Source organism: Opisthocomus hoazin, chromosome 6 (genome assembly GCF_030867145.1).
Source record: "Opisthocomus hoazin isolate bOpiHoa1 chromosome 6, bOpiHoa1.hap1, whole genome shotgun sequence".
In the NCBI taxonomy this organism is placed as follows: Eukaryota; Metazoa; Chordata; class Aves; order Opisthocomiformes; family Opisthocomidae; genus Opisthocomus; species Opisthocomus hoazin.
This window is the reverse complement of record NC_134419.1, coordinates 79263046-79333916: the sequence shown is the minus strand read 5'-3', so window position 1 is coordinate 79333916 and position 70871 is coordinate 79263046. Positions and strand designations below refer to the sequence as shown.

Sequence of the window (70871 nt, the reverse complement as noted above, 5' to 3'; positions counted from 1 at the left end):
ATTTATGTTTTATAAATTAAGGTGCAGGTTTCACTAATTGGAAACCACATTTTTCCCTCCCATGGTGCTGGTTTTCTATTTCCCAGTTCCTCTTCAGAAAGGCACAGCCCAGCGTCCAGCACGCCACCTGCCAGACGCTTCAGCATGCGGAACCAGCTCTTCCCTGGAGCTGGGAAAAACTTCTCAGGTGAAGATCTTTCATTTAGCAAAAGTCATTTGGGGCAGGCAAAGCTGTTTAAAAATTCAGATTAGATTTTCAAATAGTTTTTAGCTAAAGAATTCAGAAACATTTCCTGAAAGGCAGAAATTTTAGTGCTTATTCTCACAGAGACTGGAAACGAATTCTGGATAAAAGTTAAGCGAGGGGAAAAAAAAAGGCACCTTTTAAGACAAAATATTTTTTTGAAAATCACCATTTCAGGGGATGAAATTGCATTGCATTTGATCTGAAGCTAATGAGCTAAAGCTCAGCTATTCGGCTGTCCTCCTGGACAAAGCCAACAGCTTATTCACCAAGTTCTGCCTTTGCATCATCTTCACCGAGTAGCTACACGACCGCAGCAAGATGAGGACAAAAAAAGGATGTCAAAAAGCTGGCAGACGCTTGTCACTCTAGATATTTACCCTAAGGGCTCATCAACCAGCACAAGCCTTTGCAAGCCATTCTCCCTCAGAAAGAGAAACAGATGCCTCTGCACGCGGCGCACTGAGCTGCTCTGGTTCATGTGGGCACCCCCAAACCCTCCCAACACAGACACAAGACACAGGACACGTTCATGCTCCCACCCTTGGGCAGACCGAGGGCAGCACTGGCACAGCACCCTATGTTATGCCTTAGTGCCAAAACTTCTGCTCAATTCTTTCAGCCACCTTCCATGTTTCAGGTGGGACTCTGCCACTCCTGGTCCTGCACTCCTCGCTAGGCAGCGAAGGAGCTTTGGTCATGCTCCAAACTTTGGACTTGTTCCATATGGAGAAGTACTTCATCTGCTGAGCTAAGAGACATTAGAATAATCCTCCACCACCCACAAGCCAACTTCTCTTTTACTTTCAACTCACAGAATCCCAGCATGGTCGGAGTTGGCAGGGCCCTCTGTGGGTCACCCAGCCCAACCCCCTGCCCAAGCAGGGTCACCCAGAGCAGGCTGCACAGCACCGCGTCCAGGTGGGGCTGGAATATCTCCAGAGAAGGAGACTCCACAGCCTCCCTGGGCAGCCTGGGCCAGGGCTCCGGCACCCTCAGAGGGAAGAAGTTCTTCCTCGTCTTCAGCTGGAGCTTCCTCTGCTTCAGTTTGTGCCCATTGCCCCTTGTCCTGTCGCTGGGCACCACTGGAAAGAGTTTGACTCCGTCCTCCTGACACCCACCCTGTAGATATTTAGAGGCATTTCTAAGGTCCCCTCGCATCCTTCTCTTCTCCAGGCTGAACAAGCCCAGCTCCCTCAGCCTTTACTCATAGGACAGATGCTCCAGTCCCCTCGTCATCCTCTTGAAAAAATTAAACCAGAATAAAACATTTTATAAAATAAAGGAACTTTTTTATAAAATGCATTGGATGTTTGAAAGCAAAAAATGATCTACAAGTTTGTAATCTTCAGCAATTTCAGCAGCGTTTTGTCACAGTCCATATGACCAAGGTGAATCTGGGCTTCCATCCCCTCCCTGCGTGCAGCCTCCCCGCACACACTCCCACACTCGCTCCTCTTTTCCCCTCCCCACATCTGCCTAGTCACTAAAAGGTTCTTTGTGCTCCCATTTCCAAACCATTCCAACAGGGAGCAGCAGCCCTTGTTTCCCCGTTTTATTCTAAGTCTCTTCCCCCCTTGCAAAGTTTTCCCGTGAGGAGTGCCCACATCTATCGCCGCCCCAATACAGACGGCTCACGATTCCAGGAAAACCCACGTATTTTTAATGAGACACATTAGCAGCTGTGACTTCTGCAGTTCCTCTGCATCCTTAACTAATTGGCAGGATTTTATATGAGGCCACAACTAAGCAAAAACCCTAGACAAGTAACACAAGCTGGTACAACATGTAAAGAGCTGGAAATCAATGAAAAAAAAAAATTTTAGAAGGCAGGCAAACGCTCTCTGCAATCCCACCCGTGCCACAACCCGGCCAAGCAAACGGCACAGCGCAACCCCCGGCTGGCAGCCAGCCACACGCAGCCTTTCAGCTGCCACCACAGCAGAGGTTTCGGACCCGAGGCCATCGCCAACTTGCAACCCCGCTCATCTCCTTGCAGCCCAGGCACAGGCGAGCAGACGGGCTGCAGGGAGCACGCAGGGGGTTTCTTACCAAATAACAGCCAGCAAAGCACGCGATCTCGGTCACTCTGATAAGATGCTGGGCTACAAGCAGAGCGTGAAGCGTTAATTACCTTGACTGCGGATTCTTGCTCTGCTGAGGCTCCCCGAAGGCCAAGACATGAGCTGCGGGGTCCCTTCGTTCCGCACCCGCCTCGGAGACTCCACACCCACGACCACAGCCATCAAGAGCCGGTGACGGAAAGTTCATCGTTCCCATAGGACCACTCTAGGTTTCCTCTGCTTAAATTAAAATCAGGATGGTCAGAAGCCGCGAGATACTCTCAGATGTAGACATCCAGAATGAGAATGAGGGAGTAGCTGACTGTTAGGATCACACAGTCTTGATATCCAGAAATTTCCCAGCAATGCTTTAAAAGTTTTACCTTGCTGGCACTTTCAGAATGCAGAATTCTCAAACGACACCCCAAAACCAGCAACACCGGGGATACGCACCTCCTTGTCTTGTTGGGAGCCTTCCCCGGGGCAAAAGAGTGGTAATTCAAAGGGCGGCTGGGAGGCACGACCCGTTTGTCTGATGAAGTTCCTACCCAGCTAGAGGCTGTAGAGAAAACCGAGTTACCACCAGGTGAACGATAAAGTCTTGTCATGGATTAAAACAAGTTAAGACATAGGAAAGAGGATAGAAATAAATGGCCAATTCGCAGCCTGGAGAAAGGTTAATAGCGTAGTGCCCCAGGGATCGGTCTTCGGGCCGGTGTTTCCCAATATATTCATTAACAGCCTGCGCCAGGCGGTGAATAGCGAGGCAGCAAGAGCGCCCGGCGACTTTGTTTGAGGTCAGTGGCAAGGGGGGGCCAGGCAGGAGCACCCACCAGGGCACAAGCCCACCCCGAGCAACCCCAGCTCCGCTCCCCGGTGCTGCCTGGGACCGTTCTCCGGCATGGCGCATCAGAGCGTCGCCAGCATCGAGATGGAGACGGCAGCGTCTCCGGGAGCGACAGCGCACCCCGTAGCACCACCACCATCACGGGCAGCAGCGGTTTTAACACCAAGGTGAAGCACATTCTATGAGCTGGCCCTGCTAGCAGCTCTGCGAGGGGACCTTATAAATGCCTACAAATATCTGAAGGGTGGGTGTCAGGAGGATGGGGCCAAGCTCTTTTCAGTGGTGCCCAGCGACAGGACAAGGGGCAATGGGCACAAACTGAAGCAGAGGAAGCTCCAGCTGAACATGAGGAAGAACTTCTTCCCTCTGAGGGTGACGGAGCACTGGAACAGGCTGCCCAGGGAGGTTGTGGAGTCTCCTTCTCTGGAGATATTCAAGACCCGCCTGGACAAGATCCTGTGCAGCCTGCTGTAGGTGACCCTGCTTCAGCAGGGGGGTTGGACTAGATGACCCACAGAGGTCCCTTCCAACCCCTACTATTCTGTGATTCTTTACCTTGCTGCACAGCGCACCGAAACGCGGCCGAAGGAGAACGCAATGGCCATCGAGAGGAGCGAGGATGAGTGTCAGCTTTGACAGATTACTTCCTCAGCTGGCTGTAGTAATCTTTTAACAGGCCACTGACAAACTCTGGGCAGCAGATGGAAGCCGTGCTCACCTGAACGTGAAGGGAAAGATGCAGAGTACCAGGGGCCGGCACATCTGAGGACTTACACCGCGCAAAGCACACCGAGGAAGGCAGAGGTTAATCCAGGTGGTTTAGGAGAAATATCATTGTTCTGAATTACTCGGAGATTCACTCAAACTTTAACATGCTGTTGGTACCGCATTCGATTTAGAAGACGAAATATTACACTGTGGATGATTTTGTTGTTCTTTTCAGCTCCTTCGTGTTACTTCACTAGGCTGAATCCATCAACCGAAACGCTACGCAGACTCTTTTGGTTGGCTGGTGAGCAGGGGGACCGCAGGCAGTGATGGTTTCTCACTGAGGAGATGCCTTCAGCCCATTTCACAGACTGATGGGAAAGCCCACGGCAGCCTCCCCTGTTCCGTCCCTTGCTGCAGTAACGCCATTAAACTAGCATCCCACGCAGGCGTGAGCAGAGCAAGTGAAGGTAGGAAAGAATAATTCTAAACATATCCATTTTCCTTCTGTTTCTAAACAATTAAGAAGCACATATCTACTTGCTAAAACACAAGAATTTTAAAAGCAGATCCTTATATGTAGGAGTATTAAAGATTTAATTATCTTTCGCTTTTCCACTAAAGAGGCTATGATGAAGTGATTCTAGGGAATTCATGGGTACCATTCATCTGAACACAAAATTAAAACAGTCTGCATAAATATTTGCGGAACGGGGTCATTAACCCATCCCTTCGTGCAAGGCTTGAAAATTGCTGCAATCTTCTGGTTGAGAGGATCTATCCTCTGTGTGGCACTGCTTCTGTGCCCGAGTTTTCTACAAGAACTTCTCTGGCAGTTATCATCCTCAGTAAAAACATACCTCATTTGCCCAAAATATCCTTTATGTTTGCATTTTCTCAGTATCCTATAACCATTCTGGATGCCAGCAAGATGTACTAGTTGTTTATATGCAGTCTGAAATTCGCAAAGAATAATTAAGATGACACGGTTCGTTTCATAATGATGTTGCAATTTTGTCTTCTTGGAAACTGGTGTTCTGTAATCTGCTTCCCTGGTTGCTTTCAGAGGCGGCGAACACGCACAGAACGCCGATGCCGCTCTGCTTCCATCCGCTGGGAAGAGCTCCCCAACGCGAGCACGACCGCCGCGCCGCTCAGCAGGACCAGCAGCCCGGGCAGCAGAGCACTACCACCAAAGCCACGACACAAAATGACAATCAGCCTATTAAGAAAGCGTCAAAACTCATCACACTTTGAATTATTTTCTTGAGAAAGATAGCTGCAAATGGCTGTGGAAAGCCAGACATCCGAAGGACAGAAATTCTAGGTATATCGGGACGCAGGCACATGTTCTCCAAGCCACAAACACAACCCTTCCTCTACACACGCTTCAAAAACTACTTTAAAACTGACGTGTACGTGATCTTTAATGCTACAACCATTCTAATTCTTCATTCTGATGTGGTTTTCACGCCGAGGGAAACCCCACATGCCCTCTGTAGGTGTAAGCAAGAACTTCCCACCGCGTTTCTCCCGTTGAGCAGCACCCTCATCGCCGGCGACGCTCGCGTTGACCGAAGGCTGCTCTGAACATTTCCAGCTCCTCCAGCGCTCAGACGGCTCCATCTAGTGTTACACACGCACAGTCCCGGGGAAAAATCCAGCTGACAACAACTGTTATCGATCTGTAAGTTGTCCTACAAAAGACCTGGACTTCCCAGCCCGTGCTTTCCCATGCTTGCGTTGCTGTCCCCCGGGAGGCTGAGAGTCCAGACCGAAAAGCGATGAAACCAAGCAAGACCTGGACAAGCTGGAGAGGTGGGCCTGTGTGAACCTCATGAGGTTCAACACGGCCAAGTGCAAGGTCCTACACCTGGGTCAGGGTAATCCCCAGTACCAATACAGGCTGGGGGGTGAAAGGATTGAGAGCAGCTCTGCTGAGAGGGACTTGGGGGTACTGACAGACGAAAGGCTGGACATGAGCCGGCAATGTGCGCTGGCAGCCCAGAGGGCCAACCATGTCCTGGGCTGCATCAAGAGAAGCGTGGCCAGCAGGGCGAGAGAGGTGATTCTGCCCCTCTACTCTGCTCTGGTGAGACCTCACCTGGAGTCCTGCATTCAGCTCTGGAGCCCTCAGCACAAGAAGGACATGGAGCTGTTGGAGCGGGTCCAAAGGAGGGCTACAAAAATGATCCGAGGGCTGGAGCACCTCTCCTATGAGGAGAGGCTGAGAGGGCTGGGCTTGTTCAGCCTGGAGAAGAGAAGGCTGCGGGGAGACCTGAGTGCAGCTTTTCAGTACTTAAAGGGAGCCGACAGGAAAGATGGCGACAATCTGTTTAGTAGAGACAGCAGTGACAGGACGAGGGGTAATGGTTTTAAACTAAAACAGGGTAGGTTTAGGCTGGATATAAGGAAGAAATTCTTTACAATGAGGGTGGTGAAACACTGGAACGGGTTGCCCAGAGAGGCGGTGGAGGCCCCATCCCTGGAAACATTCCAGACCGGGTTGGACAGGGCTCTGAGCACCCTGATCTCGTTAGCGGTGTCCCTGCTCGCTGCGGGGGGGTTGGACTAGATGACCTCTGGGGGTCCCTTCCGACCCAAAACTTTCTATGATTCTATGATAAGAACAGGGAGTAAACTTTGCTACGCAGAGCTCTTCAGTCCCTGGCCTAAACCCCCCCACACACATAAACAAGCCCATTCAATAAAACAGTAACGGGAAAGGAGATAAAATTCGCACCTAGGGGGAGCGGTGCCAGGAACCGGCTTTTCCCCCGGCTCCGGCAGCCTGGCCACGCTGCGGCTGCGCTCTGCCTTCTCATATGAGCAGATCCCCCTTCGCCCAGAGGCTGCGGGGACGCGAGGGATCACGGGTCTCCAACCAGACGCAGCCAACAGCAGACACTGTACCTTCAGCTTGGAAGTCACATCATGGATGAAACGCAGCACAGCATCTCCAGCCCAAAGCAAACCCGCTGGGGACCAGATCTCCCATCCTGCCCTGCACGTAACGCCTGTAGTTCTGTCGCCATCGTGTAACCACACTGAAAGATGCACAGTGATCAGCAGTGTGCTTGAATACCATAGGTTTCTGTACAAAACCAAGCTTTCCAGGCAGCCAAACGGGCTCCCAGAAAAGCATGAGCCGGGGTTGGACTAGATGACCCACAGAGGTCCCTTCCAACCCCTACCATTCTGGGATTCTGTGATCCAGCTCAGCTGACGGATTATCCCAGGCGCGGAGCGGGCAGAAGGGCCAGGCTGATTCTGCCAGGAACCCGAACAGCCCTCAGCTGGTTGAAGAGTTTCAGTCTCCATGACCGCTTCCGTCAGCCTAATGTTAGGGTTCTTAACTTCAACTGAATCTTCTAAGTTGCAAGAAAACCTTGTTGGCCCATCCTCCCTTCAGAGGCACACGTGACATGGACGGGCCCCCAGAGCCACTCCATCACCTGTGACACCGCTGCCATGGGGTCTAGGGAATCCCCCTCGGGAGGTTCAGCGGAGGGTCCCAGGCTCACCCCCTACCTCAGTTTCCCCCTCACCCCCTCTTTCCCCTCCTGCATCCCTCCATATCCCCCTGCACATCCCTGCTTCGTCTGCTGCCCCTCCCAAAGCTAGGACTGTCGCGCTGAGCGCTTACACCTGTATTTCCAGTGTCACTGGGCAGAGTGCAGCACTCCCAGCTGTTTGGGGCATTGACCAGTAACTGGGCAGCTTTTATTGTTGGTGTTACCACCCAACATGTAAGCTTAAAGCAAGCTCTCGGGCTCAGAGAGCCAGCAGCCCCTGGTCGCTCCGGCAGGAGAACGCCTGGCAGCTGGGGCTTTGCCTGAAATCCGTGCTTTTCCCTACACTGACCAGGCTGCTCAGCGTTTGCACTCCCAGCTGAAGATTCACCTTTAGTAAAGGGCTGCCATCAGACAGACAAGCTGGCGTTCCTCCTGCAGCGCCGAGGAAGCACACCAGTGTCTGCCTTGCATTTAATTCTTCACGGTTTCACTAGCTTTACACCTGCGTGCTGCAGAAGGACGTGCTGACTGACGGCGCGCTCTCCAGCCGGCCACGAAACCAGCCACGTGCAGCAGTTGCTTCTGAAGACTTCGAGACAAGGACAAGGGGCAATGGGCACAAACTGAAGCAGAGGAAGTTCTGTCTGAACAGGAGGAAGAACTTCTTCCCTCTGAGGGTGACGGAGCCCTGGCCCAGGCTGCCCAGGGAGGTTGTGGAGTCTCCTTCTCTGGAGATATTCAAGCCCCACCTGGACAAGGTCCTGTACAGCCTGCTGTAGGTGACCCTGCTTCGGCAGGGGGTTGGACTGGGTGACCCACAGAGGTCCCTTCCAACCCCTACTATTCTGTGATTCTGAGGTAAAGACTTCTGCCAAACAGAACCCCATGAACGAGTTCTGACCACGGCACAGCACCAGCAAGGCAAGGCGCTGTTCTGCCATCTCCTCTGTTCAACGAAACGGTGCGGTGGAGGCACGACGTGGTGGCTTTTCTGAAAGTTCTTCCTAAGAAATCACCCGGCACCTGTGGAAGTCGCCGCGTTTCCCACGGGCACTGCAGCCCACGGGAAGGGAGCCGTGCAACGGCGGTGCTGAAACCACCCCCCCTGCAGCCCCCCAGCACGTGCCCGTCCTCACCCCGCGCTGGGGCCAGCTTTGGCATTTGCCCCGCTCTCAGCCAGACCTGGGGGCTCTGGCGTAGCCCACCCCAGGGACTGCGGAAAGCCGAGCACGCAGGAGACCCGCTGCTGCCTCACCTCACATCCAGTGCTCGTGCAGGACATGGAGGAAGCAGCTTCTCGTGGAAACAGGCTTTTCTTTCACGTAGGAGACCCTAACCAGTCAGAAGTGGTCAACCTGCAGCCTTTCACCACGTGGACACGGGCTGCACCTTCCTCTTCCACTTGTACAGGACGCCTTGGTAGATTTGGAGAGAACAGGCTGCAACAGTCTGTGATCCATCCTTCCCTCTCCCCTCACATCTTCTAGGGAAGAACGGAGCTTAAAAGAGATCCCAAACTGAGACAGGAAATAAGATAGGAAATGGGTCAGTGAGAGCAGCACTCCGAGAGGGAAAGGCAACGAAGCACAGCAACCTGCTCACCTGCTCTGATGCACCATGAACTGTGTCCCACCAGCCTTCGGGCACCTTGGATGAGCAGAGCCCCAGCAGTGCCTTCACCCCTCACGCCGTGCTTTCGCCCGAGGCCACAGCGACCAGAGCTCACCCCAAACCCCGGGCAAAGCCTGTTCTGCACATCAGGCATGGTGGCCAAGGCTCACTTCAGTCCCCTTACACCCAGGGTCTTCAGCACATGAAGAAAAGTCTTTTCTTTCCGAACTACACACCAGGAACCCCTTTATTCATTTTTAAAGATGTCTGTATACAAGCAGTAAGGTCAGTGGATATACTGGTGTGGCTGGAGGCATGACTGGGCACAACCAGCTCTGTATGGCATGGAAGCACATCACAGGCAGAGCTCACAGCCAGGAGAACAGGCACGGTGATGTTGGGTTGACAGTTGGACTCGATGATCTTCCAGGTCTTTTCCAACCTTAATGATTCTATGGCCCACTGGGCACTAGAGAAACAGCTACAACATGGCAGAAGGACTCACAGGCCCTGAATGAACACTGGGATGGAAGTTCTTCTGTGGAGAAGGAGCGAAGGACTGTACAGACATCTGTCTCCTCTCTTCTCAGTTTTGTTACCTGCTTCCACGTGCCTCCCCAGCTTGGGCAGGGACGCTGCTCCTCTCACCACACACCAGGGCAGAGCGGATAAATACAGGGTAACAAGGAGATGGCGACATCCCCTCAGCAAAGCTGGGCAAGAGTCATTACCAGGCTCTTCACTCGTGCAGAGGGGGACACGCTCGTGTCGGGAAGAGGAGGGAAGTCATGGTCGGGCACGAGCCCAAAGCAGGCTCTTTAAATCCACGTCCACCAATGAGAGTCCAGTGGAGGGCTACAAAGATGATGAGGGGACTGGAGCATCTCTCCTACGAGGAGAGGCTGAGGGAGCTGGGCTTGTTCAGCCTGGAGAAGAGAAGGCTGCGAGGGGACCTTGGAAATGCCTCTAAATATCTGCAGGGTGGGGGTCAGGAGGACGGGGCCAGACTCTTTCCAGTGGTGCCCAGCGACAGGACAAGAGGCAACGGGCACAAACTGAAGCAGAGGAAGCTCCAGCTGAACATGAGGAAGAACTTCTTCCCTCTGAGGGTGACGGAGCCCTGGCCCAGGCTGCCCAGGGAGGCTGTGGAGTCTCCTTCTCTGGAGATATTCCAGCCCCGCCTGGACGCGGTGCTGTGCAGCCTGCTCTGGGTGACCCTGCTTGGGCAGGGGGTTGGGCTGGGTGACCCACAGAGGTCCCTTCCAACCCCACCACGCTGGGATTCTGTGACTGCCCTCCGAGCAGCTCGATGGGCTCATCTCCGTCAGCTGCCTGCAGGGACAGCCTGAAGAGTCACCGCTTCCCTCCAGTTCTGCCTCCGCACTGCAAAATGAGACTCTGCATCTTTTGGATTACTTTCCATGAAATACTCCCCTAATTAAAATCGTTAACTGCGCCAAATTTCTCCTCGGACTGTCAGAAGCCTTTAACCAATGTTCACATATCACCAGATTAATTTTTAATTTAAAAACGATATTGCACTACCTATCTCAGCTATGTGGCACTTGGCTTTAAAAAACTGAACGCTTCATAGTGTTTTCAAAGTATTTCTCACTCAAGCACAGAGGAGGTGACAGGCGGGTGACAGTTATCTGGTTAGGCAAAGTTATTAAATATAGTTAACACCATAGGGCAGTTCGTCACCGCAGCACGGTGCTCTGCTCGGCCAAAGCGAGCCGTAGGTGCTGTGCTGCACTCGACTCACCAACACTTTCCACCATCCACCAGCACTTCACTGCTGCGTCATTTAACAGCAGAGACTCACTCAGGCTGGGACAGGTCTCTCTGCATGTCTTCTAGTCCAAACTGCCGTTAAAAGCGGATGAAAATGGGATGGTGTTTCTCTGAGATTGGTCTCGCCGAGTCCTGAACAGCTCTGAGGATGGAGAATCCCAACTTCTCCAGGCAACCTGCTCCCGTTTGACCGTCCTCACAGATAATTTTTTTGTCCTTGTATCCTAATATTGAAGTACAGGGAAAAAAAGAATCAAACTGAAATCTTGGGAGAAGCAAGGAAACGAAAGCAAAAGAAAGAAAAATACCACTAAGCAGAATATAAGTTACAGTTTGTTAATTGCACCCAAACATCAGTGTCAAATACTTCTGCGCTGGTAAAAGCTAACGTGCCATCCTTCGCAGCCACAAAGGCTCGAGACCTCGCTGCCCAACACACCCGGCAGCTGCAGCTCCGACACCGCATCACCTTTTATTCCTTCTGTGTGAAACGTGCGTTCCTCCTCGGCTGTCTCCCCGCACAGCACCCCGGGCCCCGCCGCGCTCAGCCTCGGGGGGCTGGGAGCGCACCTCACTGCATTGCCCAGATCGCTCCCACCGACAGAAACGCAGCCCGGGGACTCGGTCCGTGCTTCTCTGCTAGCAGGTGAGCGACGCTTTCCTCACCGACGTCTGTCTCCTCTCTCCTCAGGTTCGTTAGCCCAGCTCCACGCTACCAGCAACGCATCGGCAGCAGGCAGCGTGCGTGCGGGGAGCCGGAATCCGAACCAGCACCTACACTGGATACGGGGGTCCACCACCTACCTTCACTCACAGCCCTCGATGAACCGATCTCCCTCATCTTGTCACCAGCGCTCAACCACCACGCACCCACCGTCTCTTCCGTTCCACGCAAAGCCAAGCTTTCCCCCCCCAAGCAGCAGCAGAGGGGTCACACGTACGGCTACCGACGGCAGCGGCGGTGTGCGAGCTGCTCCCCAGCAAGCCCCCGGAATTCAGGGTTCGGCCAGCCGGCTGCCGCTGCTTCCGAGTGTGTTTTACTCATCTTGGCTGTCGCTGCTTCCGAGCGTGTTTTACTCATCTTGGCTGTCGCTGCTTCCGAGCGCGTTTCACACAGCTCTGCCACCACGGAGCGGCAGCCTCCACCCGCGCCTTCTCCCTTCGCCAAGGCAGCTCGCAGCCAGCGGGTCCGCAGCTCCTCGGGCACAAACCAACCTGGCCAAGGTGACACTATGGGACAGCAAAGCCCACGGGCAGACTCCGTAGAAGTTCTTGACTCGCAGGGGTGTCCCCACGCCGCGCAGCAGCGCCAGCCCCGTGCAGAAACGCGTCGCTTGCAAAAGCGTTTTCCCAGCAGCAGCGTGACAGCCCGTTCGCACCACCCAACTGCTGGAGGGCGATGCTCCTGCCACCCCAACACCCCGATCTGGAGGCAGCTCCCCACCACCCCAAACCATCCCCCCAGCACCCTAAACCCAGCCGCGGGCAGGGGCAGAGCAGGATGGAAACGGGCTCCTCAGACCGTTGCCAGAAAGTCTGGCTTTGTCCAAAGGAACACCACGGTGCCACATTAACCTGCACAGCGAGTTCACGACGAGATCTGACAGAGGAACGAGTACTAAAATACACAAACTGGTGCCAGTTACCGAACCTGGAGACCCTCGGCTGAGCGCCACGAAAAGCGACGCGAAGTCACCACAAGTTTCGCTTCGACGAAATCCTGTGCTGGTATGGGAAGTGCAGCACTGGAGCGTGAGGAATACAAAAACATAAATTGTCAGAGAAACAACTATTACTGACTGGTGGCCTTTTGCTGCTCTATAAATATATTAGCAGGACTCTACAAACCTCGAGTAGTCAAATGCCACTGTAGTGAATTTTGAAGGAAAACTACCGCAGAAGAAATAGCATTTTGTATTTAATCTTCTTTTAATTAAAGTTTCTAATTCCTAATTTGACCACAGGCATGTTACTTCTGTGTAATTTTTTAAATTTTTTTTTTAGATGAAGTAGGTTACAATTACTACTGACAACTGCCTGGATGCATTTGCAATTCACTCAGAGATTACTTAAAGTTTGTTTTCAGGAGAGGAAAAAGATTTGTTACAACAATTAAAATTGGTTTTAAAGTTATAACATAGACTATTTTATAGTAATTACTAGAATTATTCCTGGAAAATTAACACTTGGGTTAAATCAAGTCTGAATCACTAAGAATTCTGTAAGATGTTTAAGTACCACCTTCTCTGCAGCCAACCTCTACTAGTTCGGGACTAAGTCCAGGAGCAGCCTTGTTTCAGGTTCCGGTGTGTTTAGATTATATTTAAGCAGCAAAGCCCCAAGCTTGCTTCCAAAACCTTAATTCTCAGCTGCTGCCTAGAACTCCGCACCAGCTAACCCGTCAGGCACCTCCTCTTCCCCGCACACTGTGAAGAGCACGTGGTCAGCCCTGACCCCTCCTAACCACGAGCCAACTCCTCAGAGGAGTTTCTGGTCAAGAATCTCGAGCAGACAGAGGTGTTTCTCTGCAAGCACAACCAACACAAAAACCAGCAAGGAAAAGGCGTTCAGCAAGCCCTCTCTGTTCAAAACGTATCACGGGACAGGTTCAGGCACTTACCTGCTCACCACTGCTTCGTTTGCTGGGTTTGATAAAGGCAGCTGGCTCCTCTTCGGGTTCTGGATGTTCTCTAAACACATGGTGTCCTTGTCCTCTCTACTGCGTACGGACAGCGCACTCCGAACAGCTTACACCAGTGTTTGACAGCTAGCCAGCAGCAGCTGACACTGCTGTCACACAGCAGTCTCTGCGTAATCAACCAGGAACTTTTCAGTGTTTCAGAGACACAAAAACACCTTCCAAAATATAAACCTCGTCAGTCTCAGCACAGATGCTGAGAACTCAAAAGACCTGAAAGCAGAAAGCGTTTCTCTTGAAGAGAAATACCCTCCTGCACATACTGGCAAGAACACCTCTGCTGTAGCTGGCCTGACGGTCAGGCCGTTATTAGAGCCCACCGTATTCCAGAGCATTACAGGTACTGAAGGAAGGATCAAAAACAAATTAAATCCTCTGAATACAGAGGTGGAGGATTCATGTATTAACACGGTGATTTAAATTGGCAGAGTCATAGCTCAGAAAGCAAACCTTTCCATCTAACTGAAGGAGTGCTGACTGGCCTAATCACTGTGTTTATTGGCTCATTTCCACCATCATTTAAGTATGTCCAAAAAGCTATGTTAAAATAGGTGGAACATCTGAAATTAACAATTACCATACCTACTCAGATAATGAAGATGCATAGTATACAGCTGAAACTCATTAATAACAACTTCCTAATGGTGTGCTGGATTGAGGTTTCAATAGTATTTTTCTCACTCAGTAGACATGAAAACAATTATTAACAAGGACAGAAAATTATTGTGCTCCACACCACAGAGGTATACCCATTAATATTTTCCTAATGAGAGCTGAGCCCAAAAAAAGATGCAATTTAGTCCTGTGCAGTACTGCAATGGATAGTGGTGTCATTACTCAATTCTTAAACATCTAGATGCAATGAATACACAGACAGAGGGTAATAACAAACTCAAGTTCTTTAGCATTATATTTTAATTGAATTTGAAGATCCTGACATCTTTGTATCTTCAGTGGAAACACACTTTCACATGAAGCACGGTCTCGTGAAATACACAGAGTACATAAGCTGTCTTTATTTACTCCTGATCGGTTCCACGAGGCTAAGTTGTATATTGCTCCAATACAATCTATAAATGAATAATTGTTCCAAGTACTTCTATTCCCATTGATGTCCTTTTCCATTAATTTTCTCCCTTCAGGATAGGCAATAATTCACCGCTTTCCTTCAGTTCCTGCAAAGAAACACATACAGCAGTTATTCTCTCTGTATATTTTGTGACCACGCTGTAAGAAGCCAAGGAGGCTGTCCAAGGAAGGCACTGGCTGACCCTGCTAGAGCTCCCTCCTGACCAGGACGCTGAAGCTCTTCATGTTGTATTTAAATCCTGTTTTGTTTCTATTTAAAACTTCTTTAGTGAAAAGACACACCTCCAAGAGAATCGCTTGTTATCAATTTTACCAGGTAAATCCCCCGGTCAATCTCCTTCTAGATGTAATTCAAGATATATTTTAGGCATACACAAAATTTTACAGCATCCAGAATGCCTCCTACAAAATGAAAAAATGACCATCCACTGATATACTTTGTTACTACCACACATTAAAACAAACACCACAAGAAGAGATTTGTAAGAGTTCTAAGCAAGAGGTGCTTGCCCGTATTATCTTGATGATTTCAGTTCAAATTGTAAGGCTGTTAACTTTCTAAAGAGCTAGACAACACCAGGGAATAGTTTTAAAATAACGTGTTGTGGAGTATATAACTCTTTTTCCACATCTCAAGAGAAACAACTGTCTCAATTTTGCTTTGTATTATGCTGTATTACAAAATGTATTTTAAAATACTGACAACAGTCATCTGCCCATACAAGCTAGTCAGTGTGAACTGAATACAGTCGAACAATGCAAACAGACAAATTACATTTAAATACCAGAAAGAAGTATTTTGCAGCATCTCCACAATGCCCAGGACTATACTTACCAATCACTGAAACAACCCACACACTTGTTATATAAATAAAATTGAAGTAATCTATATAATTTAAGTAATACTGGTATTTTTAGAACTAGATGAGATTTATTGATTGTATTTTCCCAAGAGTTACAATGTCTGAGGAATTGGCTATAAAACATTCAGACAAGAATGGGCTCAAGAGTATTTGGTGTTTAGAACACTGTGCCTGCTCTGTTACAAAAATCAAAAACCACAGTAAGAGATGCAGATCTATTTTTGTTGCTTCAGGGTCTGTTCAAACAACTACAATAAACCTTACTTTCTTCCAGGAATGAGACTGACTGCTCGGAAAAAAATGCCTTGCCCACATTATTTGAGAAAAGCAATGTCAGAAGTAAAACGAGGAAGAGAAACCTGTAAAAAATGCACCCAGGGGGTAAGAATGGTCTCTACAGTAACAGTAACTGACCACTGTCAAGAAAATACATTTCACTGCTAAATCTTGGCATATGAGAATGTTAGAGATTTAGAGCTCCCTTCAACTGCATGTTCAGCTAATAAAAGTCACAGTAAAAGCAACCAAGTTATTCAGTTTCAGGATCTAGGGCCACTACACAGGAATTTCTGTATGTGATGGGCAGAAAACATTTCTACAGTTTTAAACAAATGGTCCATCTACATCTCAAACAAGATTCTCCCATTCCTACCTTAACAATGTCCAGCCCTCCAACAAGTTCACCTTTCACATATAATTGAGGATACGTTGGCCAGTTCGAATAGGTTTTTAGTCCCTGCCGCACCTAAGAAAAATAAATGTAAACTTCAGCTTCAGTAAAAGCAGCAATGAAATCACAGAATGTTAGGGGTTGGAAGGGACCTCTGTGGGTCATCTAGTCCAGCCCTCCGCCATCAATGATGGAGAAGCTTAATTACCTCTTCATCTTCCAGTATGTCAAATGTCTCGTAATCAATGCTAGAAGAAAAAAAAAAAAACAAACAACAAACAAGAAAATCATCTACTGTGGAGTTTTGCAATGTAAGACTCTCAAAAATTCAACATGGGTACTTTTACAAGCTGGCTTCCAAATCACTCGGAATTAACAGGTAACAGGAGGGGGAAAAAAGTCAATGCCTTATGCACCAAGAACTGTAATGTAAAACACATCGAGTTTCATGGGAAACTCCTTCTAATGCACAGGTGACAGCACAACTCACTAAAAAAATTAAGCCGTGCAGCTTAGGCTCTAATTGGCCAAAATGTGTTCAAAGTAAACCCGTTCACCATTAGCTTAAACAGGAAAAAAAAAAAAAAAAAAGACACGCACACATACATTGGAGGGTTTTATTAAGGGATCAACCAGCTGCCGCTATTTCACCATCTTCATATACTATTTGCATAAAAACACAAAAATGCCTGTGTAAATGTGGTTTCTGGTTGATTCACCTATGAGTCCTGGTACACAGTTCCCAGGATTCTAAGACTGGCACTCCTCAAAGCCAGCAAGGATGTAGATTCCTGCGTGTGGACTGGGGCCAGTGACAATGAACAGTGATTTCAGTAACTGCTACTTGTTCCCGAGTTGTATACTGATATATACCTGTTATCTCAAAAAGCCCATTCTAACATCTAGTAATCAAGGCAACTGCTTAACCTCTAACTAGCAGTACAAATGAAACCAGAGTTTATTCAACAGGAAGATGCTCCTACTCTCTCACTCCAGAAAGCACTGCTTTGAAGAGGAAAACTGAGGCTAGATGACATGAGGCTCCAAGATTCAGGAAACGGATCAAGAGCGACCTCCGTCAGACAAGCTGCTTATCACAGGGGAAGGATTTCTTTCATGTCAACAATCACAGCAAAAAAAGAGAAAAATTGCTGTTGCAATAAACTCCTTGATCTAAGACAGACAATTACTACGTGGTAGTGCTGAAGCAGCGTGATATCGACATACCACATTTGGCTAGGTATCACAGGAGCATAGTGGCGATTTACACCACGGGCTTTTGCATACAGATACTTTAAAATACTCTTAAAGAAAATTATGTTTAGGGAAGTCTTCCGCTAATATTTTCCAAACTCTTTATTTATAAAATGCAGTTTTTAAAACAGCGGTGACTTCCCAAATTCAATAAAAGAATCCACTTACGTACCCAGTACCATTTAAGATTTCTATAATTTGCTTGCTGAATCCACATTTTGCCATCTAGAATGCAAAACACACGTATGTTAAAACATGTATATGCGCCATACTTCATCCACAAAATTCCACGTTCTCAAGCTACACTACAGTTATTAGCAATTTATTGCTCGTGATGACCTTACTGGATGAGCAATACTGCTAATCCCTTTTTCATTCTTCTTTATACTCTTTGGGCTTTAAAGAGTACTCAATGTCTCTTTCTTTACATACTCTGCTGAAATAAGTGAAAACGTTGAGAATATTAAACACTTTCATCAGTTGTGGTCTGCAATGATACAAGGCGAATCTGTTTTCCAGGTGTGGAAATACTGTCTTGAAAACTAGTCAGGCTTGACTGTTTTCTGAACATTCAAAAAGCCAAAGCTATAGGTATGATGGGTACAAACGCCTTCTATGCCCTTGTAAAATCACAGTGTGTTATTTGGAGACATATGCTATCCATTGCAGTCTGGAGAGTAGCAATCTATGGTGGACTGATAAATACGCTGCACGTACAGCAACTCCCAGCTGAAATTAATAATTGAAAGTATCTACTGCAAACTCTTCATATTGACAGCATAAGGACACAGAACACCCATCAATTTTTAGACACTGAATATTTAATCCAGACTATGCCTTCCTGTTGCTGACTTCATTCACCAGCAGCTCAAGCAAAATCAAAACGTGTTAAGCAACCTGTCCAAACTCCTGCTTTCTGCAGGCAAGACACAGGTTTTAAATAAGATAGAAGCACATCTGTTTAGCAGACCTAAGCCCAGCTAGCTCATCACTGCTGTTCCAGAGAGTCAGCACAACCCACAGGGTTCCAGTGGCTACGGAATGGCTTAGTAAGACAGCCTGTAAGGCTCTTGGAAGTATCTGTTGTTAATACAGAGACAGCTCGGGGAACAAATGAGAAAATGACATGGAAAGACAAGCCTTTAACGAGCTCAGGCCCCTGCCTCTGTGTCCCTTTAAAAAAATACCAACGCTCAAAACACGCAATCAGTAATGCAATTGCTGTTTAGGGTACACCACTCCAATGCAAAGCCTGAGTCCGGTGCCATTCAAGGCATTGACAGGAAGAATTGCAGTGCCCTGCTGTGCAGAAGGGAACAATTCATCCCCTGGTCACTCCGAGTATGCAACACAAAGCAACAGACTGACCTTTTGGCTATTTGTCATTATTTTAATCCTAACTGTAAGCAGCTGTCTGTCTTCAGTCACTATATTTATTTCAGTAAGCAGGGTAATTAAGTGCAGCTTAAAGACACAAGGCTCAGACCATTCCATGCATGTGAGAAAAAGAGTGGATCATCTATGGTATGTGGCATCATCCTTTGGCCTTAAAAACATCTAGCAGCTTTTTTACAATGCGGTTGTGAAAGCATAATAAATCAGAGAAATTAAAAAAAGGAACAGAGGGGACTTCAAGAAACACGCATCCAGAAACAAAGCGCTGGGCAACACTCAGGTACACCCCAAGTACGACAGCCATCAGCAGCAAGCACTCAGAATATTAGAAGAAAATCCATTATCTGCAAAGACAATCAATAACTAAGACCAAAAGCACATGCACAGTTCTTCCATGCATTCCTGAATTGTACATCAATTGACAGACATCACTGCAAGGCATCAAATTCCTTGATTTCACTGTAACACTGCTCTCGGCATTTTAGCAAAACATATCCACCAGGTAAAGCAGTGACTCCTCTTCTATGGCTTACAGAAGCACTAAATAAAAAGACAAATAACTACCTTCCCAGCACCATTAGTTTTCATTAAGCAAAGAAAGCAAGGGAAAAAAGGTAATTGTCACTGTTTAAAAACTGTTTAAGTATAATATATTCTGCAACACTTAATCTTACCTGTTTGCTTCCCTTCATAAAAAGCATCACAGGAGCTTTATTTATCAAGATCTTAAGCCTACAGAAGGCACGAAAAAGAAAAACACAGAACAGCTCAGTTATTATCCCAAGCTCTGTTTTGACAGGAAAACAAAACACAAAAGTAGAAAGATAGCAACTTACAGCTTTACCAAATCCATTTAAAGCATTATTGTAAGCAACTCTATTCATTTAAATTGCTTATAGTAGCCCTAGTGAATGAATTTGAACCATCCTGTTACTTTTAGAGCAACAATTTACTTTTCTAGATTGACCTCTAATTATCAAGCGGCAGCAAGTTTAAGGAGAAACATCATACTAGAATATTTTAAATACAGTGTCTGTATTTAGTGACGTATTGCTTTTTCACTTGTTGAATATAACACTTAGCATAACTCATTCCCCATGACAGAATGTCTTTTGCAGTCCTACTGTCCATCAGTCATAAGATCTATGAACTTAAGACGAAGGACTATCCACTACCGAAAGCCAGGAATTGGTCTGGTTTGCCCCAGTGTGCCCTGTTCACCTCTGGTCGACCCAGACAACCCTCAGACACTTCCCTTCTTCCCCTCTCCTTTTAAGAAAGGTTTTCTGTGACAGTTGATGGGAAACATCAGCAAAGACTCCTGTCCAAGCTTCCTGCCAAGGGCAAACTGCCCTCTACAAAACACGTAACAGGAGATCATTTTCTGTAAGAGGTTGCTTTGCATGACTCGCACAACGCAAGAAGATTCTAGGCTGGAGAATCCAGGGTCTTTGCAAAAAAAAAAACTAAATGAAGTTTTGTTGATGAGCTACAGCGTTTACACTTGTAAATCTCAAAAGAATTTTTCCAACCAAGTTGTCTCTAGGTTAGAGAGCAAGGCCAAAACTAACAGCTACAGCAAGGGTGAGCTACAGTAACCTGAGCTGGTTCCCCAGCTGCCAGATCTGTTTTGTGAAACCAAGCTGGTTTCCAGAGTCAATTTTCAAGGGTATTTTCAAGTCAAGAACAGGCAGTTAATTGATAGGAAGAGGTCACACACTGAGTAAAAGAACATGACTCAGCATTAAATAGATTCTACTACTCCTTAATTTCATTAAGTCGTAGCATGTTCAAACAACCACCTCCTAGGATAGAGTGGATGCAGTGTCAAAGGGATCTCAGCTGCTCAGAAGGTAAGTATGAGGCTGGCCACAAACAAAAACTAATCTGTGTCACGGAAAATAACTTTCTGGTTGTCACCAGCAGGCAGAAGACAGAACCCAGCTAAGAAAGAAGCAAACGTCTACTAAATGATGAAGAACAAACTAGGCAGTAAGAAGCTCCTTGTGACTCGTAGGTGAATTTTTAGCCAGTCTGCCTTCAGGCTGCTCCTACATCAGAATTTGATACAATTGCTACAAACTTTACACTCCCGTTCAAAAGATGCTGCTGTTGCCCTTTCAGGGAGACATTTAGCTATACCAACAATTTTCACGTATTAAAACACACCCGGTAAACAGAGGACATTTCACATTACCTTTTTTCCCCTTTAAAAAAAAGACTAAGCAAAAAAAACTGTATAAATTCAGCAAAGCTGCAGCTTATGTAAATTTGCAAAAAGGAAGGAACAGACTGAAGAAAGCTTTCTAAAATTAGTTTTTAATAGTCCATACTGAGATAATCTCATCTTTACCTATAATTAAATGCCAACCTGCAAAATGGAATGATTGTTTTTTGTGGTCTTGGTGAAACAATTTACAAGTTACCCTTCTAGAGTAACAAAAGGTAAACCTCAGCCAGAGAACAAATTAAAAAAGAATTAGTAAATACACAACTGTGACAGCAAGTAATACTTTATCACCATATCGAAATAGCTTGCATTAAGTTATTTCTCCGCTGGGCTTAGAAGGCAAAAGAACCAGAACCAGTCACATTTAGAGCACTGTAAAACTCCCTCTTACCATCCTCCGACAACAAGAGGGAATCTATGCTAACGTATTTGCCTTTAAGGTACAGGCCACTTTCTCTGTAAACCACTCCCACTTTGCACCTCTTAATGGCACTATCCACATAAAAACTAGAAAATAGCTACATCCACCAGGGACTTCTCAAACAGAATGCCTTGTCTGGTATCTGGAGCGCCTGACTACCTGAGGCATGCCAGAATTTCAAACAAGAGCGAATCTTCAAATGGGAAGGTTAAAGGAGGGCAAATTGGCTTCTATATATTCCATCTGATTCAGGAAGCAACACGCTTCCTACTGATGCAGCATATATTCACGGTGCCAAGGTAAAAGAAAACAGGAACTGTAGGACATGAGTAATCCAGAAAAACCAGAAAGCAAGCCGAGGTATTTTCTTCAGTGACATCGTAGTTTTGAAAACTATGCCAAATAAAGCTAACAAAAGCTACTAATGTTTAAAAATTATTTTCTCAGTTAACTTTACAGAATAAATTCTTAAAAAGAGAGACAAGAAGAAATCTATATATTCCTGCTGTAATTAAAAATTAACAAACTACAAATACAAGAAGCGAAGCCTGTTGGAACAGTATAGCTTAACAGATATACAACAATATAGCTTTATATAAAGTGATGCTTACTGTATAGAAAACAGAACATATTAAACAACTGTAGGAGTTCTGTAATTAAAAAAAGTCTTGACGCAAATCTGTTGGAGTCATGGAATTTATATAGTCAGGAATTTTTAAATTATTGAAGTCAGGAATTTATAGGCTTCTCCCTATATAAAAGAATATACAGAAAACCTGAAAACAGACACCCTTTAAATAACAACATAATATATCACACCTGTCCTCCAACTTCTGTGCCTTCGGACAGACTGTGTCCAGTTCTCCAGATGCCTCAAGTTCCTAGGAAGATTGGGGAGAAGATGAATCAGATATAAAAAGCAAGAAAAACGTGCTTCTGACAACGAACAAGATTAAGAACTTCTCAGTGTCTTACCTTGATAATATCAAGCCCACCTATGAGCTCTCCAGCTACATACAACTGCGGGTAAGTTGGCCAATTAGAATACGTTTTCAGTCCCTGACGAACTTCTTCATCAGAAAAAATATCAAAACTGCTAAATGAAATACCATGTTTGTTCAATATCTCCACCATTTGTTTGCTGAAACCTGTAAACACAAAAAGAGGAATTACAGAGAATTTTACACAAAGCCTTCCCATCTCTGTACTTAACCTTATTCACTTAAAAAAGGCAATTCTTTTAGATACCAAGTTCAAAACAGCTCTAGTGTGTTATTCTTTGTTCTATCAATATCTTCAAGTATTATCAAGGGGCAAAAGACATATTTATTACTGGCATTACAAAATCAAATTACATGGACAGACTGGTAAGTCTGGTGCTTCTCTAAATAGAGAGCTACCCAGGCAGTAACCTTCATACGCGCCTCTCTCGCTCCAACACACAATTAAAGCAAAGTTAAATGCACTCCCCTGTTCTGTCTCTTCCAGCTCTTCTTAATTTAACTTTCATAAAGAAGAAAAGCTTCTCAACGACCGTAACAGCATCTTCAATAGCCTGCTTTTCACTCCTCTAATTGCACATCACGTTCTCTACACCATCATTTCTTCCTCCAGCTACAACTGAACTCCTACACCTATTTGCTCTGCTATGAAAAGCATGCCAGTCAGGAAAAAACACTAAGTACACTGCAACACACTGAAAGATATTGGAATTTTGTTTCATTTCTAACACGTGGTCTTTATCCGAAAGTATTTCAGCACCTGCCACTGCTGCCTTCACGCACATCCCTTCCAAGGAAGTAGAAGCCTCCCAGACAACACTATCCTGTGGTTTGCAAAAAGGATCCATGAGAATCTGTCCATAAATCAATGTGATAATAATGTCTGGTTTGTATCTTTGCAAACTCATTCTGTTTTGGATTCAAATGCCCTTGCAATCCCACCGACTCCCTCAAAGAATTCCAACAAATACTGTGCAGACAAATCTAAACCTCTATACAAATATTAAAAACAAACAAAAAAAAGAGATAGTGCTTAAAGGCTTTAATAAAGAAACAAAAAATAAAGAAGCTTTAAATGGGAAAAAGAATCAAAGTGCCATAGAAGAATAACCTTTGATTTCAGCTTGCAAGACCACCTATTAGTTTCTGAAATATGGATTTTTACTGCAGTTTTCATGATCTGCAATTTATTGAGATACGAAGTAGCAGTGTTTATCTGTATGGCATCTAAGTTGCTTTTCTTTCTGTGCCTGAAGTGTTAAGTTCATGTACAGCCTGCAGTAAAACATAGATTCCGAAATTTTTCATACATCTGGGAGTTCATTAGTAAACAGCTAAAGGCTGACTGCTGATGGTTATTCCATCACCAATATATTAACTCATTTCTACTGTAAGGAACTGGGTGGGGGGGGAAGCTTTATTTTAGCTGTAGGCAATTACATGCAAACTAGAAAGATTGATTGGTTGTGTTTCATTTTGAAGGGTTATGGTAGCAGTCTGGAAGTGTTATGCTTAGGGATAAAGTGCCAGAACAGCTTTACTTCCATAATAAAAGATTTTGGTTGAATTCCTGAAGAAATGCCATACATGCATTACAAGGAATAATTAAACTGGTAATAAAATGTTATAAGCAGTTATCGAGATGATCACAAATGCCACTCCACATTCTACACCAATAAAAACACCCTAAATAAATTACAGCATTGCTGAAGCAATTAAACAAACACTACCACAAATGAATCTGCTGAAATAATACAACATATGTAGCAACCACATACAACTGCCAGTAAACACACAGCCGAGGGGACAAACCCTACTTCACACTATGCTTGGCAGGCTTTTCCAATGAAGGCAGCATGAACTACAAGCAGATCCCAAAATACACTGCTGGACAGAGTTCCCTCTACTTGCCAGCTGCACTGAAGACAAGTGCAAGTCTAGTATTTGTATCAAAAAAGATACAATTCAAAGATATCTTCACCCTTAAACAAGCATGGCTCCTTTTATTAAATTCTATTTTTATTACTCCTACTAGTTTTATAACAGCTCTATATCATCTTTGACAAAATGTTAAATTACCTTCACCTTGAAAAAGACTTTGGCTGTTCTAGGAAGTGTAATGGACCCAACTCACCAACATCTCCCAACTACTGCCAGAAACTGTCATCGCAGTCTAACGCAGCCCCGGCACTTAACTGCAAAATTCAGAGCTCCGTGTGCAGACGATTTAAAGTGTTGCACCACATTTTAATACTTCCAACTTTAATACACGTCAATTTAGGTGAGTATCCCTTGTGCATTTCTCATAGGGTACCAGGGATCATATGTATGAACTGAAAGCTTGAAGAAGAATCCACTTTATCATATTTGGACATGCAAATGAACCTGAGTTATACTCTTAATAAGTCGTTTTCTATATTGAGTTTATGACAAAGTATGTTCCTGGAGAAACCAGTTGCCCATGGTTTGGATGAGTGTACTCTTCGCTGGATAAAGAATGGGCTGAATGGCTGAGCCCAGAGAGTGGTGGTGAACAGAGTTAAATCCAGCTGGCAGCCGGTCACGAGTGGTGTTCCCCAGGGCTCAGTTCTGGGTCCGTTCTTGTTTAACAACTTTATCAATGATCTGGATGAGGGGATTGAGTGCTCCCTCAGCAAGTTTGCAGATGACACCAAGAGGGGTGGAAGCGTCGCTCTGCTTGAGGGTAGGAAGGCTCTGCAGAGGGATCTGGACAGGCTGGATCCATTGAGGAAGGCCAACTGTATGAGGTTCAACAGGGCCAAGTGCCGGGTCCTGCACCTGGGTCACAACAACCCCACGCAACGCCACACGCCTGGGGAAGAGTGGCTGGAGAGCTGCCCAGCGGAAAAGGACCTGGGCGTGCTGGTCAACAGCCGGCTGAACAGGAGCCAGCAGTGTGCCCAGGTGGCCAAGAAGGCCAACACCATCCTGGCTTGGAGCAGGTATGGTGTGGCCAGCAGGAGTAGGGAGGGGATCGTGCCCCTGTACTCGGCACTGGTGAGGCAGCACCTCGAGTGCCGTGTTCAGTTTTGGGCCCCTCACTACAAGCAGGACGTTGAGGGGCTGGAGCGTGCCCAGAGAAGGGCAATGAGACTGGTGAGCAGTCTGGAGAACAAGTCTGCTGAGAAGCAGCTGAGGGAGCTGGGGCTGTCCAATCTGGAGGAGGCTGAGGGGAGACCTTAGAGATCTCTACAGCTACCTGAAAGGAGGTTGTAGTGAGGTGGGGGTTGGTCTCTTCTCCCAGGTAACTAGTGATAGGACGAGAGGCAAAGGCCTCAAGTTGTGTCAGGGGAGGTTCAGATTTGATATTAGGAAAAATTTCTTCGCTGAAAGAGTAGTCAGGCATTGGACCAGGCTACCCAGGGAGGTGGTGGAGTCCCCATCCCTGCAGGTGTTCAAAAATGTAGATGTGGCACTTCAGGATATGATTTAGTAAGCATGGTGGTGTTGGGCAGATGGTTGGACTTGATGATCTTAGAGGTCTTTTCCAGCCTATGTTTCTACGATTCTGTCTTTAACCTTGATGCCTCAACATCTTTTTTGGTTTGTGTTTTGTGTTGGGGGGGGAGGGTTTGTGGTGTTTGTTGGTTTGTTTTTATTTTTTTAAATAGTCTCACAATTCTCTCCCTCAAAAATTCAAACACATGAAGAATGGCAAAAGGTCTCTTCTCTGCACAACTTTAACACCTGCCTAGCATTCCGCTCAATGCCCTGTGGAAAGCCAGCTCTCTACTGAGCTCCCCCAGGAATCCAGAGGAGAAATGGTGTGGCCGTGCCATCAGCTGAGGATGCCGAGGCAGAGGCTGACTCGGGTGTAATGAAGAACCTGGGCTCACAAGCAGCCCAGGGGAGACCCACCTCTATTGCATACGGGTATGACAGTACCTATCAACGGCTGCACTCCACGAGTCTACTTCAGAATAAGACAATTCCTATTCCTACAAAATTATATGGATTCCTATGACTACATGTAACTTTCACATACCTATAACCGTATCGTTACATAATACAAATACAGAATTATCTATACATAAATAGATGGAACTTCATCACCTGTTCACAGGAGCAGATGCCTACGCACAAACTGCTAGAATCCCAAGCTAGTACACAACAGCCCAATGAACGTGAAAGTTCTGATATCTGCAGTTATTTCTGAAAGTGCCTCTACTGAAGTGATTCTGGAACCTATTAACACATCGAAATGAAACAGCAGCCCTAAGGAGGAGAAAAAAGGGCGTGAAGATATGAACACAGTAGAAGCCCAACACCGTGTGGGAAGCCTCAGTACATACAGAATCTTGCACTTCCCCTCATACTTCTATAACCCTTTTACAGAAACATATGAAAAAGCACATTGTAAAATGGGATGAGAACATGGGACAAAGTGTGTATGATCAACCAGCACAGAAACTGGCAGCTAAACGTTCTTTTCTGTAAGATATCAGTAGAAAGAGACTAGTGGGTTAGAAGCTGTCTGACAATGACAAACCTCAAAGGCAAGCCAGGGTTACACTCCAAGAGTTGTGTTGTTAATGGCCAGAACGATGCCCCAGAGCTACACCAGAACAAGAGGGAGTCATAACCAAACAAGAGCTGCCAAGGGCGCTGTTGGGTCAAGCAATCCCCATCCTACGTCAGTGTTACTCTTCTGTTTACCTCCTGCAGCTCACCACAGAAGGCCCTACAAAATCATTTCTGCCGTGCAACTTCTTGAGACCGCGTGAACAGAAGGATGGCAGCTTCACAGAACTTAAAAAATTTTGGGTTTTTACATTTCCTCATATGCTTTCCACATAGATCAACACTTCTCCTTAGCTAGGAACCAAACACACTAAACAGCGAGCAAGGGTTAAGAGAACTAGGTTTAAGAAAAGGCATTTCCACTGTGGCAGAACCATGCTACTGGTTTTTCAATTTTATCAGTTTGGATAGTTTTATTTTCTTTTTCCACATGGCAACAGTAATCCCAGATGTTAGTCAATTCTTCTTGTTCTTCGAATTAAAACATTCTCTTCAGACTATTTTACATTATCAGCGTGTGCAACTTGATGCACAAAATACACCAGGAATAAACGTCAAGCTACCTCAGAAAAAGCATCCTAGGTTCAAGGACAACATTGCACATCAATATTCTTTAGAAAGCCCCTAATCTCTGTGATTCCATTTCCAAAATTTAACTGAGGGAACAGCAATTCTCTAGCTGCATATAAGCAAGATGAGAATACTTTCACTAATACTTCTGGGTGTACAAGACGCTGTTGTGACATACCTCTCCCAAACCCTGTAAACCTGACAGCTAGCCCAAAGCAAGCACTGCCACACTGAACACGACCTTCCGAAAGCGCTTACCACAGCGAGGTTCTTTTGGAGACCCTTTCATGAACAGCATGCACGGGGCAGCACTGATGAGCTTCTTTAGGCGCGCATGAAGATCTTCTTTCGCACTGTCGTTGGAGCCAACAGAAACGGAGCTGCTGGACGCGTGGCGCTGCACTTTTTTGGTCAGCTCTGGGGCATGTGCACCATCTAGTCTGTCAACTTTCTGAGAATTCTGCGGAAACCAAAGCACAGGCTCATGTTAAAGGATTAAATTCAGAACTTGTACTGTAATAAAAAGAATAGTAAAACCACCGCATATAGATTTTCAGATGCAGGGTGGATTAGGGTATTGATCTTTTGGCCAGACTTTAGTTCCAAGACTCCTACCATTCTGTCTGCTGGTTACTGTTAATGTTAGCTAAGCTGCTATTAGAAGAATTTATTAAAATATTCTGAGTTCTATTATCACAAGCAAACGTGTTCCAAACAGGCCTGTCTTTTCTTAGTGTGGCCAGCAGGACAAGGGAGGTTCTCCTTCCCCTCTACACTGCCCTGGTGAGGCCTCATCTGGAGTACTGTGTCCAGTTCTGGGCTCCCCAGTTCAAGAAAGATGAGGAGCTACTGGAGAGAGTCCAGCGGAGGGCTACGAGGATGATGAGGGGACTGGAGCATCTCTGCTACGAGGAGAGGCTGAGGGAGCTGGGCTTGTTCAGCCTGGAGAAGAGAAGGCTGAGAGGGGACCTAATAAATGCTTACAAATATCTGCAGGGTGGGGGTCAGGAGGATGGGGCCAAGCTCTTTTCAGTGGTGCCCAGTGACAGGACAAGGGGCAATGGGCACAAACTGAGGCACAGGAAGTTCCGTCTGAACATGAGGAAGAACTTCTTCCCTCTGAGGGTGACGGAGCCCTGGCCCAGGCTGCCCAGGGAGGTTGTGGAGTCTCCTTCTCTGGAGATATTCAAGACCCGCCTGGACAAGGTCCTGTGCAGCCTGCTCTGGGTGACCCTGCTTGGGCAGGGGGTTGGACTAGATGACCCACAGAGGGCCCTGCCAACCCCTACTATTCTGTGATTCTACCAAAATATTATTTACTTGGGTTTTTGCCATGTTGTAGAACTATAGCTAGATAAATTTTTGACCCAGTACAAGGTACGGCAACTAAAAGAGCTATGTAAGAATCCCAAAGCAATTAAGGAAGCTCTGAAATATTACGTATACAGTGTAAGAAGCATTTCTACCTATTTTTTTAGGTTCCACAAGACAGACTTAAGTCAGATACATAAGCATTTCTTCACTGAGAAAGTTCTTAAGTTTCTGCTCTTCTGGTAGCAGTATTAAAGAAGTATACATATTAAGAGTCCACATGGAATCCATTTTCTCTTACCTTAAAGAATAAGAATGTCGGAACAGAACTAATTCCATATTTTTCAGATACTTCAGGCACAGCTTCAGCTTCCAGCTAAAGAAACAAAAAAACAAAACAAAAAAGATTATTTTCATAATCTTCTTTAAAGTTTGACTGCGGATGTCAATCCTGTCTAGAATGTTCTTCTAGGCATTTTATACATTTAAAAAGGATTTGCTGCAGAAGTTTGTGACACATTTGCATTTAAATGAGACTCACTGGGTTGGCGTGTCATCCACTGAGCCTACACAGTGTCAAAACAGGTTCAGAGGTTTTTATTTTGTTGCACATTTCAAAAGATGCCCGGAGGCTACGAATAAAATTTTTGGTGCACTAGTGACCTAGTAAATTTTCAATCATATGCAGCTACTACTATATTGAAATCCATAAATCACTGACCCCAGTTATGTCATGATTACAGTGCTTATTTTCTGCCCACAGCAATTCTTGCTGTTTGCTCTATTGACTAATTTCAAGGGGCAGTACATCATGACTGACACTTGCAGCCTCCTGCAAATTATGAAGGAAAAAAAGGAGTGTTTCTTCAATAAGCTATTGATGTCTACTAAATTTTATTTTTAACTCTTGCAAGGCTACTGAGCATTGAGTGGCAAGGTTGTTGAGATTATTGGTCCTAATTTTCTTCAGCATTCAAATGTGTACCTTAAAATTATATAACGTAGTAATTTGCCAAGAAAATGTATTTTCTAATTAACTCAAATTCATGATTTTCTGTGCATAGGCTAAAAGCTTACTTGAGTGACAGAAGATCTAGTACTACCTAGCACAAGCTTAAAACACTAGCTCTGTGACAGCTGCAGGGTTAATGGTTAAAAGCAGTAATAGCTCTAAATGTTTCAAACAAAAACCTGCAATCCAGTGTACAGAAGAAAAAGCCTTTCAAATTCTTATTCCACAAACCACAGTGACACTTCATGGACAAGTATCCAGAGAACTACTTAACCACTGGTTCCTGCCCGCCCCATCCATCCTTATGCATTTTAGAAACTACTTGGATTGTTCTCACTATTAATCAAAACATGGTAAACCTCTGAATATTTTAGTATTACAGCATGTTTTGCTTTGCTCCCACTATACAGGCTCTTAGCGAATTCACTAAATACAGAAGCAACCCGGCAGAGTAAGCCAAAAGTGAGAGTCCAGCCTTCACCTCTATTTCTGTAAATCAATGCTCCAACAGGATTAGCTGAGAAACTAAAGCTGTAACTTGAAAACTGTAAATAGATTCCAATTACCTAGTCTCTTTCAAGTGGCAAATGATTAAATGACTTCTGCCTATAATTTTCTTTTCCAGTAAAATTTCCTACTTGGATATTTACGTTCCACTCTGGTCAGGTTCACACACACAGAACAGATTTAATTTCCTATTTCAGTAACTTGCTCTTATCGGTACAACTTTCCAAAAAAGTTGTTTCTAACTGTTTCTGGATATGGGCACACTTTAACCAAGCCAAGGAACTTAAGAGTTCACCTATACAATAACTACAACGAGAAACTGCGTTTAGAAAGGCTTCCAAGATTTATTGACCATTTTGAAGTTCATATCATTATTACTTAGCTCTGTTCTAGAATGCAACTGTTTGATTTGCAAGGCAGTACCCTACTCCTGCTCAGTCATCTGTAATCATCTGGCAAGTTAACAGGTTCTCGCCAATTAAAAGGCCGTCTCTGGCTATTCTGGAATACAAACCAAAATCTCACAAAGAGCTTCCAAAAATCAAACACACTTCCCACGAGGAGCCCCTCCCCAAAAAACATTTCAAGAAAATTCACCCACATCTTTCAGCAGCTTATTTTCTCTAAAACAAGTACGCCAGTAATATGAGGGGGGAGGGAGTGCAGGGGGGGTGTGCGCCATTATCTTTAGTTTTGCAACACTAGATCACTTTGGAGCTTTGTTATTAAAAAATAAATTACAGCTGAGTAATAAGGGTTATAAATAAATAATACATGAATATGAATAATATAGAGGCAACAGAGTTTGCAAACTTTCTTGGGCCTACTAAAAGCTACAGCAACTCTGTATAAATTTAAGCATCTTGAAATTTCAAAATGTTGAAAATTAGTCTTTGGGAGCTCTACAATAAAATACTACCATTAAAATAGTTCTGTCCTTCTGCTTTACAGGGAGAAATACCAGCTGAGAGAGGAATCATTAAAACAACCCACAAAACCTAAAGGCTGTAAGAAATCAAATTAAAATACTCACACACAGCTGGCTGCACCATTACTCCCTGCCCTCATAATCACACAAGTGTCTCATTAACAAGAGAAAGTTGTTTTAAAACGAACAGCATGCTGATGAAGTGCATTCATTTTTCCCTCCACATTGGTTCTCTTACCAGAATGTGCAGACAATCTCACAAAAAAACAGCATCTCCTCTGTGTTTATACCACTGTCATCTTAGAGTGACAGTGTTGCACAGACTTCAATTTACCTTCCTTTAATCTTCATGAAGGTTACTGTTCATCTTTAGTATCAGACAGAAAATCGTTACAAAGTCCAAGATCTCTTCAGCTAACCGATAACTTACGGGAACAAATAAAATCTCCAGCACACTTGAACAGAACAGTGTTGGCAAATTAAGCTCAATTCCAGGGATAAAAAAACTGTGCTTTAAAAATATGGCTATCTACAGAACAGAAGGACTGAGACATTGCAGGCACAGAGAAATTTTAAAAGCCTATTTGTTAGGTAGAGAAGCTAGCAAAAAAATATTCTTCATTGTCTCTTAGCAGACTGATTTTTTTTTTCCTTTAAACAGCATGATAAAATGAAGGTGTTATTTAAGCTTGCAATACCAAGTTTGGAATGATGAACCTAGAGCTTTCATCCCACAGATTTTTGATGCATCTCTTGTGTATGTTCAACTCGCATCCTTAAATCTGAAGCCATAAATGAACTTCAAGAACAACACCATCAGTATTTTGTAATACTTTACTCATACTTTGTAATAAGAATCTCCTCTGTTTAAAACCAGCCCAACTGCCTGACTTACCTTCACAAATGTAACCTGTGTATGTTCCTTTGCTAGTGCCGCCATAACCTCGTTCATTTGAGCACACTGAGGAGCCCATGGCGCCCAAAAGTGGACAACTACAAGGGACCTATTAAAAACAGAAACAAAAAATGTAACAGCATTTATTTTTAAAAAACAATCATGCAATATAAAAGTTTGATATACCACGCCAAAAAAACAAAAGCCCAGAAAACAAACAAACATTATCCCCCCAAAACCCCACTACCCACACCATATTCCTGAGAAAAAGAAAATCAAACAAGTGAAACGGGGAACATTTTCTATGACTCGCACAGAGGAGGACTTCAATGCTTTTTCAGGAAAATTCCAAAAGCCAATGAGCACTGTTCAGGTAATGCAACACAAATAAAAACATCCTCCTGTGCTTTGACAGTAAAAGCTCACTCCATATGAACGTCAGACAGGAAGAAGAACAAGCAGAAACACCAAAGACCAAGCCATACATGTGAGCAGACTTTGAAGCGCCTGTAGGCCAAGCACTCAGAATCGCTCGTGGGCATCCTGCATCTCTCCCCAGGTGAGCTTTCTGCCTCCAGAAGCTCTGGGAGCTCCAGAGCTCAGCAGCTTCACGCCAGAGGCTGCACCACTGCTTTTGTCCTCTCAGTGCCACTACTGCCTCTTTACTACTTCTCCAGGAAAGAAGGTAGCAACTTTCCAAGTCTACTGGGACTTTTCTAAAAATACAGTATTTAATTAATTTATTTAATTTTCTGCTTTTATTAGCTTCAACTTCTTATTCCTCTTCCAGCTTCAATACTGTTTCCTTGAATGTTTGGTATTGATTATACACAGCATTTAAAGTTAAGAAGTCACACATGTGAACAGAAATCCCATCAAATCGGGTACCACGAAGTAGTTCTTACGAGCTTAAACAAACACACTTGATGACAACAGTGACAAGATACTTGTACTTCATTTCCAATTCTGTTTTCCAGGTTTGTGGAAGTCAAAACCACTAGATAATAGGAGGTAAAGAACAAAAGACATATAACGTACTACTTCTCATCTACTTAGAGATAAGAAATCAAGTCAACCATACTATAAAAGCCATCTAGTGTCTTACATTAGTAATTAATGGCAGTTCAATATAAATTTTAATAGCTAGGCAGGCAGCACAACGTTCATATTGGAACACTTCACAGCTGTGTTATTTGACCACATATTCTGAATACAGCGCTAAACTCAATTCAGACACAGAACTTTAAAATTCATAAACTTGATTTTCCAAAGCAATTCTAGAACATTTTAGTAGACATATAATAGGATAGTCTTTTTTTTCCCTTTTTTTTTTTTTTTTTTTTGGATTTCTTGAGAAACCTCAGAATAAAACCTTAACTGCTAAGCTCTGTTTCAGCAGTTGAAGTGTGACAGCCCTGCTCTTTGCAGAGCCCAGCCACAGGCAGATTACAGCACAGGTAGCTGACGCAGGAGCTTCACCTGCCCTCACAGCAGGTCTGTCCTTCTGCATGGTACTACAGCTGTCAGCTCGCACAGACACATTCTAATTAAGACTTCAGAGCCAACAGGGACAAGCACTTGCAAGCGCTGTCCCCATGCTGCAACCAACATTTTTTGCCACAAAGTAATGAGGTGAAAATAATTAGGTAGGTTGGGAGACTTTTTTATAGATGAGAATACCCAGGCACAACAGACAGAAGATTTTAAAATTAAAAAAGCAGCAGCAGCTCAATATTTCCGAAGACAAGACCAAGCTCTGATGCAAAGAATTATCGAGAGCTTTGCTCCAGGACTGGTTTTCCTATATTTGCTCATCACATCCTTCATGTGAAATACCAATTTTGAGACTTCCTCCAATACCATTCTTAACATATGCACTGTTTACTGACACAGTTAAGAGCTCAGAGGAGTTGTTAAAAACAGATCGAGGTTGAACAAAAATATATATTTTTTTAAAAAAATCAAGTTTTATGATAAAACAGTCTAATCTACTTAGATCTACTACAGCTTTTACAGAGAATGAAGCTGTCAAGCTGTCATTGCAACTGTATTACGCCTGATTTTTGTAAAATGATTTTTACATCTGTTAGACTACAGGTAGGACAAGCGAATACTTCCACTGGCTAAAAACAAGTAGTGGAAAAAAGGAGCACAAAGAACATAAAAGTAGTCTAGTGGGTACGCATCAGGCCAAAGCCCTAATAACTAACTTGATGCACTTTCCTTCCATTGACTGAAGGCAGGAATGCATTCCCTTCCCCTGCTACCAAGAAGCATTTCACAAGAGCTCAATTTAATTTAGTTTGCATAGCAGGACACATCACGCAAATGTCAGCTCACGACAAGCAGAGGAGGAATAATCACACGGTTATTTAATCCTCATGCCATCAGAGCCATTCGTTCCTTACCAACATACAGCTGCAATGCACTTATCTTTACCTTCACGAAGAACGTACTTCAAACTATTCTGCACCAAGGGTTTTGGGTTGGGTTTGGGGTTTTTTTGACAAATTCATTCACAGAAAACATCTAATTTTGACATTAGACTACCCTCTTGGTACCTGAGCAGTTTAAATTAAACTTGAACAATAGCAAGAGTAATTCAAAACATTAAGAAAGGAAGAAAATAGAGACAGTTAGCAACTGAAGCACTTAAGTGACTCTAAACAAAGTATGTCTTACATTCAGCCAAGATATTTCTAAAAATCCTACTATTATCTATGAAAGAGGATTGTTAACAAAAAAGCTTATGACAAGTCCCAAAGTTTCTCCTCCAGTATCATTTCATATTTTTGAGGAAAAGCTGTGGACCCAAAAATAAAACTAACTTTCTTTAATATGACTTCTTTTAAACTTTCGTGGCGTAAGAGAAATCAGAAGGACACATCACACGTTTTCTGTAGAGAAACAAAACAGCCCATAGTCTTGTTTCTATCGCATAGTAGAAGAATAAAAAAGGCCAAGACAGACTCACAAAGTATACCTTTAAAGCAGAGAGTCTATCAATTGTAGAACCAAACTAGCAAGACATTCTCTGATAGAGATATCCAGAAGATCATTACTGCATAGGTCACCCTCCTTTTGGTCCAAGAAACAAACAATTTGTAAGTACTTATAATCCTTCTGACAGGCAACTCAAGTTACTTGGTTTTATAAACTGACTCTTCCCAAACACACTCTAAGTAAAACAATAGATTACAGAGCAATAACAGAAGTGATTCAATAATTTTCAAGACAGTGGCTCAGTTCATCTTTTACAACCATAAAAATCTAGATGTACTTTGCAAAAAATAAAACCTCGAAATTTACACTTATTCCACAACACAAAGCTTACTAATAACCTGATGTCAGAAAGATTAATTTTCTGAAACAAGAACTCCTATGAAATTAAGTGTCAACATAAAATGCTGGCAGTTGCAGCTGCTTAGTGCTAATTCTACTAGTTTGGAAAAAATCAGAAGTCCATTTGAAAAAAAAAATTAGCAGTAAAATAGCATTGGGCCTAGCCTTAAAAATTCAGCATATTTTTTTTGTCTTAAGCTTTATCTTTCAAGAGACAAATACTTCCTTGAAGAAACCTTCTCGTTTCCCACTTTATTAAGCAAATGTTTAAAACTACTTTTTTTTAACACCATGAATTTTCACATTCACTTGATAATCTAAACAGAGATGGTACCTTAAGTCAGCCAATGTGTATTTTTTTAAGTTCTACCACCATCTAGAAATGGGGATATCACAAAAAAAAAAAAAAATCTATGGTTTGAGGGATTTCTTATGCTCCAGGAGTGCAGGTTTGTTTGGTTTCTTAACTGTAACAAAAAACAAAGCCAAATATTTTGAAATTAAGCAGAGGAAAAGAGTTAACATTACCACCAATTCATCACAGGACAAAATAACCACAAACTAAACAAGTTCTTTAAGGAGAAAACTGAATCATGTTCTGCGGACAAAGGGAATAAAAGAATTATTGAGAGTTTTTTTGAAAATAACTTAAAAATATCGTATTTGTTCCTGAAGCCATTTTCCTTTCAACACATCTCAGCGAGTGCGAGAGTGTGCCTTTCGTCTGGGATGTCCCCACACAACAATTCCATGGGAGAATAATTCCAGAAAAGAAAACTGAAAGTCACGCAGCAAGTTTCGAAGAATCTAGTTTCTTCCTCCCATAATCAAAACTTTTCCAGTTTCCTTTCGTGGTCTTTAAGAATGTGATAGTGGTAGTTTTTAAACCACTCATTTAATCAGCTTTCTCTCCTTATTAATCTAAAGGCCACTTGCTAACACAGCAGTTAAATGACACGGAAATGCTTTTAACACAGCACCTTATTCTAATGTACCCTACACAACCTAGTTAAATACACACTCAGACAGGGGATTAAAAGATCTAGTAGTAGTTACTACACCTTTGATTCAACAAGCCAAACAAGCAAATCTCATAACCACACCTGTTTCTCTTCAGTAAGGCACCTGAGTACCTCTTCATCTTTAATTACCGTAGCAGTTACTGCAACTCTTTCCTACAAATGCAAAACGTGTGCACAGAGCTCTGCCCCAGAGCAGCAGTGTCCAGGACTTCCAGCACCAGACCAAGAGCCCAGCGGCTCCAGAGAAGCGGCATCCGTGAGGAGACACCAGGGGAAGGAGAGCCCTGTTACTCGTCATTAGAGCACAAAACCACATTAACGAAAAACCGGTGAGCACGAGCCATGAACAGAGTCTCCTTCTCTGAAGATATTCCAGCCCCGCCTGGACGCGGTGCTGTGCAGCCTGCTCTGGGTGACCCTGCTTGGGCAGGGGGTTGGGCTGGGGGACCCACAGAGGGCCCTGCCAACCCCCGCCATACTGGGATTCTGTGAACAGCTTAGTTTCTCAATAAACACCCTAATGCTGCTGTTTTCATTGAAAACGCTGCACAGTAATTGTTTTGCTGACACCTTCGCGCTCAGGAGAAGAGGAAAATCCTCGGGTTGCAGGACAGCACTGTTTGGCACCATTTCCCTGCCAATCTGCCCGCTCAGGCTTCCCGTCCCCTGCAGAAGGCCTGGCAGCCGCAGCAGTCCCCGGCCGAGTGCCGGAGCTCTCCCAGACACTCACCAGCTGTGCCCGGGGGAACGGACGCTTAAAGAACGCTCCGCCAAGGAGCAGACCCCAAGCTCCCTCCCCAGCCCATGGGTTTGTTTTCTTCCAATTTCCCCCCCAAGGAGGTTTCACCCAGCTCTGAGGCAGCGCCGGGCCCGCTCCCCTCAGGGGACACCGGCCCTGCACGGAGCCAGCCGCGCCAGGCGCCCGCGGAGCCGCGCTGCGGGGGAGACCGGGACAAACCCCAAGGGACCCTTTTCCTCCCCCCAGGGCCTGACGCGCCGGGAAGGCCGCGCTCCCTCCGGGAAGGCCGCAAGCCCCTCCAGTCAGGCCGGCGCGGGGCCTGTGCGGCGGCGGGCCCCGCTCCCTCAGCGCCGCGCCCGGTCCCTCCCGCCTCACCCGTCCTTCTGCCGCAGCAGCTGCTGGAACTGCTCGGCGGACACCGCCGTCCCCACCTCCCCCGCCGCCATGGCCCGGCCGCCGCAGGAAGGCGGGGGTGGAGAGGCGCCGGGTCACGTGGGGGCGGGCCCGCGCAGGCGCCGCAGCAGCCGCGCCCTTTAGCGCATGCGCCGCCCGCCCGCGCAGGCGCCGTGGCTGCGCGGGCCCGGCGGGGAAGCGGCCGCCATCTTGGGGCGGGCCGGGCCCGGCAGTGGCCGGTGGCGGTGGGACGAGGCGAGCGGCGAGCGGTTGCTCGGTTTCCCTCCGGCTGGTGGGTATCCGGCCCTGTGACGGGAGGGCGTTTGGCAGGCTGCGGTTTGTGGATGCCGCTTCCCTGCCCCTCGCAGCCTTGGGTCCCACCGAGGAAGTGAGGAGCGTGATCTGAAGAGAGTGAAGGCGCTGGTGGGCCGCCATGAGGGCGTTTGGTTGCCGAGGGGGTGTGCCCACTGCTGCTGCGGGGGGTAACGGCTCTGCATGGCCAAGGGCTGTGCCTGGCAACAGCCGAGAGCAAATCCTCAGGCTGTTGGGTCGTGTGTGGATAATGGAAAAGTCCCACATTTTGCATGTCTTGGGTTTAAATAAAATCAAAAAGCTTCGCCAGTGCTCGGTCTAAATACAGAGATCGCTCTGATGCTCCTAAAAGTTCCCTGTTTATGATGCGGTCGCCAAATTAAGGCCGCTTTAATTCTGCATGAAAATATCCATGGAAGGTTTTAATGCCATCTAGAAAACCTGTATCTTGAATAATTTCCGTAGCTTTCTAGAATCAATTAGTTTAATTAGTTTTTCAGTGGTGCCCAGCGACAGGACAAGGGGCAATGGGCACAAACTGAAGCAGAGGAAGCTCCAGCTGAACCCGAGGAAGAACTTCTTCCCTCTGAGGGTGACGGAGCCCTGGCCCAGGCTGCCCAGGGAGGCTGTGGAGTCTCCTTCTCTGGAGATATTCCAGCCCCGCCTGGACACGGTGCTGTGCAGCCTGCTCTGGGTGACCCTGCTTGGGCAGGGGGTTGGACTGGGTGACCCACAGAGGGCCCTGCCAACCCCCACCATGCTGTGATTCTGTAAACAAGACGTCAGATTTGTCTTCACCATTAAAAAGTTACTAACACTTTTATTACCAAAATAACACAGCTATTCTGTTCAGTGAAGACTTAAAGATCTGAATCCCATGTAACTAATACGATAAAAGAACACAGCCATTTATAGGACTTGGCACAGAAAGCTGGGAAGAGCCTGGTCTGGGTGTAGGAGGAGTCGTGGGCTTGCACCCACGCCGGAGCTGCAGTGCATGGGCCGGGCAGGCAGCGCCCGCTCTTCTCACAGCGTTGTCTTCTGCCCCAAAAGCAGCGTCAGGGCGGTAATTTTCCCAAGGAGGCTGACAGAGGAATGCTCACACCATAAAGGAACAGCGGGTCATTTAAACCAGTCTCGAAAAAGAAACACAAGGTACGATAGGGCGGGTTGGTTGTAGCTCTTGCCCTTCGTATCAGGCTGCCATTCAGGACTGACACATTACCATTTTCCTTCATATTTGCCAAAATAGTCTGTTGAAAAGAATCACATACGCTGTCAGCCTGGGATTAGATTTTCACTCCTCAAGCTCACTGCCCGTAAATATGCAGCTGTCACAATTCATGCCACTGGAGCCAGGATTACCACTGGTGATGGGGAATCACATTGTGAGGAAATGGAACAGGATAAGAAGAGTGAATATTTTATTTTATTTTGTCTAGTAATACGTATGTCCTTTTGATGCGGAAAGAGAAAATAAAACCCAAAATACTGCCTTATCTCTGTGCTGTTAAAAGGATGGTCATAAAGGATCCTGAAGAATGTTTACTGTTCTTATAAATTTAATGTAATCATCAAGAATATTTTAGCTAAAATCTCAAAAAGCACAACAGAAATTAATCCAAAATGAGATATTAATAACTCCATTGAGTGACTGTCTTTTCCCAAAGGATATTTCCAAGAAAACAAAAGCATTTAAATACTTTTGAAGAAAACAAATAGTAAGATGTAAAACTACATGCTTCCTATCAAACAAATTCTAGTTGCCATAAAGTACATTGCTACCACGTTGCACAAACAGCCACTCAAGGGAAAGACCTGACATCAGTGTGTGACACCACAGTAGAGTAACAGGCCAACGAGAAATAAATTCAGCTTCAGGTTTGTTCTCAGACCACCCTAAATCTTCATTGTCCAACAATGCAGTTGTTTTTCGATTACTTTTGAAAAGCAGCAAGTGGAGGAAGTATCTGAAAATTTCAATGAAGTCTTCTTCAGTGTTTATCTGTTCAATGCTTACTAATTGACTACACTACCAGAGAGGGGAAAAAAAAGAAAAACAGTTTAGAAACAGTTTTGGAATAAATGAGAATTATTTTAACAAAATTCTAAACAAGGGGAATGGATCATGAAGTGAGATCACCACAGCTTGTTCATCTTAACAGTTACATGTTCGTCTTCACTGGTGTTGTGGTAAAAGCAACAATTCAAAAAGATTCCACAGGCATGACAAGAAGTATGAGAACCTCAGCCCTCTGTACTGGCTGCTGCATCTTTCAGATGGTTTGGGATAGGTGGAGGGAAGAAAGTCTAATTTTATGCATTTTCTCTGACATTTAACCTGCCAGAAAATCAGTGGCATAATCAGAAATTTGCAAGAACAGAACATCTTTGGGGAAAGAATATATTTGGGATTTTATACCATATTTTGCTGAGTTTCAGAGCTTTTAGAAGTTACTTGTCCTTTCAGTCTCAAAGCAAGGAAGAAACAGAAATTTTTCCCCCATAAAATATTTGTTTCAAAGAAAACAATTTTGCTTAAATTCTGAATTCTTGTGTGAGATAAGTAAGTCCCACAGATTGCCCAATTTTATTTTAGATTTCAGATCATTAAAAAAAAATCTCATATGAAATAATGGGGAACATTGAGCAAATAGCATATAACTTCCACCCGCAGCTCTTCCATGACTGACGAGAAGCATTAGACAGTGTAGAGTGGCATCACAAAATCACAGATAGTAGGGGTTGGAAGTGACCTCTGTGGGTCACCCAGTCCAACCCTCCTGCCGAAGCAGGGTCACCTACAGCAGGCTGCACAGGACCTTGTCCAGGCGGGTCTTGAATATCTCCAGAGAAGGAGACTCCACAACCTCCCTGGGCAGCCTGTTCCAGTGCTCCGTCACCCTCAGAGGGAAGAAGTTCTTCCTCATGTTCAGACGGAACTTCCTGTGCCTCAGTTTGTGCCCATTGCCCCTTGTCCTGTCGCTGGGCACCACTGGAAAGAGTCTGGCCCCATCCTCCTGACCCCCACCCTGCAGATATTTAGATGCATTTCCAAGGTCCCCTCGCAGCCTTTTCTTCAGGCTGAACAAGCCCAGCTCCCTCAGCCTCTCCTCGTAGGAGAGATGCTCCAGTCCCCTCACCATCCTCGTAGCCCTCCGCTGGACTCTCTGCAGTAGCTCTTCATCTTTCTTGAACTGGGGAGCCCAGAACTGGACACAGTACTCCAGATGAGGCCTCACCAGGGCAGTGTAGAGGGGAAGGAGAACCTCCCTCGTCCTGCTGGCCACACTCTTCTTGATGCACCCCAGGATCCCATTGGCCTTCTTGGCAGCCAGGGCACACTGCTGGCTCATGGTCACCCTGTCGTCCACCAGGACGCCCAGGTCCCTCTCCGCAGAGCTGCTCTCCAGCAGGTCCGTCCCAAGCCTGTACTGGTGCATGGGGTTGTTCCTCCCCAGGTGCAGGACCCTACATTTGGCTTTGTTGAACCTCATGAGGTTCCTCTCTGCCCAGCTTTCCAGCCTATCCAGGTCACGCTGAATGGCAGCACAGCCTTCTGGTGTATCTACTACCACACACAGCACTGTGCCATTAGTAACACTGAAATATGCAATTCCACAAACAAATTATTTTATAACAGTAACTTCTTTTGCTTTTTAAGTTCCCTAGTGCCACACAACATGTGCATTCTGTTTGATGTAAGCATTTCTGCTGTACTAAAGACAGGCTTACGCTGGCTGGAAAAGACTGTATGTGTTGCAATATGAGCACACGCTGTTACCGTCCGATTAACTCTTGTTTTCTTATTTGTTGTCCATGTTGCTGGTCCCGTTGCCTGACCCATTTCCCACAAGTGGAGCTGCTTTTACGCTGCGAAGGAACTCGGCGCGGAGCGTGGCCTACGCGCTGCCCAGGTCAGCGTGGCACGGCGTGAAGGTGTACGTACTGTGAAAGCTCAATGACACGGTCGCGCTTTTTTAGGAATGACTCGCCCTACTTCAGCTGTAGGACAGATGTAACTTCTGGAGATGAATGTCTTCCTCTGTAGCCTATGTCAACTACAGCTATGTCGCATAATTTAAAGCCTCCTTCCTTAATAAGGTTCACAAGAGCTTTTCAAGGTTCATTTGGAAGGTAAAAACAAGGATTGCTGTTAAAAACGTATAGGCCCATTGAGACGCAGGAGAACTAAATCTCCCTAACATGCGGCCGTATTTCTGGGCATCCCATATGGAGTATTTGGCAGCACGGTCCCAGGAAACCCGGGGGCTTCGATGACTCCAGACTGAACAACAGGCAGCGGGCCAAATTAATCTGGCAGGGCTCCCGTAGTGCCCGGTTGATCTACTGCTCACCTCCAGGCGCAGAGAACCCGACTGCAGAGGCGATGCCCAAACCGGGGGGGGGAAAACGCCTGAAGGCACAGCTCACCGCAGCGGCGCGGGCGGGCGCTCCCCGGTGCCACTCGTGTTTTCCAGGCCTGCCCGAATTAAGTCCGTTTACAAAGGAATTGTGTCTTGGCTTTGCATTTGCTAATTGCCATTTTGTAGTGCCCTCCTGAAGTACTGAAATGGATATTCCTTACAGACGCAGGGCTTATTCTGTTATATTCAAGCTGGGAATTCCCTGTTAAATATTGATGTGTTGTAACAGTTCTCGTTCTAGCCAGCCCCTGAATCCACCACCTCACACGTGGCAGAAAAGTTACGCGTGCTTAATACTATTTTGCTGTTTCATCTTAGGCAAAGATGTAACAATAGAGAGACTATGTCATTCCAGTTTGAAGAAATCAAGGTAGCTGGAAATTACTAAGCATTTAGGATATATATAAGCTATGTTTTGATACAGAAACAGTATTTATTAGTGCATGCACAGTGTAAAAAACTAATCTCTTCTGAATACACCTAAGCAACACCTTTTCTTCTTTTATCTGGTCACATCCTTTCTCTGTTCTGATGTATCATCAGCCATACTTTCGGGAGTTTATTCTGTCCTTTGCTACAAAAGACTTCTTATTATACGCTAATTTGGCATCTTATTTGTATAAAGTGATTAAGAATAGCATATTTTTGTTGATGTTTGTAAGAACAGCCCCTCAGGCATCTGAACTGGTGAGATTTACTAGACTGTACAAATCAAGATTGAACCTAGAAGAAAACTCTAGTTAAAGGAAATGGTTTCATTCAAAGTCAAATTAAAATTTATATTAAACCAGATTACTTTTTTTGATAAAATTCTTTTATTTTTTGAGTATTGTTTTGTCCCTAGGGGCCTTGACTGTGACTGCTGGATGATATGATTAACATGTAAAGTTCTCTCCCTCCTCAAAAAAACATTGTAAATCAAGGCAGAATTGTTAGCCAAGTAGCAAGAGATGTCCAAGGGTGACAACCTGCTGTCAGTGAAGCCAAGATGAGATTCAGTACATGTGTGCAACCACATGTTTGCACCATTCTTGGTTTGTAGAAGGGGTCTCTATTGTCCTCTTTTATTCTAGAGGGTTCGGAGCCTTGAACATGAAGAGAAAAAAAAAGCTTGGGTATGATAAGTATGTGTGATATAATTCTAAAGGGTGCAAATGACAGATTCAGAAGATGAGCATAGAAAACCCATAATAATTAGAGGGTAGGAGCCAAGAAGAGGGCACTCACAGTGGTAAGAATGTGTAACAGAGTTCTGAAAAAAGCCTTTTGTGATAAGCAAACGTGGTCCAGCATGATAACTTGACTTTTGGATGCATGACACAAGATAAAACGAAAAACATTTTGGTCTGGATGAATGTGTAGGTTTGGGAGGTGAAGAGACGGTGTAGTAAGAACACTGCAAAACAAAGAGCAAATATTCTGAAAGAAGACAGGAGTTCACTGCAAAGCATGTCAGGTCTTAGTATAACAGCAGTGGGAAAAGGCTATGACAGGTCACTAGTTTCCTAGATTAAATGTCAATAGGAGTTGTATACACAGAATAAAACAAAATGAGGGGGAACTTAACAGGGAATCAAATACAGCAAACATGGAAATACTGGCATTTTCATCTAGGAAAATGGTAAAATTAAGGTCCCAGTTGAAGACCTAAAGATATCAGTTAGCTTTGGACCGAGGATGTAAAAAAGGAACAAACACATCTGTAACTGCAGAGTTCCCACAGTCATGAGTCTTCCTCTAGCAGCACTCCACAAGGTGCGAGAAGAAACAGGCTGGGAGGTGTGACAGGTTTCTGACTGCTCAATGTGTTCGCTGAGGGCGAACATGAACACAAGAAGATATGTTTTCTGCTGCGAGGGCGGCCGACCTCCGGAGGAGGCTGCCCAGGGAGGCTGTGGAGGCCCCATCCTTGGAGACGCTCAGAACCCCACGGACACAGTCCTGGGCAGCCTGCTCCAGGGACCCTGCTCGAGCAGGGGCTTGGACTAGCTCATCTCAGGAGGGCCCTTCCAACCCAAGCGAATCGGTGAAATTACTCTCCTTTTACATTACTTGGTGCTCCACGAAATGATGGAGTTAACAGAGAAAGCATGGAGAGACATTTAGCAAATGAGCTTAATTGAGGAAAGGGGAACAAGTGAGCAAATGGAGAGAAGAATGAGAAGACTTGTGAGTCTTGTTTCTCAGGATACAAGAACACCAAATCTAAGGATGGGATTTTGGGGTGGTACAAAGTAATTTCTCTGCAAAAAAAGGGCAAACCACTTCAGATAAAAGTCAGAAAAGCCCCAAGAGGCCGTGCAGTCTGCACAGTGCAAGCAATTACCCACTTCACAAGATCACCCTTTCAGGTTTGCGTGGCTGTTCTTCACCACTTACTGAAATGAGCGTTCATACTCCCTATCACACTCGTTACAAAGCTAAGCTGTTTCTTGCTCGGAAAAATATCCACGGAGGGAAAGACCTGGTACTTGTCCTGTTCACCCAGGTACCACTTAACTCCGCAGTTTGTGGGTCAGATGAGACTTTTTGAACGCAGCTGCCGTTTGCAAAGCTTGCACGGGTAGCAGAGGATCCCCTGCCACGTGCTGACACACTGAGATGGACGTGTCACACAGCTCGTGTTCTTCAGAGTGCGTCCCATCGTTCTGAACCTGTGAATATCAACGGGAAGCCAGTCCACAACACCAGCAGCACTGGCAAGACACGGGAATAGGCTCTGGGGGTGGGATTGGAAGGTGGCTGTGAAATAATGAAATAAATCCCATTTGATGTGAATGGATTTGGGTTCAGTTCAAACTCTGAAATCACGCTTCAGATGTTCTGCAAACTGGATTACCCAGATTTAGGGTTATTTTTCTATCAGGCATGTCAGATGCTAAATTAAAAAAAAAAAAAAAAAGAATCTGGATTATTTTTTTGTGATACATCCTCAGGCTCAAAGAATGTGACAGAGCATATACTGTGAGTACAACTGGATCCCTAGTGAAGAATAAGCTCTAGAAGGAATGCATGCCGGGGATAGCTTCACAATATGTGTTCTCTCCTGCAAAACTGCTTGATTTAGCAGAGCAGAAAAAACAAGCAGTGTATGACACCCTCCTGACTGAGGATATCATCCCGTGCTGGTCTCAAGACCCAGCAAAAGTAGAATCACAGAATGGTGGGGGTTGGAAGGGCCCTCTGTGGGTCACCCAGCCCAGCCCCCTGCCCAAGCAGGGTCACCCAGAGCAGGCTGCACAGGACCTTGTCCAGGCGGGGCTGGAATATCTCCAGAGAAGGAGACTCCACAGCCTCCCTGGGCAGCCTGGGCCAGGGCTCCGTCACCCTCAGAGGGAAGAAGTCCTTCCTCGGGTTCAGCTGGAGCTTCCTCTGCTCCAGTTTGTGCCCGTTGCCCCTTGTCCTGTCACTGGGCACCACTGAAAGAGTCTGGCCCCGTCTTCCTGACCCCCACGCTGCAGATATTTAGAGGCATTTCTAAGGTCCCCTCTCAGCCTTCTCTTCTCCAGGCTGAACAAGCCCAGCTCCCTCAGCCTCTCCTCGTAGGACAGCCTCTAATTTCACCTGTGACACACAGTGCCAGCGAGTGCCAAGTGCTGTTGAATTCTGCTCAGTCACAGCCTGCATTTTGTCTTCCCCCTTTTGGCAGAAGATGGAGGGTGCAAAAGACACCTTGGCTTCATTATAGAGGCGTCATCCTCTAGAAAAGAGTCTTCTGTTGATCAGAATGACTCTGAAACGGGTACCTGCCCGTTCTCGATTGCCGTGCGGTTTGTGCAGCCAGCTCCCAGGCCCAAGCCTGTGCCAGTGATGTTGGGCTGCTGCTGTCAGGAGTGGACATTTGCAGATGGTCCTTGGAAGCTTCTGAATGATTCTGTTAGGCAGTTGGATATTTCTGTGTTGAAACTCAGCTACCTTCCCGTGACTTAATCTGAAATAGCGATGGGCAGCTCATTGCCTGTCATCCCAGTGGACGCGGCTGCTCCGGAAGGCAGGGCTCCTCCGTGTACCATCGCATGGCACTGGAACATTTCTTTTAGAGAATGACAACTGCTGCAAAAAAAGCAGGAGCCACACCACGGTGTTTGGTCAGTTCCGTGTTCAGCCCTTCCTCCTCAGCGCCGCGGGCCGCATTCGAGAACTCCTGATCCCCTGGCTTTGGCAACGCACGCGATGCTGGGCACGTCCCGTTTCCCGTTTGCAGCTTCCACTTGGCCTCTGGTCTTTCCTGGGAGTCTGAGGGAGCTTTCGTTCTTCGGGAAAGACCTAGTTACAAAAGAAGCTGCAGCCACTGGTGGCAACAGCCTTGAGCGGTTGCCGCTGTTAATGAAAAGGTTCCTGACAGCCTGGACGGACAAACCCAGGTTAGGCGCATCGAGCAGCTCGATGCAGGCAGCGCATCCAGCCAGCCTTCATATTCCTCCCTAGAAAGCGTCTTTTTTCATGTCCCATCTCCTGTGCCAACTTTAAAACTCTGTTTATTTCCAGCCCCCGCACTAACACGGCCGTGCTCCCACGGGGGTTTTGTTCGGTGCCGTCCCCGCACCCGACAGCCTGCAGGCACGGAAATCACACCGTGAAGCGCGGAGGTCTCGGGTGATGTTTTCTTTTTGTCTTTAACGCCACCGAAACTCGAAGAAGCTCCAAGCCAGCATCAGAACCCGCCCTGCGCTCGGCAGGATCGCTCCCTCGGGCCGGGGTCGGAGCGCTGCGGGTTACCGGCCAGCCGGACACCCCTGAAACTGCCGCCCGGCTTTAATCCTGCTGCTCCGGGCTTAAGGTTCATCAAACGCAGCCGGGAAGGGCCGCGGCAGACGGCGCCGGGCAGGGAGGGGAGCAGCGGCGGTGCTGGCCCCGCTCCCCGGCCCCGCCTCACGCTCCTGCGGGGCCTGGCCCCGCCGCGCGGCCCCGCCTCACGCACTCGGGACTCGCTGGGGGCCGGCCCCGGTCCCGCCCCTGCGGGGCTGTCGGCGGCGGAGCCCGCCCGGCCCGGGGCCGGAGCGCCGATGGCCGCCATGGCCGCGCCGCACCGACCCGCGCGGGGCCGGCGGGGAGCGATGGGCGCGCACGAGGCGGAGCCGGAGCGCGTGAGTCCCGCCGCCCGCAGCCCCGGGGAGGGAGGAGAGGAGGGAAGGAGTGGGGTGGGGGGGAGCGCCGGCCCCGCGCAGCCCCCCGCAGCCTTCCCGCCGCCGCCCGCAGCGAGCGGGGCGGGTCCCGCGGGGCCGGGAGGGGGCCGGAGGCGGCGGGCGCCCCCTGGCGGCGGCGGGCGCGGAGGCGGGCGGGCGGCCCCGCTGAGGCGCGGAGGGCGGGAGCGGAGCCCCTCGGCCCCCCGGGCCGTGGTGAGCGGGGCTGCGTGCGGCGGGAGGAGCGCCCGCGGGCTGGGGCCGCCCGCTCCTCGCTGGGAGTGGAGTTTCTCTGAAGAAGCTCCACATTTCTCTGAAGAGGCTCCGTGTTTCTGTGAAGAGGCTCCGTGTTTCTCTGAAGTAGCTCCCTGTTTCTCTGAAGAAGCTCCCTATTTCTCTGAAGAGGCTCCGTGTTTCTCCGAAATAGCTCCCTGTTTCTCTGAAGAAGCTCCCTATTTCTCTGAAGAGGCTCCATGTTCCTCTGAAGAAGCTCCGTGTTTCTCTGAAGAAGCTCCATGTTCCTCTGAAGAGGCTCCGTGTTTCTCTGAAGAGGCTCCGTGTTTCTGTGAAGAGGCTCCGTGTTTCTGTGAAGAGGCTCCATGTTTCTCTGAAGAAGCTCCGTGTTCCTCTGAAGAGGCTCCGTGTTCCTCTGAAGAGGCTCCGTGTTCCTCTGAAGAGGCTCCGTGTTTTTCTGAAGAGGCTTCGTGTTTCTCTGAAGAGGCTCCCTGTTTCTCTGAAGAGGCTCCCTGTTTCTCTGAAGAAGCTCCCTGTTTCTCTGAAGAGGCTCTTTGGTTCTCTGAAGAGGCTCCGTGTTTCTCCGAAATAGCTCCCTGTTTCTCTGAAGAAGCTCCCTATTTCTCTGAAGAGGCTCTTTGGTTCTCTGAAGAGGCTCCCTATTTCTGTGAAGAATCTCCCTGTTTCTCTGAAGAATCTCCCTGTTTCTCTGAAGAAGCTCCCTGTTTCTCTGAAGAAGCTCCGTGTTTCTCTGAAGAAGATCCATGTTTCTCTGAAGAAGCTCCCTATTTCTGGCGGCTGACTCCCTCTGGGCCTGGTGGCACGGTCAGCGCCGTCCTTTTTCTGCTGCCCCGGCTCCAGGATGCGCCTCGCGAGAGCGGCGTGTGGAGCGTTTGCAGGTTGCTCTGCTGGGACAGTTCTTGGTTTCACCTGGGCGTCTGGGGCTGTTCCTGCAGTTGGATTCCTGCCGACAAGGTCTCTCATCCACCACCTCATCCTAGTGAGTGCCGAGCTGCTAACTTGGCACGAGGTAACGGCGATTCCAAGAAGAACCCCGGCCGGTGCCGGATGTCCCTGTTGAGGCGTGCGTCGCGCGGGCCGGCCTCGTGCCTCGGAGAAACGCCGTTGGCAGAGGGCGAGGAGCGTCTGTTCCGCGAACTTCCTGGCTGTGACTGACCAGGTTACGTAGGAAAGGAGGAATTGCGTCTGGTTTTGAGGTTAGGGAGGCAAATAATAGCTTTCTGCTGGTTCATGAGTTGCAGTTTGTCCACTAACGAAGGCATTAATGAGCCAGCTGTCTGGAGACCGGGTGACACTCTTCTCAAACTCCTATGACAGAGAGCAGCTCGGAACTGCTGTCGCTGCCTCTGTAGACAGCAGAATACACGAGTCAAGCCCTGCAAGGCAGTTTTAAAAAGAGAACTGGTTTTTTTTTTTACTGTTCAGGACATTTTCTATGTAGAGTCACCTAGACAAGACGTTCAAGGTTGGGGTTTTTTCTGTAATAGCGAGCTGTGGTGGTCAGGATTACAACTGGGTCATCACGGCTTAAGGAGTTTAAGGGCGCAGTTGAGCTGCTGCAGCCACGTGCTCGATCGCCAGCATGAGGTGGAGCTCCTGCGCTTGCCCTCGCTGGCTGTTGAGGTGCTCATCCAACCATGCTCTCCATCATCTGGTACCTCCTCGCTGTGGTGCAGGGACTTCTTAGCCAAATAACTGACCGGTATTTTTGATTTTTGATTTTAGCTATCAGCACGAGCCCGGGCGGCAACGCAGACAAGGTGCTTTACTTTGTAACGCGTGCAGCTGTGACGCTGTACAGAGTTTTGCACCTTTTAGGTCTGATACCAGAACATTTGTCACTCTCATCCTTGGGATTCTGTTGTTTGGGCTTGAAATTATTGCCAGTGCTGGGGCTTGAAGCCGTCAGGAACACTGCAGCCGGCCTTTGCAGAGATGTTATCGCTGAATCGGCCGCTGGGGAGGGGAGCTCCCAGCTCAGCTCTGCCAGCTGAGGCAAACTGGGCCAGGCTGATCCCTGGATTTGGGGGCACAACCGTTCCGAAGTCTGAATCATCCTCTGATTTGATGCTGTTACTGTGCAGTGTCCTGTGCTCTTGGCGGCTGTGACTGGGGAAGATTCCCTACAGATTCCTCCTGCTGTGTGTTGTATACCTGTACATACAGAATCACAGAATCACAGAATAGTAGGGGTTGGAAGGGACCTCTGTGGGTCACCCAGTCCAACCCTCCTGCCGAAGCAGGGTCACCCAGAGCAGGCTGCACAGGACCTTGTCCAGACGGGGCTTGAATATCTCCAGAGAAGGAGACTCCACAGCCTCCCTGGGCAGCCTGTTCCAGTGCTCCGTCACCCTCAGAGGGAAGAAGTTCTTCCTCATGTTCAGACGGAACTTCCTGTGCCTCAGTTTGTGCCCGTTGCCCCTTGTCCTGTCACTGGGCACCACTGAAAAGAGCTTGGCCCCATCCTCCTGACACCCACCCTGCAGATATTTGTAGGCATTTATAAGGTCCCCTCGCAGCCTTCTCTTCTTCAGGCTGAACAAGCCCAGTTCCCTCAACCTCTACGATTTCCTTTTGTACCTTGACGTAGCTATTGTCTGTATTTCAGGAGCTTGCTTTAGGATGGAGCTCATTGATGTTGTACTGGTTTTAAGGCATTTGGATTTAGAGGCCAGTAAAGAATTTTTCAAGGCTAGGGCTAATCCCATGGCGTGTTCTGGTCTGGACTGAGCTGCAAGGAAAGCTTGCCAGGACAAGGACCGGCATTGACCCCGCATTCCTTCTGCTTCCCCAGACTGAGGCATCTGCACCTCCTTCAGTAGGGAGCTGGGCCCCAAGAACGGGGAGCATCTACACACAGCCTTTTTGTCCTTCCCAAAAAGGCATCCAGCGGAGCTAAACTAAGTGAAGCTGGGCTGGATGGAGACCTGGTTTATTCCTACAGGGTTATGAAACACAAAACAGAAGCTAGCCTGGCTTTTAAAAATGCAGTAAACAAAACAGAAATTGCTTGTGATGAACATACTAAATTTATAGATCTTTCAAATATTACAGCTCAATTTAAGAAAAAAAAAAAAAGCAGGTGGTAGTTTTTCTTAAAAATAATTTCCATTGCGTTTAGGTTAGTTATTTTGGTGTAGCTAGTTTGTACACTGGTTTAGTTTCCCTGTTCATGAAAAGCAGCATCTGTGAGGCCTTTATCCTTTCAACATCAGTGAAAATGCGTGTGCTTTTCCAGGACTTTGCAGCTGGAAAAGAAAGTTACACGGTATCTTCTCTGCAGAGGGCCCTGTTTTCTGCCTGCTGTAGGACAGTATGAGATTGTCTTAAACTGCGTTTCCAAGCTGGGTGTAGCGTGATCGTTCCCGAACAAAGGCAGTCATTCTGGTGAACTCCTTTCTCACCCTTTGAATAGCTGGCTCGTTGATCCTTATTAATCACAGGCCGACTGGATCCTGCAGGAAGTGTGCTCTGTGCACAGGCAGGATTGGTGCATTGATTGTTTCTTTCCCAAGAGGGAGAACTCCAGAGAGCGAAGTCTTCCCTGAAGCCAGCCTCTGCCAGAAACTTCCACAAATTGTCTCGGCGTTGGTATGAGCAGTTTCTCAGCCATCTACTCTGTATGCTGAATTCCTGTCACTGATGCTAAGTATCTTAACCCCCCCCCCCCAAAAAAAAAACCACAATACCTTGAATTTATTTTTAATAAGCCAGATTTCCTCTGATGTATGACAGTAAATCATTTTCCCTTTTCTCCTTTATCTTTGCACATCTTGCTAGTTGTGCTGCTGTGCCACTATGCTGTACCTTTTAATAAAGGACGAGTTCTGCAGCAACAAAGGGAAGAGAATGTTTTCCCAGTGGAAGGTGGGCTATCTTTAGAGGACCTTCTCAGGCTTTTTGTTATTATATTATTCACTTTCTTAGTACAATACATATTTCACTTTTTGATTTACTTCCCATCCAAATATCCTGTATTCCTTGACAGTGTTCTCGTTTCAACTGTTTTCCACTGAGGTTCCTGTTGTATTGATCCATTTTATTTTTGCATAACATATTCAAATTTTAAGTTTCGTTTCCACGCTTCAATAGTCTGTTAGCTCTGTGGCAGCCCAGCTTCTGCCTGTGAAATCATATGCTTGTGAGAGGTTGGATATTGTTATTCCTTAAATAAAGTTTGTTCAGAAAGGCATCAGAAAAATATTCAACAGCATGTATATCTCTTTGGAATTCAGAGTCAGAGCCTGAAACGTCCATCTCAGTTTTGAAATTTCCCATTACTCTGTTAATTTTCTGTTGGAACTTCAAGGAGCCCCTAGGATTTAGGTCGTCCTCCCGTTGCGTGGGATAGCAGTCACAGGCCAAGGATGTTCTCCTTAAGGTTTCCAATCGGTGTCTTCCACAGACTTGCCAGTGTCTTCCACTTACCCTTGCCAGTGCCTAACCCGCTTCTCAGAGCAGTGAAGCAGTATTTCTGGGGACCGCTCGTCTTGTGCTGGGGCACTGAGCACCGTGAGAAAGACAACCCTGCTAAGGCCAGCCCTTCCTCCGGAGGTGGAGTGCCATGGACTCCAGGACATCCACGTGTCGTTCCGTACTAGGTAGCAGCTCAGGGCAGAGCTTCGAGAGCGGGAAGTGAATTGGTTGCGTGGCAATGGAAAGCTGTAAAGAGGTGGCAGCGCTCGGAGAAAGATGCAACAATCATTACAAAATACGTCTTCGCAGCTGTCTAACTTGGCTTCGGGGTTTTCCTTCCGTTTCCTTGATGTAATTAGTCATTTCACACAACTTCCCCCCATCGGCGCCTTTGATAAACGCCAGCCTGACTTATACGCTAATGGAGAGTGAAGTGTGTTCTTTTCCCAGTGGCGTTTTATCCCCAGTTCATGCAGCTGAGGCGTGGAGACATTTACTGCGATCTGCAGATTCCCCTGCTCATCCAGCACGAGGTGCAGTGTTTAATACAGACTTTTGGTGTTCCGGCCTAGTATCCGATCATCCGTTGCCAACTTAGTGTTGTTCCAGCTGAGTGTCAGATCCCTATCAGTCACAAACGATAAAATCCTGAAATCTTGTGCTCAATGGCCTACGCCTCGCGAAGACGTGTAAACATTGCTCTCGATTCTTTCAGAAGCGAGCGTGCAAGCTGCTGGAAACCCTTCCACACGAGGCTGATGCTCGCCTCATTGACTGTGCCATGGAGATGGATTCTAAGCAGAACGTCTCTGCCGACTGCGGTCCTTGGGCTACAAAGACAAAGCAAAATTCAATGGTACGTTTAGACTGTCAACAACATCTATTTTTTTTTAGAAGAACACATTAAAAGTACCTTTTGTAATAAAATTGCAAGTAATTGCCCCCTTTTTTATGGCTTTGTATATGTTTTTGTTCATTAGATTTTTGAAAACCGTGGAAGTAGAGGTGCTGCCCAGCCTTGCCCAAGATGTATTGCTGGAGAATCTGTAAGTATATTAACGTTCTTTCTGTGACATAAAAGATAGACTTGTTCTTAAGTATTAGATCCATAAAACATAAAGTTAATAAAAACCACAATTACATTTCTCAGGAATAAAGCATGTAAATAAAAGAAGGCAGATTGATTTAGCGTTTCTGAGGTGTGCCAGCAGAGCACAAACTAATACATTTCCAGCAGCAGTTGGAAAATACGGAGGCCGCAAACACATTTTTCAAATTCACTCTGAAAAGCAGAGTTTAGGAAGTAACTGAAGCAAACAGTAACATACAACTTCCTCTGCTCCATTTTTCTGTCTTCCTTGATTTACTGGACCATAGTGAAATATTCAGGAATCCCAGTCTATCTCCAGTTTTCTCCTCTAATTGGATACTTCCTTTCCAAAGAGCAGACAGCCTAACCATACTACACTGTAGACATGCCGGGGCTGGTTTTAGATGAGCTAGCTAAAGAACCAGTGGCAATCAGAGCTTGGCACAGACAACTTGACTTCTCTGAGTAGCAGTGCAAGTGTTTGGACAGCTGAAGAGCGCTGCCTTCTGAGCTGATTCACGTAGGCTCCGCTTGGCCTCCAAAGCGAGCTGTTGAAAACCTGTGTCCTTTTTTATGTATGTAGGCTGTCGTCACAGCTGTGATTTGGCACGGTGCAGCATGCCATCATACTGCAGCAGTAGCACTAGAAACTCCCCCTGACAGGTGACAGTGATCTTAACCCCCCTCTTTTTTGCCCTGAGTGGAAGGCCAGGTCCCTCAAGAGGTGATGGCTGGTAGCAGTGGAAGGGGTTATGGTGTTCCTACAGCTTCATTCTTCGAGCAAATTGTCTAACCAAAGTTTAGGAAGTTTCTTAAATGTATGGGAGCTACACTTCTGTTTGCATCCTCTGCATCCTTTTGAACCATCACAGGGGGTTCCTCAGAGAGCCAAAAGTGAGGAGAGGTGCGAGGGAATGCCCTGCATTTCTGCAGAAAGGCCGAATGGTTGCACTAGAATCTTTGATTTGATGGAGTTAATGGCAAAGTTTACATTGATTGCTGTGAGGTCGAGGGTGTTGTCATAAGTCAGGGGCTGTGACTGAAAAGATGCTTACTGTGTTAGCTGATTTCTGCTCATCTTTAAAAACATAGAAACCAGATCCAGGCTTGACTTTACGAATATAGGAACCACTATGACCACATGTGCAGATTACCAAATTGGAATTTTCCAGGTGTGTTACAGTCTTTGGGGACACGGGGAATGTCTCGGGGATTAAAACCCAAAAAAAGAAGAGAACATCTTGTGATTAAAACTCAGATTGGCCCATTAGGAAGTCAATCTTGTATTCCAGCTATCAGTGACCACTTAATTGTGGAAAACTATGACTGCTTTTTTGCAACATGAGTACAAATATTGTAATTCCAGATAACACCATTTCTATTTTAAGTCACATGTTTAACCCTGATGTGTTTTTTTCCTATGGCCTAGTAATGAACTTGAGATAAAAACCAGACAACTCGAGGGGGTAACATTCACCCCTGCCACAAACATTTGTGTGATGAAGTTTGGTTGCAATGGATGAGCTATTCTACTTGCTTTTAAATGCTTTTCAGCTACAACTGTAAGAAACAAAGAAAAAAAACTTGCTGACTCTACTTAGTGAGAACTGGAATCTCAAAACTAAGTATTTTTTCTATTTGACTGTCCTGTGCTTTCAGTATAGAAATTCAAGGTAGCATTACAAAAATCTGGAGCCCTTGTAGAGCTACTCACTAGACTTCTTGCTAAATTAGCCTCATGTTGTTGAGTTGAAATGGAAAGCACTTTGCTCAAGCCAGGATTATTTTAAATATGACTGATTTTAAGTATAATTCTGATTTTCATGATGTACCCTGTAGTGCGGGAAGTGTAGGGAGCTGTGTGTGTTGCAAAATGTCAGATATAAATTAGAGTTTGAGGAGTAAACTACAATGTTTGGTAATGGAATAGTGAAGTCAGCGGATATGTTCAGTTCTCTGTTATTTGAGTCACGGGGCCAGAACAATCAGGATAAAAGAAAAACAGGACTGCTTTTGCCCTGACAGCTTGCTCTTGCAGAGAGGAGGGACTCTGCTGCTCCCTCCTCTACTCTCTGCTCTGCTCGTTAGGAGAGTTTGTGAGTTTGGACTTGGTGCCACACGAAGCCAGGACTGGAGCAGCCAGAACTGTGTTCTGGCGTGGCTGAATCCGTGTCATGTTGGGCTGACAACCACCCTGATGCAGACTGGCGTGTGCGAGTGTCCTCGCGTCCACAGCATGACTCATCTCCAGCGCCTCTGCGTGTGGGTGGTGAACTGAGCGTATAGCTGTGTTACAGATAATCAGTTATTTGTGGCCAGTGGCATAACAGATAATACAGTTACATTTCAGTAAATTTGGCAGGAATTATACTGGTAAATTATATTCATTCTTAGAATAATAACAAGACAATAGTAAGAGTATAGTGTCTAGTAAGCCAGTAAGAGCTCAGACAACTTTCTACACAGTTGAAATTTCACTTCAGGAATCGGAGACTGTCACAGTGATTAGCAGGCGTTGTGGAAGTCCTTCAGAACAGCTGAGATGAACAGAAGGGGGGAGCCTACAGATAGCAAGAGATTGTTGTAATTTTTTTCATAATCAAAGTTAAAATCGTATAAGTAGCTTTATTCTACTGATGGTAGGGAAATTAAAACACCCAGACTGGAACAAGTCAAACACAAAGCATATTGGGCTGAGACAGTTTTTCATTGTTGTGCAGAGTCTTATCAGGACTCTATTTTGCATCAAGAAATCCTAATATTTAGGCTGCTAATCAGTCCTGTGGGGAGCTACACCAGCATCAGCTTTCCTGAACACGTTTAATTGTGTTATTGCTGTAGGTGCTGTGAACTTCAACCTGCATTTGAAGGCAGTATCACTATGAGGTTTGCTCTCTTAACCTTTAGACCTCTCTTTCTATATTTAATGACTACCACATGTTTCAGAAGGAATAATAGATGTATATTAAATCACAGTTTGAGAAAAGAGTACTATTTTAGTTGCATTTTTTATAAGCTCTCTTTGGACTAATGTGTAATTAACTGTTTAGGCAGGGACTTAGAAGAAGAGGAAGAAGTGGTGTCAACTAGAAGGAAGCTAGGTAGGATTTCAGGGCGGGGAGAACCATCGCTTCTGAGATTTTTCTATGTTGCATGATAAGTAGAGGTAACTTTTTCGGTTGATGTTCTGTAAGTATTACTGTGAATATATTCTTTAAACAAATACAGTGTGATATAAACTAATACAGACTTGAGTTTATAATGGAAGTTGCCAACCAGAAAGTAAATTTCTGTTCTGTCCTCAAAGTCTTTAAACATTTAATGGTAGAATAAAAACAAGGTATACAAGCATGATGCTAAAATGATCTATGTTCTGTATGAGTATATTTTAATTTCATGAGCGAAACAAGTATCATAACTCAGTCCTGCTGCTTATACAGGTTACACTGCACATTCCCTTTACTGTCCAGATTTTTTAGTTGTCCACGAGACCCTCAGGGGAAAAAGGGAATATTTGTGATGCTGTTAGTGGAGCTGCGGGTTTCTTTTAAAATGAAGCTTGAAAACATGTATTGAGGAAAAGACTTCTGTTTTTGGTGAGGCAGTTTTTAGTGATGTGAAATTTTTGTCGTTTCAGGGACACTTCAGTCATATCCTGAGCTTCTAGAAATCGAGAGATGGCAGATCAGCAGTGCTGCTTTTCTTTTTAAATTCTGAAGATGCGCCTGTGAACCCGGTGCAGCTGGATATCTGTGCGTTCACTCACAGCGTGGCTCTCTGTGTGGCGTTCAGCACATGGCAGTTTGCTGTGTGTGTTACTCTTTCAGTGCACAATTATAAGTATCATTGTTTTACACTCGAAAAAATGCTTCTGCTTTTAAAGTAGCTCAGTATATGTTAAAAAAAAAAAGTTGATTTATTGTTTTAGAGTAGTTAAGTTGATCTGGCCTTTGGCCCAGTCATCATCTGGGGCTGGGCCAAAGGTCGTGTTGATGCAAGGGAGTTTCCTGTCTCTCTTGGGCACTTTCTCTGATACTCTTGGAGAGCGGTCCTTGCATTTACAAGGGCCTGCAGTTCTAGCTGAGCCCTGTGTATGCAGGCAGAGATGGGAGGACAGAAATGTCTTCGTTTTTAGATGGCTGTTCAGCTGTGAAGGCCAGTAAAAATCCTATTGAAACTTATGCTTAAATTCAAAATATGCATCGAATTCAGGTATCTAACGCTAAACTTCTGGTTTGTTTATAACAAGTAGTTTTGTGAATGTGGCAGGTAGATATCTAATAGAAAAAGCAGTATTATTCGAACAGCGCTCCGCGAAGCGAAGGTGAATAGTAATTCAGCTCTGTGGGGTTCTCACAGAGTTGTTAAGATAGCATCTGACACTCCCTGACTGTCTTTCCAGTTACTGTGATACTGGAACAAATCTGTTTAAAAACTCTTAAACTTGTTGTCCAACACGATTTTATTAGCTTGTCACAGATAATTTCATCTGCACTTTGCCAGTGTATGGGACTATATAGTTTTTAAACACTTTCATATTTTTAGACTCCAAGATAGCTGAGTTGGGCTGTTCGGGTGTGACACTCAGTGGCTGCTCTGGGGTAGGCAGAGGTTCCCCTTCACTCCGCTCTCCTGAGACCCCACCTGGAGTCCTGCATCCAGCTCTGGGGCCCCCAACACAGGAAGGACACGGATGTGTTGGAGCGGGGCCAGAGGAGGCCACGAAGATGATCTGAGGGCTGGAGCACCTCTCCTACGAGGGCAGGCTGAGGGAGTTGGGGCTGTTCAGCCTGGAGAAGAGAAGGCTCCGGGGTGACCTTAGAGCAGCTGCCAGTGCTATTGGAGGGGCTACAGGAAGGATGGAGAGGGGCTTTTCACAAGGGTGTGCAGTGATAGGACAAGGGGGAACGGCTCTAGACTAAAAGAGGGCAGATTTAGATTAGAGATTAGGAAGAAATTCTTCCCCATGAGGGTGGTGAGACCCTGGCCCAGGTTGCCCAGAGAAGCTGTGGCTGCCCCCTCCCTGGCAGTGTTCAGGGCCAGGTTGGATGGAGCTGTGAGCACCCTGGGCTGGTGGAGGATGTCCCTGCTCATGGCAGGGGGGTTGGAACCAGATGATCTTTAAGTTCCCTTCCGACCCAAACCATTCTATGACAGCTCAGAACTGGGTGGCGGTGTGTTAGCCCTGTGCACTGGGGGGAGATGGCCGTGACCTGCCGAAGTTCACAGAGAAGGCAATCTCCACTCTCTGGAGATCTGCGGAGCTCCAGCTGTGTCCTGATGCTGCTCAGCTTTTGGGCAGAGCTCAACCCAAAACAGATACAGCAGTCATGACAGCACTTGGCATCTCCTGTTATGAGCGCAGCCGGTAGCCAGTTCGTATTAAAATGGTAACTCCAAAGCTGCAAAGATCCAGTGACAGGCTTTTACAGGTTAGTTTCCCAGACTGCAAAATCCTTAGAGAATGGGTTTTCGGAGCCCTAGAGTGCTTCCCATATTGTGTGTGGAGTTGTAGTTAGCACTGAGTTGACTGCTATTAAGGAGGTACTCTTCCTAAATATACAAATGCCATACAAATACTGAATTCAGTTAACTAATAGGTGAGGAAGTAAGTCTGTGAAGCAGACCTGCACTAAATTGATGTACAGAATATTTGGTTAGGAAAGAATAAGCTTCCTCCAAGCCAATATAAGTTTTAGTTACATAGAAAATAAGTATTTTCAAAGTGCGATATTTTTCAGACACTTCAACATTTTCTTCAATCACAAGAACAGTAAAATCTGTTAAAAGATCAAATCTCCAAGAAACACCATGATTTTAAAAATTGTATTGTCCCTACTACCGTGAGGATCGGAAGCTCCTCTTGAATCCTCCCACTCCCAGTACAGGTTGATGCAAGCAATAGTGTCTACCCATGCTAGGAAGGAACGTATCCTCACTTGAAACGACAGTATGATGGGCAAATTTCCCTATACTGATACCAGAGTTTATCAACTTGTGCAAAATAGTAATATAAAATGATTTCTAAAGACCAAAATTATGTATTTGTTGCCAGGATCGCTAGATCATATTTTGTGGGCAGTTCATTTCTACAACATTTTCCAAACCTTGTTTTTTAAAAATCCTGGTAATAATAGCAGCCAAAAAAAAAAAAAAGATGGCTAAGCATCAGTTCCTGTGCTGTGAAAGTTGAAATAGCTGCTTGAAGGTAAAAGGCTAAAAGGTATCTGAAAGTTTAGTTACTGCAAAATGGCTCAAAACCTGTTCTGTTTCTCAAGTAAAATGCTTGAACAAGTAGTGATTAGTAGAACAGTGTATGGTCAAAATTTAAGGTATCCATAGGAGAGAATATCAAAAGTAGACTTGGACTCCATGATGGGGGAGTTTTCTGCTAGAATACATTAGAGCAAAGACATATGCCATCATGTTTAAACATGGGGGGTATGTCTATGGATTATCAAACCAAAAGGGTGCTTTTTGTTTAAATAACTCAAATTTTATTATGTTAAGAATTCACAGAGACAGTGCATATATTTCTTCTGCTTGCTTTAAACTTAACTGTCTTTTAATCTGGTATGGAATTTGGTAAAAGCGAGAACCGACTGGTTTTCCTTATGGTCCTCATAGGTTTTGTGCCACATTCTTTTTAATTCTTCTCCTTTTAGAGTAACCATTGCTAATTTTTTGTAAAATCTTCTCGTACATAAGTCACAGGACTTGTCATAGTTCCTGGCTGCAGTAGAGGCTGATGAAGTCATACTGACGTTCAATTTTAATGTCATTTTTCATATCAGTCTTCCCACTGTTACTGCAGACCGTGCAGGTGTTTCGCTGCGCTGTCCACCCTGGGCCGCAGGCCTGACCTTGGAGATCACTGCGGCTGTGCAGCTGAACAGCACTGGAGGCCTTGGTCCTGGCTGTTTTACTCTCTAGCCTGCAGCGGGAGCGTGGGCCCCTTGTACTTCCTTGACACTGTTGAAAATGTAATGCTGCAGTTTACATCAAATCTAACTGATTAGAAGTTACCTTACTCACACGTACATTTTGAACATCTAAAAATGCTATGCTGTAGAAAGTGACCTGGAGTAAAACGGTCACAAGTAGGGTTTGGTTTTTTCTTTGTTGAACCAGAGCCTGTTGCATTCTCCAGGAACACAATACAGGAGATGTCACACCAATTCTAGAATACTGATAGAAGAAACCCCTCTGTTCCCCTACCGATTTCATCTGTTTTGAGAACGAGCTCCAAAAAGAGGTGTAGAACTAGATGAGCTGGTGGAAGGTGAACTCCCCTCATTTTCAGCCTGTCCCAGTTACCACTAACACATGGTTATACTGACTGTTGTCAATAAAATACAGCAGTATAGAAAAGGAACGAATAACACTTGGCAGTTACCGTCCCTGCTGCATCACAACACAATTTGTAATGAAAGAGGGAGCATGGGGGGGAAAGGGATTGATACATAAATGTGATGCCTTTCTTCCTTGGCAAAGATTTCTATGAAAACTCACCTGTATCTTTCTAGTCCTTCAGAATTTTAATTGTTGGATCCCTAACATTTCAGTTTCCGGGATAATCGTCCCTGGTTACTTAACTGCAAAAGCAGCAGACTGGGTCAGTTAGGAACACCGAGTTCGACGTCCTGTACGCTCTAGTGACTGGTTGCAGGCAGATGCGTGGGAACAGTCCAAGAGACAGGACGTGTATTGAGTGAAAAGACTTTTTACAAATACAAAACCAGTATTTTGTATCAGGTTTTGTTGTGGGCATCCTTTCTTGCCTCATAGCTAAGCCCTGAACATCAAATGGCACAAAACTGTGAAAATATCTATGGTTTCCTACAGTATTTTTTTCTTTGCTGTTGTTTGTTGATACAAGAAACGTACTGGCTACCAGGAGAATGTTGAACTTACTTTTCTCTTTTTATGAAGCATTGGCACCTTCAAGATTTAAGAAGTAGTTCCTGTCTGTCTGCAGTTCAAGTCTGTGTGTATACCCTCACTTAATTTGCACAGTGCAAGGATAGCTCTTCCTGGTATTTGTCAAAAGTAGCAACTCCCTCCTTTCTGTTTTTCTGAAGTCGGCTTACAATATATAAAAAAAAAATAATGAAGAAACCTCTGGGAGTTGCCGTTCAAGGCAGGAGGGTAAATGCACTGTGCTTTTTTATTCAGGGTTCTGCATTCTTCCCTGTTGTGGGAGGCCGTAAGTCCTAACAAAAACTTGAACAGATTTTACTTACATTTCTGGGAATGCTACTGCTGATAAACACCCTGCACAGATGTGAATTTGAGCTGTATTCTGTGTAAGGAATGCCGAGGTGAAAGAACGGGGCCGGTGCTGGCTTTGCGATGGCGTTCGTTGCGTCGCGGGGCCGTGGCTGCGTGCCCCGGTCCGTGCAGAGCGGCTGCCGGCCCCGCTCCTGCCGCGGTGTCGGCTGAGCGCCTTGGCTGACCAGAGGCACGTGGAGCTCTGCGGAAACGTCTTCGTTTCTGGTAAGAGCGCGTACGCTTCTGGATCAACCTTACAGTGAATCTTTTGGCTGGGGAGGGATTCCTTACTCCATCCTTCCCAGTGGGGCACGGAGTGCAGCTACAAATCAGCCAGTACCAAAAACAAACTGTAGTTTAACAGTTTAATTTAGTGAAGGTTTATAATCCTGCTGGTTTTTTAGAATAGTTGGACCGTGTTTGTAGTTTGTTTCAGCGTTTGTCAGTCAGAATCAGAAAGCTGTTGTGATCGGTACAGATGAATGCCATACGGGTTGGGACAGGGGAATATTTCTTTAAAGCAGATTTTATGTCAAATATGCAGTAGAACCACAAAATTATTTTTGTAAGACTTTTCTTCACCTTGTATAACTATCAAATTTTGTTTTATTGATAAAAAATATATACAGTTTATATTTCCTAATTCTGTGGTTTGTACACAAAATAACCAGAGTGATACTTTATTTACGTGTATATAGGCATATGGTCTGTTTTTAATTCAGGTTAAATTTCTATGATATTTTAACTTTGTATTTTGTAAATTGTTCCTTACAAGAGCAGAAGCATTAAACACCACTTTGGCTACAGTCTGGAGCTGCCTGGTTCTGTTCTCCCGTTAGCAGCTGAATTGTGTTCTGCAGGCACTGAGGTATGAAGGTGCGTGACGACTCTGTGTGGTTCACGTTGGGTACAGCTTCCTCTGTGGGGCATTGCCCCCGCGTGGGCCAGGCGTGTGAAGGAGCCGCAGAATCGCTGTGCTGAAACGGAGCAATTCCTCTACAGGTTTGGTTTCAGAGAGAGCTAAAAGTTAGTATTTTTCAACTGATCCTCTCCGTCTGTGACTCCAGATTTTGTTTTGCCTCACCTGGCTGGAACACCTGGGGGTGTTCTGGGGGGACAGAGAGTTTGCTAAAAGTTACTGGAAAATAAAACGCGCAGGTATAGTGGGAAACGTCCCACGGCAAGGGGCGTCAAGGCTCATCTGTTGCTCTGTCTGAGTTGTTCCTAACTCAAGTGAGGAAGAAAGTTCAAGAAAGATGAGGAGCTACTGGAGAGAGTCCAGCGGAGGGCTACGAGGATGAGGAGGGGACTGGAGCATCTCTGCTACGAGGAGAGGTTGAGGGAACTGGGCTTGTTCAGCCTGGAGAAGAGAAGGCTGCGAGGGGACCTTATAAATGCTTACAAATATCTGCAGGGTGGGGGTCAGGAGGATGGGGCCAAGCTCTTTTCAGTGGTGCCCAGTGACAGGACAAGGGGCAATGGGCACAAACTGAGGCACAGGAAGTTCCGTCTGAACATGAGGAAGAACTTCTTCCCTCTGAGGGTGACGGAGCACTGGAACAGGCTGCCCAGGGAGGCTGTGGAGTCTCCTTCTCTGGAGATATTCCAGACCCGCCTGGACAAGGTCCTGTGCAGCCTGCTGTAGGTGACCCTGCTTGGGCAGGGGGTTGGACTAGATGACCCACAGAGGTCCCTTCCAACCCCTACTATTCTGTGATTCTGTGATTCTGTGAAGAAAAACGTCAGCTGTCTTGTTTTCTTTTTAAACACACACAAAAGAGAAAAAAAAAAAAATCCCAGGGAGATCCAGCAGTCGTTAACTGGTCTGACCCTCCTCCTCTGTCAAATAACACGGCCTCACCAACTTTCAAAACACGTTTGCCATTCCGTGACAACGTACGTGTGAGGTCTCGGAACCGTGCCGTCCCGATCCGAGCGTGTTGTGCCTGGTCCTGTGCTAGAACGAACCGAACCGTGTTCCCGAGTCCGGGGTTTTCAAACCACAGCTTTCGGAGACGGGAACACCACGGCGCCGGGCGTTCGGCTGCCCGCGGGGTGCGGCCCTGCCGGTGCTGCCGTGCGCGGTGACTCTTAGCGCCGGGTGTGTTGTGTTGGCTTCTGGAGTCACAGAATCACAGAATCACAGAATAGTAGGGGTTGGAAGGGACCTCTGTGGGTCATCTAGTCCAACCCTCCTGCCGAAGCAGGGTCACCTACAGCAGGCTGCACAGGACCTTGTCCAGGCAGGTCTTGAATATCTCCAGAGAAGGAGACTCCACAACCTCCCTGGGCAGCCTGTTCCAGTGCTCCGTCACCCTCAGAGGGAAGAAGTTCTTCCTCATGTTCAGCTGGAGCTTCCTGTGCCTCAGTTTGTGCCCATTGCCCCTTGTCCTGTCACTGGGCACCACTGAAAAGAGCTTGGCCCCATCCTCCTGACACCCACCCTGCAGATATTTGTAGGCATTTCTAAGGTCCCCTCGCAGCCTTCTCTTCTTCAGGCTGAACAAGCCCAGTTCCCTCAACCTCTCCTCGTAGTGGAGATGTTCCAGTCCCCTCATCATCCTTGTAGCCCTCCGCTGGACTCTCTCCAGTAGCTCTTCATCCTTCTTGAACTGGGGAGCCCAGCACTGGACACAGTACTCCAGATGAGGCCTCACCAGGGCAGTGTAGAGGGGAAGGAGAACCTCCCTCCTCCTGCTGGCCACACTCTTCTTGATGCACCCCAGGATCCCATTGGCTTTCTTGGCAGCCAGGGCACACTGCTGGCTCATGGTTAACCTGTCGTCCACCAGGACACCCACGTCGCTCTCCGCAGAGCTGCTCTCCAGCAGGTCCACCCCAAGCCTGTACTGTTGCATGAGGTTGTTCCTCCCCAGGTGCAGGACCCTGCACTTGCCCTTGTTGAACCTCATCAGGTTCCTCTCTGCCCAGCTTTCCAGCCTATCCAGGTCACGCTGAATGGCAGCACAGCCTTCTGGTGTATCTACCACACCTCCCAGTTTGGTGTCGTCAGCAAACCTGCTGAGGGTACATTCTAACTCTTCATCCAGGTCGTCCACGCTGGTTAGTGCCATGTGCTCCGTGGAGTCGGGTGTAGTGGTGTTTGTGTATGCTTGTAGTGTTGTTACTGAAACAATATAGAAATCACGGCGTGATATTTGCTTGCAACACAGGGTGTCATTCATGAGTTATACATAAATGGCAGCTTTACATATTTAAAAGGAACATGGACTGCTTCGTATCTGAAGTATGTTTCCCAGGAGAGAACACCACCATTTGATCTATTTTTGATTAAAATGTAAAAATTAAAAATTAAATCAAATGGTAGCACAATTCCTTTGGGAAAACATACTTCAGTTATGGAGTATTCCCCATAGTAACCTTGAGAATCTTACAGCTGTATTGTCTCATCTGTAGGTGGTCTTTTTATGTCTCGCATAATTAAAATGAATTGCTGTTAGAGAACCCATACTACTGCATACAGATTTATGAACCTTGAGGCACCTCCGTTCGCAGACAAACAGTGATAGCGGGCGCTGCCTGCGCAGGCACGCTGCGCCAAGGCAGGTACTGGTAATCGAGGTGTTTGTTTACTGGGGAGCGCTGGAAGGGGAGACAAAGTGCGTGCCGGGAAACCATCCTGCACGTCCAGTAAGGACTGGTGGCTGAAGCAAGCTGGCGTCTGTGCAGCACAACTGCGCTGTGCTACGCGGGGATGTAGAGCAAGGTAGTTAAAATATTCAAAGAACATTTTATGTACTAAGGGATGGCTAATATGTCACCAGAAAAAGATTGTGAAATTGGATTTACCAGGAAAATGTGCTCTACAAAATCTAATGCAGCTTGTTTATAGCAAGCTGCTTTATCAGACTGACTCGGAACATGGGAATGTATATTTGATAAGATTAGAGAATAGCGGGGATCAGAAAAAATAAGACTCTAGAATTTGCGTTCACATTTTCACATATCTGAAGGGCAAAAATGTCATTGTTTGTTTGTTTGGTTGTGGTTGTTTTAGTCCTGTTACTGCTGTCCACAGCGATGACTTGTGACTATGCATTCAGTTCAGGCTGTAATTAAAACTTCCATAACATACGTTTCAGTAAAAAAAAAAAACAGTGGAAATGAAATGCTCGGATTTAATGCTTAAATAGAGAAAAGAAGAAAATTCTGACAACAAAAATACAGTCTAAGAGTTCCGTAGTGCCTTGCAGAAACATTTTGTAATAAGCAGCAGGAGTGTTCAAATTTCAATGTAATACTTAAAAGAAAATGTCTCTGATCTTTGAATTTCTTTATAGAGGGGAGTTTTTAATGTATAATCAGACTAAAATCCTCCTGTAATTGCACAGTGAGAGGCCTGTGAAGTTCCAGGAAGGCTGCAGATGGAACACAGACCTAGGGAAGCAAGAAGGTTTTTCCTGATGTGCGGAGCCAGCCCCAGGTTTCCCTCCGCGCCTGTTCAGCGTGGGATCTCTCTCCACCGGCTGTGTTGCCACCTAGTGATGGCCAGCGATGGTTCCAAGCAGGCACGGCGGGGAAATACGAAGAGCAGTGCAGTGAAATCGCCTGTCTCGGAACACTGAACCGGTGACGTGCAGCTGGCACGGTGCTGGCGAGGTGTGATGCCCACCGCGGCCGCAGAGCTGCCCGCTTGGTGCAGCACGAGTGAAGGGGAGGAGGATGGGAAGGTCGATGTGACCTGCCATATTGCCACATTAAAACAGCAGCGCTCAGAGCCCCTCTGCAGGACAGGAGCAAAGAAAAATCTACGAAAATAAGGAAAACGGGTGGAAAGTTTGAGAGAGAGCTCGAAGCAGAAAGATTAAAACTGCAGGACCGGCGTTCAGCTCGTTCACACGTATGAAGGATGGAGTGCCAGCGGGGTGAGAAAGCAGAACCCTCTCAGCTGAAACTATTTTAAAAATGCTGCCCAGAATGTCATAGTTACCACCTTGATTCTGCAAGTCACTTCCCAGACGTGAGGCCGGGATCCACCGAGTTGCTCGGTTAAACACGCAGTGTCATAAATTAGGGCTGAACTAATAAAGAGATGCCAGCGCCATCTCTCCCTGCTCACTAGTCTCCTAAGCCTGGCTTGCTGGGCAAAAACAAGACACAAATTGAGTGGAAGGTGGGTCTTTGCTTACGTTTCACGGCGCAGACCGCGGCAGGGCAGGGCACAGCTGCAGTCCTCGCTGCTCCTCCCAGCCCACACCAAGCGGCTCCCGCGGAGGGTTCGGATCCGTGGTTCAGGGGCTCACAAAGGAGAGCGTCTGTAAAGCTTTATAATGTTAGCTTCTGAGCAAAAGCCAAGAAGGACAATAATTTGGAAGGGTAATTTTAAAAAGCTTTATAAGAAAAGGGAACTAGATACGCTGAGTTATTTAGTAAAGACATGCTGTTTCACTGGAGAATAGACAATTTGGAATAGTTAGTAAATTATATCTAGAATTTTCGGTCCACTTTTAATTGCCAGGGTTGCATCCATCTGACAGTTTTGCTGAAGATCATGCTGAAGCCATCCCAAGTCCGTTAAAAGTTGAGTTGCAAAATCCCAAGATCTCCTTCTGGACTGGCACTTTCTCAATCCTTACATGCAACGAAGCGCTTTTCCCAGATCAGGGGCCGCGACAGTTATCTTAGAAAAGGGGCTGAAAGTTTTTCCCTCCCATTTCTTGACAAAAATGCTGCTATCGATGTTGAAAAGTGGTCAGGTGATTCCGTTTTCTTACTGGCCGTTCTGGCAAGGAATTTGGGATTCTTGCCGCTGCTTTGGGCCCGGTGCCAGGGGTGTGCTCCCAGGACAGCTGAGGGTTCAAGACCCCATTTGCTGGGGTGGAGCCTTCCGACCCCTCGCTGCCCACCAAGGACCACGCGTGATGAAGATACCTCCTCCGCATCCTGGGGCTGGGAAAGCCGCTGCGCCTGGCTGTACGTACGAGAGGGGCTTGTCTTGAAAGGAGCAGAGCAACGAGTTCATGCTGATGGCAGTCGTTCGGGGTGCAGTCGCAGGTACCGTGCTAGCGCGGGGAGGAATCCGCATTTTCCATGGTTTGGTGGTTGGGCTGGATGATCACAGAGGTCCCTTCCAACCCCTACTCGTCTGTGATTCTGTGTGTGAGAATCGTCAACGTCTGGTTTTGCCGTCACGGAGTCTTCAGCAGCTCAGGTGGGCCACGTGTCTGAACCTGGAGGGAAAACCAACCGGCAGAAGTCCTGCGGCAGAAGTCTGCGGAGGTTGTGGAGTCTCCTTCTCTGGAGATATTCAAGACCCGCCTGGACAAGGTCCTCTGCAGCCTGCTGTAGGTGACCCTGCTTCGGCAGGGGGGTTGGACTAGATGACCCACAGAGGTCCCTTCCAACCCCTACTATTCTGTGATTCTGTGATTCTGTTTCGGAAGAACCGGGTCCAAGCGACGTGGTCAGTTTGGCGCTCACCTCCTGGCGTCGTTTGGTCTGACTCGGATGCAGAGTTCCGTTTCACTTCCCCGTAGAATAGCATCGGCAGGTAGAGGACGCGCTGCGGCTTCACAGGTTTTGGAGGGCAGATGATCCAACAGCCGTATGAATAAATAATGAAAGAAACCGAGATTATAAATTGTGCTTCCTTATTCGAAAGGGCTTCTCTCCTGATTCATGATTATGAATGCGTTACAAACTTCGGGTCATTTACAAAATAGCAGAACACTTTAAGATTACCCTTAGCTTTATGTAAATGTATTTTAATATTCTGTCTTCATTAATTATCTAATCTTGGGAGCAAATACGCTACTGACACAATTCTGCAGCTGTTTTGCCGGCGGGATTCCCTTTGAAGTCGGTGGCGGCTGTAGGAGGAGGTGGATGACAGGACCGAGCCTCGCCGTCCCTGCTAGAAGAGGAGAAACATGAACAGCAGCTGAAAATCCAGACTTCTCATCAGCGCAGGCCTGTTCCTGCGCCGCGAGGGATTCATTAGCGCGAGGAAATCGGTGGTGGTTTGTTCCCGCAGCTCGGTTCCCGGGGCGCAGGAGGGCTTCGCTTCCGCCCCCTCGCAGCCCCTTCGTACCCGGTGCGTGTCCGTGGCGTTGGACGTGTTGCAGTTAGCCTTGGGTCTCCGAGGTGTGCTCGGAGGAGCTGCGACAGGCGGACGTAACCCCCAGCCCGGGCCATGAACATGGCGATGGTGACCGGGACCGCCGAGGAGGGCTGTGTGGGCTCCCACTCCTACTCCCGTGCTCGGCTTCCCCTCGCTGTTCACAGAATCACAGAATCCCAGCATGGTCAGGGTTGGAAGGGACCTCTGTGGGTCACCCAGCCCAACTCCCTGCCCAAGCAGGGTCACCCAGAGCAGGGGGCACAGCACCGCGTCCAGACGGGGCTGGAATATCTCCAGAGAAGGAGACTCCACAGCCTCCCTGGGCAGCCTGGGCCAGGGCTCCATCACCCTCAGAGGGAAGAAGTTCTTCCTCATGTTCAGCTGCAGCTTCCTCTGCTTCAGTTTGTGCCCTTTGCCCCTTGTCCTGTCACTGGTCACCACTGCAAAGAGTCTGGCCCCATCCTCCTGACACCCACCCTGCAGATATTTATAAGCATATAAATATATATATATTCTTACGTTAGTGCAGGCAAATTATCCCTGGATGTTTTCCACCTTATTTTGAATTTTAGCCAGCTATATGCATACAAATGCTTATATTAAAAGAAACTCATTAATAACCCATACTTCGCTTCTTTAGTGCAGGAGGAGCACGATCAGTACATCAGATAGAAGGAGCAGGGTTCACCATTGCCCTCCACAGCCCCGTCAGCGTGGGTCTGCTAATGCTCCCCTCGGAGCTTGTCGGCCGGGACACCAGATTTCGGAGATGGGTTCTGGTGCTGCACAACCCCAGCGCTATTCGTGGCGTCACGCCCTTTTCCGTCTGTTTTATGAAAGGTAGAGATGTGTGTTACGGTAGTTTGCAGGCTATAATTTTCATTAATAATCTGATCCATGCCTTTAGATTATTTTAGTAATTACTTCCCATAAAATGACTACTGAGTATGATTACAAATATGTCTTTGTTTTGATTGTCTGCTTTTGTGGTGCATGCCAGATGGCTGAAGTTCTTGACTTTGCTTAACAATATCAATAATGTTCACGGAGGTTTCCGAGCACCTCGCTCTGACCCCAGGAGTATACGACTTAATAATACAGCGCTCCAATAAAACTAATCTGCAAACTGCTCCGAGTTCAGAAATTAAACCTTATTTGCATACAGAGAAAATACATCAAAAGAACATTAAGGGCCAAATTCTGTTCTTTTGGAGCACAGCTGACGGATTCCTGCCGCTTCCCGGGTGTCGGGAGGAGGCAGCAGGACCCACGGCTGGGCTGGGGGCTCATGGGGATGGGCAGGGTCTCCTCGCCGCTGCCTGCGCCGGGCGTCTGTGCCGCTTCGTCCTCCCCTTGCTCCGGTTTTCCACACCCGGAGAAAACTGTTTGACCGTTCCTGCTTGAGAAAACACGCGCGACTGCGGTAACGAAGGAGTGTTGTGAAAGGGACGCGCTGCGAGGGACCACGCGGCCGGCCAGGCGCTTCTCCTCTGTGCCACCGTTGGCACAACCACGCAGCCCAAGCCCCGGTAGCCAACGTAGCCCACCGGAGCCGGTGGCCGCGGGCAGGTTGTCCTGCCCCTGTCCCCGCAGCCACTGGCGTCGCGGGGCCGTTGTCCCCACGCCATGGCACCCAGGTCACCAGCTGCCACACGCTGGGGCTGATCTCCCGAGGCACGGCTGGTGGAAGAGGACGAGTAACTCGTCGTTGCCACCACAGGAAGGAGCTCAAGCACCGCTGGTGGAGCTTCGCGCGCTGCTCCCCGCTACCTGGGCTCTCCCGTGCGCCCACAGCTCCATTTTCTCGACGCTATTTTCATTCTTCTCCCGAGCGCTGCCTCTCCGCAGCCCAAACGCTGCCCGTGGCCGAGTGTCCTCGAGCAACCGGTGAGTTCCCACCGAGCTTGTCTTCTCCTCATTCCAGCGAGGCGAAGCTACGGGGCTGCTGGGGAGGAACTGGCGTCCGTATGAGCCCTGTTTCTGCTGGGATTCACAGTATGTTCGGGGTTGGAAGGGACCTCTGTGGGTCATCTAGTCCAACCCCCCTGCCAAGCAGGGTCACCTACAGGAGGAAGGTCACCCCAATGATGGCAAGCTGCCTGCCAGCGCCTCGCTCTATCCCGCTTCCAGGAGCGGGCCGTTTGCAATTCTGAAAAGGTTTCGAAGAGGACATCCCGTTCTGGTTTAGCTCGAGGGAAAGCGCGGTGTGTGACCTTTGCCGGGCGCTGCCAG

At 46.5% G+C, this 70871-nt stretch overlaps 2 protein-coding genes across 3 annotated transcripts; one reads left to right on the top strand and one right to left on the bottom strand.

Annotated features, from left to right (window-relative positions):
• Positions 1 to 14377: 14377 nt before the first annotated feature.
• Positions 14378 to 37771, bottom strand: GLRX3 (glutaredoxin 3). The gene is made up of 11 exons (XM_075423940.1): positions 37647 to 37771; positions 32169 to 32277; positions 29128 to 29202; positions 27774 to 27975; positions 22378 to 22550; positions 22222 to 22283; positions 19426 to 19483; positions 17529 to 17581; positions 16311 to 16350; positions 16085 to 16177; positions 14378 to 14655 (listed from the first exon to the last, which is right to left on the bottom strand). The coding sequence occupies exons 1-11, from the start codon at positions 37715 to 37717 to the stop codon at positions 14605 to 14607; spliced, it is 987 nt and encodes a 328-aa protein (XP_075280055.1). The 5' UTR covers positions 37718 to 37771; the 3' UTR covers positions 14378 to 14604.
• A 9628-nt stretch (positions 37772 to 47399) lies between these two features.
• Positions 47400 to 62356, top strand: C6H10orf143 (chromosome 6 C10orf143 homolog). Of its 2 annotated transcripts, none has more exons than XM_075423939.1 (4): positions 47400 to 47490; positions 52916 to 53053; positions 53178 to 53243; positions 56925 to 62356. In XM_075423939.1, exons 1-4 carry the CDS (start codon positions 47410 to 47412, stop codon positions 56952 to 56954), a joined length of 315 nt encoding a protein of 104 aa, XP_075280054.1. In that variant the 5' UTR covers positions 47400 to 47409; the 3' UTR covers positions 56955 to 62356. The 2 variants fall into 2 exon arrangements, with proteins under 2 accessions (XP_075280054.1, XP_075280053.1); XM_075423938.1 differs by having other exon boundaries at positions 52913 to 53053.
• The last annotated feature ends 8515 nt before the right edge of the window (positions 62357 to 70871 follow it).

What these genes read in the sequence shown, in the direction of transcription:
- C6H10orf143 (XM_075423938.1), top strand. Translation starts at nt 47,410, where the DNA reads ATGGCCGCCATGGCCGCGCCGCACCGACCCGCGCGGGGCCGGCGGGGA. An exon ending in ACGAGGCGGAGCCGGAGCGC is followed by an intron (nt 47,491 to 52,912) that starts GTGAGTCCCGCC and finishes CGATTCTTTCAG; the next exon opens with AAGCGAGCGTGCAAGCTGCT. An exon ending in GATGTATTGCTGGAGAATCT is followed by an intron (nt 53,244 to 56,924) that starts GTAAGTATATTA and finishes TTGTCGTTTCAG; the next exon opens with GGACACTTCAGTCATATCCT.
- GLRX3 (XM_075423940.1), bottom strand. Translation starts at nt 37,717, where the DNA reads ATGGCGGCGGGGGAGGTGGGGACGGCGGTGTCCGCCGAGCAGTTCCAG. An exon ending in TCCAAAAGAACCTCGCTGTG is followed by an intron (nt 22,551 to 27,773) that starts GTAAGCGCTTTC and finishes TTGTGTTTACAG; the next exon opens with GTTTCAGCAAACAAATGGTG. An exon ending in GTGGGCTTGATATTATCAAG is followed by an intron (nt 22,284 to 22,377) that starts GTAAGACACTGA and finishes CAATCTTCCTAG; the next exon opens with GAACTTGAGGCATCTGGAGA.